This window comes from Zeus faber, assembly GCF_960531495.2.
Source record: "Zeus faber genome assembly, chromosome: 2".
Classification (NCBI taxonomy): Eukaryota; Metazoa; Chordata; class Actinopteri; order Zeiformes; family Zeidae; genus Zeus; species Zeus faber.
The window spans coordinates 21,874,725-21,946,813 of NC_137189.1; the positions used below are offsets into that span (position 1 = coordinate 21,874,725).

The window sequence follows — 72,089 nt, forward strand, 5'->3', positions numbered from 1 at the left end:
AAGCAGCCAAAGCCAGCAGTGAACATAATCTTACACACATTGGACATTCCCGGGCGCTGTTGGCACTGTGCTCCGAGGGGGTTATCTCCCAAATAGGAGCCTTTCTGTGTGGAGTTTGCATGTTCTCCCCGTGCTCACATGGGGTTTCCTCCACCTAACGTCAGTAAGGACCCCCACCAAAAACATGCACACATCATCGTCTGACCCGCGAATGCTGCTCACTGCTCCTGGCTGCCCCCCGGAGGAAGGACAAGCCAGGATGGGTTAAATGCAGAGGCCTCATTTCACCGGCCACCATCCAAAGCGTGTGTGTGCATGTGTTGTAGTGTGGTCTGTTGTGTGATAATTTAAGATTTTTCTTCTTCACACAAACACAGGCGGTCCCATCACACATGCACACACCACCACACCTGCCCCCCAGCACCCTCCTGGTTGCATTCCTCTCCTTTCCTCCCAGACCAGTTGTAGTTCCAGTTCTTCTGGACCTAATTCACTGTTTTTCAATACATGTTGTCATCCAGTGTTCATCTTTTTTTATAAATATTGTTTGTTTCTATGTTTATTTATCTTACCCGTGGTGATTCACCCCCTCTTGGAGTAGTGATCACGTACAGAACATGTACATGGAAAAAACATAAACATAGAAACAAACAACAACATGTACATGGAAAAATATAAACATCAGACGACAACATGTATCGAAAAAACAGAGTTAATTTAGTCCAGCAAAACTGGAACCGCAATTGGGCACGTGGCCTCTTCCTGTCATTGTTATGGCAGTAAATGAGGAAGAAAAGGAGAGGGATGTAACCGGGAGGGTGTTCTTTGTGTATGTGATGTGTGTGCATGTGAAGTGTCCACTGGTGATTGTAAAGGACTTGTCCCAATTGGTTCTGGTGTATAAGGTTGGTATTATGTTGTGGCGCCTTCAAGCAGCGGAAAAGGATCCTGGTGAGGTGACTTAAGATTTTGCTACGTTTAGCTGGTGAGCCCAAACCTCTTGTATTCCAACAAACAAACTTAATGGGTGTCATTGAGGTTAGTTAGGGGGTGATGGATGTGGATTTTTAGTTTTCCCATGCAGCAGCACAGTCCATCCAAGGCAATAGCTATACTACCGTGCCCAAGTTTTCCCATAGATAAGTCTGAGTTTTTGTCCTTAACATTCCTTTTTACTGGCCTCGTATTGCAGGAAGTTTGTAGGGATAAATATCGACACAAACAAATGCCAAATAGACAAAGATAAACAAAGAACAGTGCAGAGTCAGACATACATATAGTGAGAGAGTGGATAGAGGGTGAGAGTGATGAGAGAAGTAGAGGGGGAGGGATTAGGAAGGTGAGATGATGATAGAGTGAGCAATATTTACAATCCTGACATAGATATGGTGTAATTTCTACATCTCAAGTTTCAAGAATCAAGAGGTTTATTTGTCACATATATATACATACGTTCATACATACTGTATATGCTGTGAAATGTCTTTGCAACGCACCCGGAGATTATGCGCAATAGTTTCTTAACGGAACATAGAAGCTAACCTAATTTCTACCTAGCTAACTAACCGGAACTAACTGATTCCTTAAATGTAATGCAGTTAGTAAATAGAATAATATCTTCTTTTTTCTTTCGGCTGCTCCCGTTAGGGGTCGCCACAGCGGATCATCTGCCTCCAATACCTTCGGTTCTGTGCATCTTCCTCCCTTACACCAACCGCCTGCATGTCCTCCCTCACCATATCCATAAACCTTCTCTTTGGCCTTCCTCTTTTCCTCTTGCCTGGCAGCTCCATCCTCAGCATCCTTCTCCCAATGTAGCTCTCATCTCTCCTACACACGTGTCCAAACCATCTCAATATCACCTCTCTCACTTTTCCACCAAACTGTCCAACCTGAGCTGTCCCTCTAATGTACTCATTCTTAATCCTGTCCATCGTTGTCACTCCCAATGAAAATCTCAACATCCTCAACTCTGCCACCTCCAGTTCAGCCACCTGCCTTTTTGCCAGTGCCAGCGCCTCTAAACCGTTCAACATAGCTGGTCTCACTACCGTCCTGTAGACCTTCCCCATCACTCTTGCTGGAACCCTTCTGTCACAGATCACTCCGGACACTCTTCTCCACCCACTCCACCCTGCCTGTACTCTCTTCTTCACCTCTCTCCCGCACTCTCCGCTGCTTTGGATGGTCGACTCCAAGTACTTGAACTCATCCGCCTTCTCCACCTCCACTCCTTGCATTCTCAGCTTTTTCGCCGCCCTCCCTCCCATTCAGGCACATGTATTCTCTCTTACTCCTGCTGACTTTCATTCCTCTTCTCTCCAATGCATGCCTCCACTTTTCCAGGCTCTCCTCAACCTGCTCCCTACTCTCGCCACAGATCACAATGTTATCCGCAAACATCATAGTCCACGTAGACTCCTGCCTGATTTAATCTATCAACCTGTCCATCACCATTGCAAACAAGAAAGGGCTCAGAGCTGATCCTTGATGCAATCCCACCTCCACTTTGAATGCCTTTGTCACGCCTTCTGCACACCTTACTAATGTCTGACTGCCCTCATACATACCCTGTACCACTCTTATGTACTTCTCTGCCACCCCCGACTTCCTCATGCAATACCACACTTCCTCTCTCGGCACCCTATCATATGCTTTCTCTAAATCCACAAAGATGCAGTGCAACTCCCTCTGGCCTCCCCTGTACTTTTCCATCAGCATTCTTAAAGCAAACATTGCATCTGTAGTACTCTTTCCTGGCATGAAACCATACTGCTGCTCGCTGATCCCCACCTCTCCTCTTAACCTAGCCTCCACTACCCTTTCCCATAGCTTCATGTTGTGGCTGATCAACTTTATTCCCCTGTAGTTACTACAGCTCTGTAGGTCTCCCTTATTCTTGAAGATGGGTACCAGTACACTTCTTCTCCACTACTCCGGCATCCTCTCCCTTTCCAGGATGGCGTTAAACAATCTCCTTAGGAATGCCACTGTCATCTCACCTAAACACTTCCATGCTTCCCCAAGTATGTCATCCGGGCCAAGTGCCTTTCCACTCTTCATCTTCTTTAATGCTGTTCTCACCTAATCCTTGCTAATTTGCTGCACTTCTTGATCCACTATCCTCACATCATCCACTCTTCTCTCCCTCTCATTTTCTTCATTCATCAACTCCTCAGAGTACTTCTTCAACCTTCTCAACACACTCTCCTCACTAGTCAGCACATTCCCATCCTTATCCTTCATCACCCTAACCTGCTGTACATCCTTCCCAGCTTGGTCCCTTTGTCTTGCCAATCTGTCCAATCTGTTATGTATATGGGATAGGCTATTTGTATATAGAGATACTGTATGTGCAGTGAAAAATCATGGGGCGGTTATCTCGCATATCAGAATTATCATTATAAGCAGGGTGTGGTGGAGTCTTGGAATAACAGATCGTCTATACAGTATATAGTTTATCAACAACCAGCTATACCCGTTTACCCTTTAGCCGGGTCTCCTTCAGGATGGAGTGCAGCACCTTCCGTCAGTCATTTATCTCCCAGGGGAAATGGTCATTCATACCCAGCGTGGTTCCTTTCAGCTCCCATCCTTTGCTTTTCACCAGCTCCTTGTGCTTGAAGTGTTAAAAATGAGTAATGATGGAGTGGGGACGGTTCCCCACGTGGTGTCCCGGTCGGTGAACCCGGTGAAAGGTGATCTGCTTCACGGTGTCCATGGGGAGTTTCAGGGCGGTGTGGAGGAAGTCTTACCATGTTTTCAGGGGACTCTGTGTTCTCTGGGATCCCTGAAAGATGAGGTCATCTTGCGTATACTTCTGGATTGCATATCCAGGATAGTCTCTTTCATTATTTTATTTTATTTTTTTACAAATTCAGTCCATTTACCATTTACCATACTCTTAAGTTCTCCCTCGCTCACTGTGTGAATTAGAACGACTGAATCAAACAAACTTAATGTCTGAAAATTGAAAGACTTTTTGCTGAGAGACTCGTTAAGAACCGAATTTCAAAAAATAAATGAACTGTTTATAACTACCAGTGTTGGGAGCGTTAATCAAAAAAGGTAATGTATTACACATTACTCGTTACTCTAAAAAAGTAATGCCTTACCTTGATTATAACTCCCTGTAGAAATTAATTCCTTACACTACTCGTTACATTACTTTTGTGTTGTGCATGCATTATGTTCTGACTTTGTGAGTTATCTTATTAAGTTTTATTGTTAAGTATACATTTTAATTGTCGTATGCAAGTGTTATGCATGATTGTTCAGTGTTAAATTGTTACTAATACTTTCTGTTTATGTTGTGTTTTGGGAAATGAAGTACTGAAACTGTGATGGACATTACTGTTTGGTTTAATGACCGCAGCCTTCATTTTCATGCTGAGAAAGTGTTCGTCTCTCAGTTTGTTTAGAAAATGGAGAAATTGTTAAAGTAAACTTTGTCTTACTTCACCCAGCACCACAACACAGAGACAGACAGAGATTCCTTCCTTTTTCAGTTAGATACAGAACTTATATAGGCTAAAGCAAGTTACGACATAATTGTTTGACTGGTAACTTTAATGTGATCACTGAATTTAGCAACAGTAACACGTTATATTACTATCACGTCACACTAGTGTGTAACAGCGCAGTCGTTGAAAAACACATAATGTATATGCTCATATATAATGGGCTAATAATAATGCAAATAAAACATTCTGTTTCACGTAGCCTTTCTTCTTCATTTTGCACCAATTCCCTTTTAGAAGTTGCAGTACATTGTTGAGATCTTGCAAAGCAGCGAGGGAGATCTGCTTGTGGCTTCCAAGGCCCTCATTGGACAACTGGAACCAATGGCAGCAAATTTAATTGAGTCGGAAACCAGAACGTTGTCACATGACCTTCAGATGCTGGGCCAATTACTATCAGGACAAAGGGCTCATATTCAGGTAGGCTGTACACACAAATACAACTTGCTTACATATACTGTAAGCCTGAGCAAAAACAAGCAGAAAAAATAATTCTATTTATGCAGAGTACCCAAAACCACTGAAGTAGATATAAAACAAGTAATTTTTTATAAATGCTTGGTTCATAATGGTTTATTTAATTGTTTGTTGCTATTTTTTTTAGGTTTATTGTGCTTGGCAGTAATTTTATTTTGCCATTTGCCATGTGTTATTTCTATCTATCCATCCACCCCTCTCTCGCTCTCTCTCTCGCTCTCTCTCTCGCTCTCTCTCTCTCTCTCTCTCTCTCTCTCTCTCTCTCTCTCTCTCTCTCTCTCTCTCTTTGGGATAGCTTTACATTAGAAATAGACGTATGCCTGGTGTTTTTTTCTAAAAAAGCACATCATGATTGAAATTTTGCATTTTTTCATTACACTTTTTTGCTATTGAATAAATAATCAACTGTTCCTCTAAATTTGTTGAGTCCCAGACTAGACTTTAATTTTGAAAACATTTTCCTTCAGATTCTGTTTGGCAACTGTCAATGCAATTTCCTATATAGTCGTGATCAGGGCTTGAAAGCTTGGGTTTTACCAGTGTACAGGTAAAGTCACAGGTAAAGTTGTCCCACTGTACACAGGAGCAATTGGAGCGACGCACACAGTTTGGTGCCAGCTTGGAGGCGCTGGAGACGCAGATGCAGAGGGTAGTGGATCAAATGGCGGCGAGGGCAAATAACTTGGGTGATGCAAAGGTCAGGAGTCAGGAATCTCATCAGTTTTACTGTTATTTAAAGAAGCAACCGTAACGTATCACATTTAGATTACATTTTAAGTACAAATTGCGGCTCAGTGAGATCCTTCCAAATAAATCCAACACCACTGTTACTTTGTAGAAGATGTCGTCGGAGCTTAATGATCTCTTCCCGTCACTGGTGGATCTTGGAGAGATGAGCCGTGGTGTGAGCCACAGCAGCCGTAAAGCGGCTAGGTTACAGATGCTTCAAGGCCGGTGGATTGAAGGGTTTACTCACGCATCTGACATTTACAAGTGAGGGGTTAAGTCTTAGTGGAAATGTCAAAATACGATGATTAATAAAGTGATGATGGAAGGGATAATTGGTTTTGTTTCTTTGCTGTTCAACCAGAGAGCTGCAGGCCGAGGTCTGTGCTTCTCAGAGCTTTCAGCAGAAGTGTGCCAGCCTGGCCGCCATCCAGGAGAAAGTTTTGGGAGACTCTGTGGCCAAAGGAGCAGTGAGTTTCTCCGGACTCCGAGAAATGTTGGCCGTCCATCAGGTACAGTGATTTGGCCATTGGCCACTCAGTAATAAGCAACAACCATCACTTCTTTCACTGCCGATACAGAATATATAGTATTTATGTAGCGGCTGATGCAGACAATTGATTCCGTTGCACTCCAGTGGCGCAGTGCCGTCGATTCCCGCCTGGGGCGCTGTTGGCACCGTGCTCCGGGCGGGTTATTTCCCAAATAGGAGCCTTTCGGTGTGGAGTTTGCATGTACTCCCCATGCTCACATGGGGTTTCCGCCACCTAACGTCAGTAAGGACCCCAACCAAAAACATGCACACGTCATCATCTGACCAGCGATGGACACTCGTCACCAGGTCCCCAGGCGCATCAACGAATGCTGTGCATGTGTTGTAGTGTGGTGTGTTGCGTGATAATTAAAGATTCTTCTTCTAACCAAGTTTCAGTTAAAAACATAACATCAAGGTTGTGCTTGATAATTAATTAATTAATATTTTTCCTACAAAAGACCTAACGTTTAATAAAGCTAGATTTAGTGTGTTAAAAGCATTAACTGCCCAATTTTGGGACAGGCTGTGGCTGATGAGGAATTGATGCTAAATTTGTTACATTTTCTGAATTGGCTGGGTGCTTCCTGTATCTTAGCAGATTCGCCATTGTTTTCTATTACTTATCGAGACCCATGATGCCCATAAGGGCATGGAAGCACGTGGCGCCGTCAAGTTGTCTGACAGAATTAGCTCCACGAGTACACCATAAGGTGGTTCACAAACAACTTGCCATTTCCTCACATAAAGTATTTGTTAACATAGTGATTTTTAATCCATGCAGCAGCATGAATGGGTTTTTCATGTTGGTCCCATTCAACTCCATCTTGCAGTTTCTCTTTTGTGCTTCCCCAGGGGCTCCAGACGGAGATCATGACCGGGCACCAACTCCTGCAGGGCCTTCTGTGCGACGCTGTCAAGACCTTGGACAACGCAACGGCGGAGCAAAGGTACATGGACCGCCAAGATAAAAATCATAATCACAACACACTTAAAATATTCAAAAGTATTACACCGCTGTAATCTGAATTCCCTTTTAATTTTTTTCAAATATAACCACAGCTGATTATGGAATCTTTTTACTGTGATCGAATTATGTAATTCTCATTACATGAAATCAGTAACTACCCAAATCTGTTTACTGTAAGTGGCATGAAAGGTACACAATCAACCTGCCTTAAAACAGTTTATTTTCTCTCTCTTTCTCTCTCTCTCTCTCCTTGAAAGACTAGATGTGGAAAGTAACTCTAAAAGTAACACATTAGTACATAGTAGTAGTACATTTTTATGTAAAGCCTAATTTTGGCACTTATACTTTTAGTTGAATTTATTTTTTAAAGGGGACCTATTATGCTCTTTTGCAATAAGTTGATATAGGTCTCTGGAGTCCCCAAAACATCTTTTTTAACTTTTTAACTTCAAACACCCATCAGATTATGCATTTGAGCCATTGTAACATGCCTCTATACCATAGTGTTCCCAAACGTTTCAGTGTGTGTAGCTTTAATTGTAAATTAGCAGCCAAGACCCTAGTTCTGAGCCAATGGGGTTTGAGCACAAGTTCCAGGTTCTGTGAGCCAATGGGGTTCGAGCTTTACTCCGGGCTCAGTTTTATTAACTTGGTAAACTTTCACTGATGTCACCTTATCAGTACACCAATTCTGTTTCTGAACAAATTTGAGGGGAGAAATAAGCAATCCAGTTGGTGAATCTTCACTCATATGAGTTCTACAAGGCCTCATTTAAACGCTTGTTCCGAGTTTCACCCCGGTGTCCGGAGCAGTGCGGAGCTTGGAGCATCGTGGGATATGTCGGGGCTTGGTGATTTTTTTGTTTCAATCAATTACACAAGCGTCATAAAAAAATACGTCTATGGTTTTGTTTGGAGAAACTAAACAGCAAATATGTACTTAAGTTTCCCTTTTCTGCAGTTTTGTCATGGACAGTTGGTATTAATTCCTCTATCAAAAGATTTGTGGTGGTCTGCAGCCAACAACAGAGCACTTCCCGTGCTTAGCTCTTAGTTTCAATGCTAGAGGTTCCAGCCACACTCGAGCCGTGGGGGCGGTTCTAATTAGAATAATGCCCTTGGTGACGTATACGACGTGGACGACGCCCACCCGGTCCATGGGGGACACCACCTGATATTGCTGCATCGAGGCATGTGAGCGGTGAGTCGGTCCCATCTTGGCAGTGCAAGAGTCGCATCGGTGAACGAAAAAGTCCACGTCCTGGCGACATCACGGCCAGTAGAATCGAGACCGGAGTGGACAAGCTGGAGGATGCGGTGCCGTAGCTGGCGAGGAACCAAGAGCTGGAGGGTCTCATGGTGGCCCCTGGGGTCTGCCAGCGTCGATGGAGGAGACCGTTTCAAATGATGAGACAGCAACTCTAAATAAATATGTAGAAATGTTTGTTTTTTTAATATATACAGTGTGTGTGTGTGTGTGTGCGTGTGTGTGTGTGGTTGATGCATACCAAGCTTGGTAATTAAATATTTCCACTAAATACATCATTTGAACGGACCTCTATGGGAAACAATGCTCCAGTTAACACTGCGCTCAGAAAAATAGAGCCAAGGTGTAAAAAAAGGCGAGGGGTTTAGGAGCCTCGCGTCATGCCGCTTTCACGACGCTTTCACGACGCTGACACTTCTGCTTGGTGTGACCTTCCACACTGACATGTCGCTTCTGGTGTGGCCAAGGGGTTACACTACAAGCCATTGCATACAAAAATTTTCTTCGCATTTTGCAGAAATTAACTGGCAATCACTCATCAATACACTTGTAAGAATAGGTAATTTTTGCCAATGACATATTTATTCCATACCCATTATATTCATTATTGCGTTTATTGCACAAGTACAATTCCTCACGGATTACGACCAGGAGGAATTGTACTTGTGCAATAAATGCAATAATGAATATGGTAATTGTATATTCACTCTTTGCCTAAAGCTCGGGCCACATTGCGTGATTTTCGAGGCCCATTTGGCAATGATTTGAGATCGTCATAGTCTGGGGTAGTCGCGCTATAGAATAATAGCTGTCATCGATGCGTGTGTGAGTGAAAGACTCAAATTTGTCTCCATATGATCCCAGCTCACGATTCAATCAAACATTTGGATTGAGGGTGTAGTCTTTCCAAAATCTTTGGAAAGTTTGGAAAGAGGCACAAGGCACAAGCCTCAAATTACATTTCAACAGCCAATGAGATTGTGCACCTCACAATGGCGAAGCCAAAGAAAACGGCAAGTGAAGCGACTTGTGGAATTGTGGCAGACTCATGAGTGTCTTATAAGTGTATAATGTCAGTGCTGCACAAACAACCACAGTCGTGAGCTGTATGGCATCCATAATTGTTTTGGTGTCAAAATATTGCGAAAAGGATTACATTCTGTGCTGTCATGTGTGTGCGCAGAAGAGACAGAAAATCTGCAAATTTCAGTTTCTAAATATGCACAGCTCACTCTTTTTATTGTCATTCACATTTGAAAAAAAAATCACATTATTTGGACGATGCCATTGGTATAATTACGTACCGATATATTACTGAGACAAATTATATGTTTTCATACATCTTTCCTGTCAATTACCGAGAACCTACTTTGTCTGCTTCTCAAGAGTTTGCATGTAAACAAAACGGTTGTCAACATATTACAACTCTACATTACAACCAATTTAACCTGAGTTCAAAATTAAACCGCCCTGTCCACCCTTCCTGCACAGGGCCGAAATCATTGCAAACGTGGCTGGCGTGAAAGAGGGCTGGAGGAACTGCGTGGCTTTAGCCGGGAAGCGCGGGGCTCTGGTGAGGGAGCAGCTGGTGCGATGGAGGGTCTACAGCCAGGGGTCCAAGTCGCTGCGGAACTTCCTGAGGGACATCGAGCCGCTGCTCCCTGTCATCGGGCCAAGTGTGCGGACGCTGGAGCAGCTACGATGCTCCGTGGATGATTACAAGGTGAGCATGCCTGCTATTTCTTTGTTTCTGTATCAATATGTTTGGCTTTTTATGAGCAGAAGTTGACAGTGGCTGGAATCTTGCACTGGCAATCTGTGCCAGTAATTGTTTTTTCAGTTTTATTTCAACATCAAATGATTTTTTTCCTTATGTATGGGTTAACTGAGAACTTTACAAGTCTACACTTATGGATTCTACTAGCACACAGTCAGAGGCTTTATCAACTGGCCCATGGAGGGTTGGCCACTGGGCCAGAGCTTAATGTGGAACCCTGTGTAAGGAAAATGCCTTTTCAGAGAGATGAGAAAGAATCTTTTCTGACTTGGAGCCCAAATTGGCCTTTTTTATATTAAAAAAAAGTGGAGTGGAAAGGAATATAAAGGAAAGCAGAAAGGAGTATGAAGCAGCTACACTCCATTCATTATGATCCACACAAAGATAAATGACCCTTTTTCACCCTCTGTGTCTTACTCACAAGTGGCCAGAGGGAAATGAGCTCCGAGAGATGAAGCTTGGACTTATATAACTTTGGATGATGATGTCACAAAGCGGCCCGCTCCTGAAACTAATGAAATTTACGAGTTTTTCCACAAATTTCTGCTCCATATGTAGATCGATATAAATCAAACTCGAACAACAAGACATCTGAAACATCCCGACCTCAACCGTATCTGTGTGGTCTGCCAGTTTGAGATATTTTAAGCTAAAAATCGCAGAGAATAAAAAAAAAAAAGCAGAACAATAACAATAGGGATCCAGCCCAAATATGCCCATATGGCCAGAAAATAGAAAGTTGAATTCTTACATAAGGTGTCATTTATTTTCTCATACATCGATTAATATGTCAATGTATTCTTTACATATTGTCTTGCTCCTCTCCTCCTTTTCCCAGCAAATAGAGGAAGCCCTGTGTGTGCACCTTGCGACGTACAAGCGGACGCTGGAGGCCGCCGAGTTCCTGTGCGCGTTGCCCACGGAGGCTCTCCAAGGCGGCCAACTGCGCACAGATCTGGAGGATCTGCAGGAGGCCTGGGATCGTGTCGCCATGCAGCTGGGTGGAGATCGAGCCCACATCAATATCGTCCTCCAGGTAATGGCCCTTTAAGGCTGGAGAGTTCCAAAACTGTCCAGAGCAACCTTCACTTGATTTCAATTTGTTTTGCTGAAAATAACAGGGTAGAAAAATAATTGCTTGCAATGCTTGAAATTATGCTTTTGGCCAATTCAATGAAAAAAAAAAATAATAATAAATACTAGCTACCTTGGCGTCGATATGTTAGAAGTCTTCTGTGTGTGTACTTTTCATACAAGTGAATTCACTTTATTGACGATGTGGGAGTTTCTTCCCACCGGGGTTTAGGGAGGGAGGCGGAGTCTTTCTGGCCGTGGTTCGCCGACCTGGCGAGAGTTTTATTGTCCATTGGCAAAATGTGGAACGCAGGCCACAATCATTTATTTTGTATAAATATCTCTGAGGAGTCTTATATTAATGGAGGTTAATAGTCATGCTCTCGGGCACAGGAGGAATGGCGTTCCTCTGCTTGCTGCTCACAAGCCTCTGCGCCGATCTCCTCTGTAAGACAAGACAACATTTTTGTCTTGTCTTACAGAGGAGATCGGCTGTTAAGAAAACTCCCAGCCTTGAGTCAGTCATCGGCCGGTGCTTGACCACGGCCCTTTGTCCACCACAGACGACTAGTGATCCAACAATCCAACACTTTCGAGTTAAGTTTTATCGTAATTTTGGTTTAAAAAATGTCCGTGGATATTCAAGTAAAACATTTTTTTTTTAATATATATTTTTTAATATTTTTTCACCCATATTCCAAACCTACGCGCGCACACACACAAACACACACACACACACACACACACACACACACACACACACACACACACACACATACACACAAGAGGGGGATCAAACAGCCGCACTAATCTAGCCGTGATCTACATCCAAGGGGCCATGCGGTCGCCAACGGTGGGCAAACCGTCCATCTGTTTCCACTGCATTCCATTCGGACACTGTGTGTGTGGTGCAATTGGACTGACACGCACAAAATAAGTGTCCCATTCAAAGCGGGTGTAATAATTCAGGATTGTAATCATTTTTTAATGGGTCTTGTCTTATTGGTTCAGGTTGGTTGATTGCTGTCTGAGTCAATAATAGGCTGTAATAGGGTGTAAAGGGGCTTTATTTCCTGCACATTCCAGGCTAATCTTCCTTCTACTTTAGCAACGGCCTCATAGGCTGCGTGAGTCGGCAAGAAATGTGTGGCTAATTGTTTATACATTTATGTAAACTGAGCAGTCTGACAGCGATTATTGGCCAGCACAACAAATACCGTTTGTACAGTATAACCCAGAAGCCTGCTATACTTGTAACCTGCGTTAATGACATCATCAAAATGTACGGGCCCCCCATGCAGGGGGTCAGGGCCCAGTTGTGTTAACACATTCTGGGTCATGCGTGTGTGTCTGTGTGTGAAAGCAGCGGGTTGTTTTATGGCTTGTCTAAACGGTAGCCATCGAACTATCTATCTAATCTTACTATAGAGAACTATATATATAGTCTGTCTGTATGTCCTTCGATTATCTGGACAACTGTTCATTTGTTCTACTTCACACCTGGCAGGTGTATTGCTGGGGACCCAAGGACGTGCAGTGTCGAATTTGGTACACGTGTGATATTAATAAGCTTTGAAAAAAAGCTCTGGGCAGCAGAGGGGCGAGGCTTCAGGGCTCCCGCTCAGCTCTGTGCAGCAGCAGGGCTGGGGCTTCAGGGCTCTGCGACCCTACGAGTCACTTACGTCCGCAGTGCAGCACCTATATGTAGTCATGTAGTCAGTTTTTCCAAAAACATGAGTCGCCATGACTTGGGCGAGTTTTTTTCCAAGGCTTTGGAACGGATCAAGAAACAAAAATGAAAACCAGAAACCATCGCTATTTCACGAGGAACAAAAACGAAACAAAACGTTAAAGTTTTTAATGTTCTGGAACCGCGGCAATACCGGAGGCCAAGCAATCGGCCCGTTCCAAACAGGCATGTTTAGAACGGGCACTGGGCACTAGTCCGGGGGAAATGGGCAAATCCCTCAAATAAGTTGAAACAACAATCAAGGGCGGGTTCTTCTCACCAAAACGGGGAGAATTCCGCCCTGATAAAGGGGGACAAAATTGTTATTTCTGAGTTCACAAGTAGGTGAATTTCACTATTGTTGCCGTGGTTTTGAGTCTCACCAATAACACAATCCGATGCACTGAGCTGATGTGTGTAAAAATAATAAAATGTCAAAATAAAATAAAAAAGACTTTTGAAGCATTTTGAAGACATTGCTGACACTGCTGTTTTGAGATACTTTTTTGCCAAGCATTCAACATCTTGTGTGAATGTTTGTGTGGAAATATTTTTCAATTAAGAAAATTCCTTTCCACTGTCTGTTAGGACTGGACACAGTGTCAGCAACGTCTAGCCAGCAGCGCACGCAAGATGGAAGAGCTCAGCGACTTGGAGCGGCTTCTGACGAACAGCGTGGAGGATTCACAAGAGGAAGAGAGGCTGATCGGGGTGAAGTGTGGCCTGACAGTATATTAACAACCCCCTGGGGCCAACCCCCTGGATTTTCAGGTTGAAAAGATGAATGTGGACGCCCATTTAAAAATCCCCAATGTCCCATTCAACAAGTCTCATTTCATGATTAACATATATATATATATATAATGAGCAGCCACCGGGTCATTATCGCAAAATAACCCCCTTCAGAGTCATACAAGACTCATCGCCCTGTCAGGGTTATTTTGACCGTCCGGCTGCACATTCAGTACATAGTTTAGGTGTGTGAGTAGGATACCATGGACTTTTGTTAAAAACCCCTGCTCCTTGTCAAATCTTTCTATATTTTTAGTTTGTCATGCTTCTCACCATCTCGCCTAAGATAAGGAGAAAATTCTATTGAAATGACAAAGTATGTCCAAGCCAATGAATTTTGAAAGTTACTGGCCCGTGGAACTAGTGGAAAATGATATTACATTATAAGCAAAGTCAACAAACAATAAATAAACAACAGAATAAATTCCTCTTGCATGACACATATGTAAATAAGTATAACAAGAAGCGATTCAGGGGTCAGTGATTATCAACTGAGGCTGTTTTGTTGAAGTTGTTGGTGCACGGCCAGCAAACTGTGAACTGGCAACCCTGACGACGCTGACAACTGGCAACGCTGATAATCAAAACAAGTTTCCCCAAACAATGGTGTGTCCCTTTACGATGGAAAATGTTCCAGTTAATTTTTTTCAATTGAGCACGACAGCCAGCGAGAGGCCAAACTTCCCCCTGTCCCTCACCCCTTCCAACCCCCCTCTCCCCTGCTATCACCCCCTACCACCACCACAATAGAGTTGCTCTATTAAAATGTAACCCCCCCACCCCCCCCACCCGCTTTCACCCGCTCCCACTCAATACCCCGACCCCCCACCCCCTTTTAACCTCCTACCCACCCCCTCTCTAATTCAACTGGTCAGCCAGGGAAGGGGATAGAGAGAGAGAGAGGCAGAGAGAGGGGGTATGCAGGTCCAGTGCAGACTGACCGGTGCACGTCTGTGTGTGCCTACTTGTGTGTGGGTGCGTGTGTGTTAATGTGTAAATCAACATGCAGGAGAACGAGGCGTCACTGGAGAGCTTGGCTGGAGGCTTGATGGAGTTGGACGGCGCCAAAGCGGACCTGTCGTGGTACGTGGCAGCCGGCGACACCGCCCTGCTGGAGCGGCAGCTGGAGCTGCTTCACTGCCAGTGGGAAGAACTCTGTGAGAAGGTAGGGAACTTGCCGGAAAGACAGCAGCGAGAGAGAGAGAGAGAGAGAGAGAGAGAGAGAAAGAGAGAGCGTGAACTTGCGCTCCACATGCGTTAGTTTGTGCAACACAAATGAATCTTGACCTTTAAGTTGATTGCAAAATGTTTAATAATGCTCCAAGTTGATGTCACTTGTTTCATTGTTATTTGAAGTAGCACTTCTAACATCTATTTTTTTTTTGTTAAGTTTTGGCAATAAATATTTTACCCTTGTCACAGTCAACGCTTTTGAAATTGGAGCTCAGAAGATCAAATACAGCGAGAGAGAGAGAGAGAGAGAGTAGTGAGGAATGATTTGAGATGGTATCAGCAATGAAAGAGTGCTACCAGCGGTTTCTTAGCATAAAGGCTGCTGCTCCGCTGGGGTCAGGCACACACACACACACACACACACACACACACACACACACACACACACACACACACACACACACACACACACACACACACACACACACACACACACACACACACACACACACACACACACACACACACACACACACACAACACACACACACACACACACACACTCTCTGTGAAAAGAGTGGGGCAGCATGGTCTAAAACATGGAGGGAAAGTGGAAATGTGATCTGTCTTCTCTTGTGGTCTCAGGACAATAAAATAAATGTATTTGCTTACCTGACTTTTTCAGTGCCAAGCCAAGGACCTTCAATTATATTTATAATGTTAGTGTAAGGTTTGGTTACCCACCTATCTCAATATCGATCAGCAGTTGTTTTCAAAGTTTTCAAACGGGGGTTGGTTTGTGCACCACTGCACCGCTGTTGAAAGCAGGTTTGCGAAGCGGAGGCTTAAGTTCCACTCGGTGCCTTGGGTGTATTAATTGTCATTCGGACGACAAACACCCACTTGCTCATCGGGAAAGCCAACAACAGTTATGATGCGGCCGCGATGGCGGTCGTTTGTCCACAACTGGAGTTATTGCGAGGTCCCTCCGTGATTTTCATCTCCGCTTAATTGGAGCCTGGGTTCCAGCAAGCGGACCCACCTGCCGCCCCTTGTAGACTTGGGCCCCAACATGCCTGCTCTTGGCATTTAGAGTTAGACTAGAGTTAAAGACTTCCTGTGTAGCCAACGTACAAGGATTTAAAAGAGAAGTTTTAATGGTGCTGCGATCAAAAGGCATGGATGGAGATGTGACTTCATTTACATTTTTTGAACTGCAGCACCTTCATGACATGACCAGCCACAACAACACACCCCCCCCCCCCCCCCCCCACACACACACACACACACCACCTCTCCGTCAACAGGTTGCAAGTCGGGGCGGCAGCCACCGGAATGGGTCCGACGAACAGATGGCCTGGTTTGGGGCTGGGCTAAAGGGATTCAGGGGACAGCCTCTATTGTTGTAACAGGGGGAGAGCACCAGTCCTCCCAGTGTGCCTGTAGCTCACAATGGAACCCAAATACACCCCCCCCCCCCCCAAGAACCCAACCAAAATGTCTGCCAGCGTTACATTTAAACACACCCCGGGGCTCATGAAACACAAATAAATGCCACAGAGTGATAAAATATGGCTACCCCAAAATAAGCCTTAGGGTCTCGCTAATCTCTCTGACCTCAAAAGAGTTGACAGTGCCCCCCCCCCCCCGACTGTGTGACATAGTGTATATTGGGGGCATTAAGCTGTCATTAGGAAAATAGACCCTGTTAATTTCATTGAAATAGCCCCAGCTCTCTTGCGTTATCACTCACTTTAGTTGATTATACAAAACCTTTAAAGAGCTTAACACGAAACCTGCTTCTGCTGTGTGAGGGGAAAAATTCATGTTTTTGTTTTTTTTATGCACAGCAGACATCTTTTACAGGAAGTCCTTGTATTTTCTCAAAGATCCGTGTATATATAAATATATTCCGTTTCTTCACAAAGAATTTCCTAGATCACAGCATATCACAAATCAGAGTCAAAACCGACAAAAAATGCCTATGAATTGCATTAAACTCTGCCTGGATCGATATTCGCTCAACATCTCAGCACTTGGCCACTGCTCATGTTTTAGTCAACAATTCCACAACGGCACCGCTGTTGAGCACATTTTCTTACCACCCTTTTTACACCCCAAGGTGTCCTCACGCAGGCAGGAGATTGCAGACCGCCTCAATGCCTGGACCATATTCAATGACAAGAACAGGGAGCTGTGTGACTGGCTGGCTCAGATGGAGAGCAAGGTGTGCCAAAGAGGGGACCTGAGCATCGAGGAGATGGTGGAGAAACTGAAAAAGGTAAGAGCAGCAAATGGACAGATATATATTAAAGCCTATAACAGTGTAACAGATCATGTCTACCTATTGCAGAAGCGCTATCTATTGACCTGAAATGAATTTACCTCAACCCAACTGATGGAAATGCCATTTGATTTGTTGCGTCATTTCTTACATTGCCTCAAAATGGCCGTGAAATTTGAATAGAAACTTCTTGTGGAATGATTTCATAAAATACTTCCGCTTAAACGATGAGGTTATTATGTAATAAATGTGGCAGCTCTATGTATGCAAGAATGGTTCATCTGGAATAGTCCTGCCCCCACCTTAGTGGGTACACAACGTCCCCTCTCTGTTGACAGTGAGGCCCTTGTGTCGTCCTATCTGTTCTTCAACCGTGAGCATTCAGCGCACTGGCTAATAATTGGTTTCGGGCATCGCACCGTCATTGTTTCAGGCTGCAAGATGAGATGAGCAAATTGGAGGCGGCCAACAATGGCCGGCATTATTTCGAGAGCTATTTCACCCAGAAAATGGGTTGCCGCCAACTGCTTAGAGAAAGACTAGCACCGAATATGAGCAGATTACCTGCGAGATGAGAAAATTGGAGACGTAGAGCAAATTGAACGATAGGGACTTGATGGAATGGTTCACTGTTTCACGTTGAAATGAAATCATAATAAAATAATCAAACCAGCCTAATATTCTCATATTAATTATCAACATCTCAAAAAGAGAGACCGCTGATGAAGGGAGCACGCTCACAAAGATCCGAGAGATTTCCTCATGATCGCCTGAAGATATTGAATAATTGTTTTGCACTCGAAAATTTGAGCTCAAGTCCTTTGCATATACTAGGCATTGCTGCATTCACTAGAGTCCAGTTTTCCGAGGGTATTTATACTTTCATCCAAGTATTTCTTCCACCGTCTCCGCAGGACTGCATGGAGGAGATCAACTTGTTCAGCGAGAACAAGAGCCACCTGAAGCAGTTGGGCGAGCAGTTGCTTCTGGCCAGCAACCAGGCCAAGAAGAGCCAGCTCCACGGCACACTGGAGGAGGTCAGCCAGCGCTGGCAGAGCCTCTTCCACCACATCGAGGCCAGGTGGGCGACTGAAACACATGGTTGGACTTATGTCAAATTAGGCATTTGGAAATATGGAGGGGACTCCACATATATTTGTCAATAAATTATGCATAGCTTGCAGAGTTGACGATGCCACATGCTTCCACACCCTTGATGGGATGTCTATTTTAGCCGCCAGTCTCTCCTGCCTTACCTCCTTTGCTGCCTGCTTCCTTGCTGCGTTGCTGCGCTCCCTCCCCTGCATTCACCTGTTGGTCTCTGCTCTTCTATCCGGTGGTGGGATGAAGCTCATCACTCCTATATTGCTAGCTCGCTCAGCATGCCAATGTTTTCTGTACACCTCACCAGGAGTGATGAGCAGTAGAGCCCGGAGCACTAAACTCAAGCGATGCCTAATAGAGATCATTTTAAAGAGTTGTTTGTAAGAAAGGCCAATATACAGTTTTTTTTCTTCAACAATATATATATATATAAATAGATATATTCAGTATATAGTTTATTCAATATATCAGTATTGATAGCGGTGTCACAATCACGCCATTTTAGCTTTAGCTTACGATTAACATTAACATACAAATTATTGCGATTAATGATTTAATTGTATTTTTTCTTTATTTTGCACTGCTTTCAAAGTATCAACCTGGGTAATAATACACACGCACCATATGAGGAAGAGCCATAAATTGACATTTAACATTGGAACATATATTTTAGGTCTCCTACCATCACCTTTCCCCTGACATTTGGATAAAAACATAACAATGGATTCTAACGATTTTGCAAAATGATCACGGTGATCTCAAATAATTGTCATCAGGCGACTATTTAATAATTATGATAGCTCTAATAACTTACATATTTTTTATATTGGTCGATATTCAGCAATATATTACAAATATAAACTATTAGAACATATGGGTTAGGGTTAGGGGTTAGTTAACATGTACTTATATCAGTGTTCTTTGTGAATTTTCTGAACATAATCAGCAATGTGTGTGCATGTGTATATATACTTGGTGGTGTGTGTTTGTGTGTGCACCGGTTTGTAGCGTGTATCTGTCATGTTTTCCACCATTTAAAATGGCCTGCCACATAAGTACAACAGCATTCTTCATGGGGCATTAACACTTACTGAATAGCATCAAGAGGGCCTATGCTGTATTTCCTTGAGGCCACTGTAATTTTAAAAAGTAGCATCAGTGCTGTTCTCCATCGACCTGCTGTTGGTGAGCCGTGCCCTGCAGCTGTCATGGATACACGGCTTCTCTCATACTAAACATACAGACTATAGGTTGAGACACAGCGATGATACACGGTAACTACCCCAACCCTAACCCTCAAGACAGATGGGCCCCTCCCCAGTCTCCATCCCGAGTCCCCACATAGGCTTTGCGAATGTCTTCGAATTGTACCATATGTCCTTGTCCCCCTCCCACTTACCCCACTGTCAGAGTGGGCCTCCCCAGTTAGGAGTTGTGTGGGGTGGGAGTGTTTGCAGGACAGGAGGTGGGGGTCTGTCAGCGTGCATTAAATGTGATGAGGGCGGATGGGTTTTTTGTGCGTCTGTACACTGTACAGTGCTGTACTGTACTGTCCAGCTGTAACCAGCATAGTGGTTTTCTTTATTTGTAATAAGTAAATCACATCACTTCCTGTGCAGTAGTACTTGAAAATCATTGGTTTAATCAAACCAAATTTTAATCAAAGGTCCTCATTTGCCTGTTATGTGAGACACAGCACCAACATTTGTTTAAGAATGGTCGGTCCAGACCAGACTGGTGTCCTTTGGTGGTCCTGTGGCGTCCTTAAACAGAGAGTCATCTACAATGTACAGTCAAAAATATTTAATGTTGTCCCAAAGGAAACTATCACAGTAAAAACAATGTTGTCAAAATATGAGTGTTTCTCATAATGTGAACACAAAGTGCGTGGGGATCGGCCAGTTTGGCCGACGCCAGAGTCCAATTGCAGCGCCGCACCGCGGCTTCCATTCTTAAGCGTTGCAGATTTTCCCATTAAAATCAGATATAGTGCTCTGTCTCCTCTGTAATAACACTGTCGCTGTGGCAGCCCAAGAGTTGGCAAACACTCTGACACACTTCCACCTACATTAGATCCGGAGAGGCTGGAAGTGCTACCGTGGAAACACACCGTATCCAAGCGACCCCCCTTCCCCCGCCCCACCCTCCTCCACCTGCCACTTTGTTAAACATCCTCACACCCTCACCATATATCTTCCCTTAACCCCTTTGTCATGGCCCCCCGCAGGGCTTTGTTCCGGCTGAATGAGAGGGAGAGATGGGGGAGGGGGGGGTATAGAATGGACTGGCACAGTGGCAAGGAGATTTTGTTTGGTCTTCTTTCGTTTTCTTTTGTTTTTGTTTTGCTTGTTGGATCTTGGTTGTGTAGCCACACGTGCCGCAACTCCCACCCTCCCTCGACCCAACCACATTGCCTAAAAGCACTTCTCTCATTCAAATGCATCAACTATCCGTTTGCCGTTTACACATTTTTTTCTACAATTTAGCGGAGAAGAAACCTTGTTGGAAGCCACTTAGTACAGTACATTCTGACTCAGTACATTCAGTACGTCTGACTCTGAATTTATGTTCAATTTTGTATTATATGTATTTTTTATAAGTAGCAGAAGAACTAACAGTGTCTATTGCCATTGACATTTGAAATACTAAACATAAATTGCAGTGCGGTAATATTTATTTCCTGCCAATGTACTATCCAGTTCTCTGATTCAGAACGAAGTGTCGATAGTGCTGATAAAAGCAAATCGAAGTTCAGAATTAACAACAGTAGTTGTTAAGTAGTCATCACTTGACAGGAAATCTCCAAAGTTTAATTTGGAGATTTCTCCCTTTCAATTTGGCCGTGTCGGGAGCTCAAATGGACTAATTGACTCCATCTTTCAAACGGGGCACACTTCAGACTTTTTAGCTCAAAAGAGGCGCCTGCAAACCCCTTCATCGGCCCTAAAGCACTACTATGATGACGTGTGTCTGGGGGGGGCTGTCGGGCGTGAGGATGGGGGCTGCTTTGTCCAGTCCTAGTTGCCACAGTAACTTTTGAAGCTGTTGTGTAGGAGACCTGGGACTGTTGATGGATAGTGAATAGTTTGGGCCTCTAGAACTTGCAGGGGAAGAGGATACTTCAGTCTGGGTTTTGTGTGACAGTATTTTTAGATCTCTTGTAATACTTTTTAAGGAGTGCTTCAGCGGGGGTTTTTCTCATCTCCTTTCAGCTTAGACCGTTTATCCAGTTATATAACCACGAAGAGAGTTTTTTTCCTTAAAGGAGAATCCGTATTAATGACTGGATAATATAAAGAGTCCTTTATAAGAGTTATTTTTAATTGAATTTCAATTCATGTTAGAGGGGTTTAATTCAATTTTGGTTCTGGCTGTTCTGGCATTAGTATATTACTCCAGCATAATTTTATTCTGTGACTGTATTCCACCACACAATTGCATGCTTGGAGCTGCTTTCACAAAAAACAAGTAGGTGGTGAAGTAGCAATCCTGTTATTTGCCAATCAGGTTCGCTTTACTTAAATGCGCATCACTAAGTGAAGTTCCATTCTTGGCTCATCTTCTGGATTGTATAAATCCACTGAGCCGAAAGCTACGAAAGGCACATGAAGCACACGTTTGAGCAAAGATTAAATGTCTATTTGCTTGTAGGGTGAAAAAATTGACGGAGACCCTATCGACAGTGCAGCAGCTGGACAAGAACATGAGCAACCTGCAGACATGGTTGTCCCGCGTGGAGGCCGAGCTCTACCGGCCGATCACCTACAGCGTCTGCCATCACCAGGAGATCCAGAGGAGGCTCGCCGAGCAGCAGGTATGGCTGAAGATACTCCCGCAAACCCTCCAGACACCCAAACCCCTCAGATCCCCCAAAACCTTCCCGACTCCAAAACCTCCAAGACGTCCAAATCCTCCAGAACCCCCAAAACCCTCAGATACCCCAAACCCTCCAGTCACCCCAAACCCTCCATATCCCCCAAACCTTCCAGACACCCAAATCCTCCAGTCACCCCAAACCCTCCCGATCCCCAAACCTTCCAGACACCCAAAACCTCCAGAACCCCCAAACCCCTCGGATTCCCTAAACTACTCAGATTCCCCAAACCACTCAGATTCCCCAAACCCTCCAGATACCCCAAACCCTCCAGACACCCCAAACCCTCCAGATCCCCCAAACCTTCCAGTGACCCCAAACCCTCCAGATCCCCCTAACCCTCCAGTCACCCCAAACTCTCCAGATCCCCCAAACTTTCCAGTTGCCCCAAACCCCCAAACCTCTCAGATCCCCCAAACCCTCCAGAATCCCTAAACGCTCCACCACCACCCTCCCACCCGCAAATCCTGCAGACCCCCAACCCTTCTACTCCCCCCTAAACCCTCCACATTACTCTTTTTCTTACATTTTTTATATACTTTATTTTCTTCTGAGTTTCTCTTTTATTTCTTTCTCCCTTTCCTTCCAGGCTTTCTTTCTTTGTCTTTCTTTTGTTCTTTTAAATTGTCTTTCTTTTTTTAGTCATTCTTTCTTTCTCCTTTTCTTTCCCTGACTTATTTTCTGCCTATATTTCTTTTTTCTAGCTTTCTTTCTTTCTTTCTTTCTTTCTTTCTTTCTTTCTCTTCATTCTTTTTTTTCTGTGTTTATTTGTGAGATTTTTTCCTTTCTTGCTTCTTATTCTTTCATCTTTCCTTTTTCGTGTACTCTTTCTTTTTCCCTTTATTTCCCTGAATTATTATTTCTACATTTGTTTTTTCTTACTTTCTCACCTTTCTTCTTTATTTTGTCATTCTTTTCCTCTCTCTTTCTTCCCTGTCTTTCTGCCTCGTTTGTGCATTTGCTGTATCTCTCGCTCTGTTGTCTCTCTCTTTCTGTCAGTCTGTCTCTCCCCTGTCCCTCCCTCCTTTCTCCATTCAGATTAATAATTCACATCAGCCCTTTGTTATATCTGGTGAGTTGTAGACTGGCTGTGCCATCACCCTCCAAACCCCCCTCCCTCTATATCCATACAGTCATTTCCATCCACCTGTCTGCTCCCCCGCCACTTTCCTCTCCTCCCATGCCTGTCCATTCACGCCTGCCCACCTGTCCGCCCCTCCCCCTTCCCCAGGAGCTGCAGCGGGACATCGAGCAGCACACGGACGGCGTGGCTTCGGTGCTCAGCTTGTGCGACGTGCTTCTCCAGGACGAGGATGCCGGCCCTGGCTCTGGCTGCGGCGCAGCGGCCGAGGGAGACTCCCTGCAGGAGACCAGCCGCAGCCTGGACCAGCGCTGGAGAACCATCTGCTCCTTGGCTCTGGACAGGAGACTCAGGTGGGAGTGGAAAACCCACTAGATCATAGACATGCACACGCACAGCTAAGTTAAGTTTCATTGTAAACTAATTAGGACTGTAGAAGATTCCTTCCGTATTTATTTGGAATTAATGTTCAAAAACAATGACATATTGAACTATTTTTTTATAGTTTGTTTGGGTACTTGCTGGAACTTTCTACTGACAGATAGTTTCTGTTTATGCGTTGACATTGATACCGGGCAAAAAGAAAGGGATGGTCATCTGATATTTTGCCCATTACAGGACAAAAATCTTGATCTTTAGCCACACAAAACATGCCAGTTAGGAAAGAAAAGGGACTTGGTTTTTTAGCAACCTTTTTTGACACCTTGATCCTGTTACGAGGCCCTAAAGGGACAACAAAAGTTAAATATCCGGATACTAAAAAGTGTCCAGAAAAAGGAGGGGTGTATTTCAAATTTTGAATTGTTATCAATATGTGATGTCACGCAAGCGTTTGTCTTTTTTTCCTACGATTTCTTCAGCAATAATTATAGAATTCTCAAAAATCCTGTCAGCTTCAGCTACACAAGCACTTTAATATGGCCTTCTCTTCATCGACACTCTTGAAGACAAAATCCAAACAGATGATTTCTCTTTTGACTGTCGATGCAACACGTATAACCCAAATTAGGGTTAGGGCTAGACAAGCTTTGTTGTTCGAGATGGCACAACTCAGCTTGACTTCAAAATAATGTTGTGACTCCACCCTCCATTGTGGTTTGGACATATTCAGCACTTAATGGTCGGTTCGGTGTCAAAGCAGATACAAAGCAGCAGGGAAGGATACTTATTTCTTGCGGCGTTTGCTGTGAAAACCTTTTATTTGTTTTTTCTAGATCTTGACCCCCGTTGTGTGACTCCTTATAGAATCGAAGAGACTTGGAGGCTGTGGTGTAAATTCCTTGACGACTACTCGCGCTTCGAGGACTGGCTCAAGATGGCGGAGCAGACGGCGGCCAACCCCAACACAGCAGACGTTTTATACACTGTTGCTAAGGAGGAGCTCAAGAAATACGAGGTCGGTCAAGGGGATTAGCGGGGGAAACCATAAGATTTTCATCCATCTTCAGCGCTTGGTGTATTTGCTTTGAAAACACTCACTCCATGGCGTGTTGCTTCAGGACAACACATTCAACTGTTTCATTTATCTCAGCAAAACAGATATGAATTTGTTTCAACCACAAAGAACACACTTTGAAACAGGTATTGCTAATTAGTGATGCAAGACTCACAAACGATTTGTTTGGGAGTAAGGAGTTGGAAGTCAGAGGCACTTCATGTGGCTGGTTTGCGCTTTGCATTCCACCAAAATAAATAATCTTGACAGAATTTAATGATTCTTTTGACAATTCCATTTACAACTCAGAGCCAATGACTCTTCTGACTCGTTAGACCAACAGAATCAAACAAATAAATAGCCGGAAAATGTAACAAATCTATTCACTGAGTCACACTTAAAGAGCTGAATGGCCAAAAAGAACCAAACTTTGAACTGCCTCTAATGTATTAAGCCATTATTCACCATTGTCAACCCCCCCCCCCACACACACACACACACACCCACACACTCCTCAGAGTTTTCAGAGGCAGGTTCACGAGCGCCTGACGCAACTTGAACTGGTCAACAACCAGTACCGCCGTCTGGCCCGTGAGAACCGCACCGACCGGGCCAGCCAGCTCAAGGCCATGGTCCACCAGGGCAACCTCCGCTGGGACAGCCTCCATCGCAGGGTGGTGGCCATCCTCCGTAGGCTCAAGGTACTAAAAGAAGATCAGCCTTAAAGAGGAAGAATATTATATATTACTTAAAAATAGCTGTTTTTTTTAATAGCTTGCACAACACACAATTCAATGCTTGATTTCAACTGCATGCTTTCACCAATCAACCAAATTTTGGGCAGCCAAGTCTTCTACTCAACTCAGCGGGGTCTACTCCCCTTTCCACCCATCACATCTTTGTGCTTCCCCCCACACACTCTTCTCATACACACGCCCTCTTTGTCTCAGCATTTCACAGGGCAGAGGGAGGACTTTGAGGGCACCAGGGAGAGCATGCTGGTGTGGCTGACGGAGCTGGACCTGCAGCTCACCAACGTGGAGCACTTCTCTGAGAGCGACGTCCACCACAAGATACAGCAGCTCAAAGTGAGGGCGCACACAGACACACATGCATACAGGCACACACACAAGATTTGCTGTAGTCAAACAGCAATATCAGCAACCAAGCAGACGATGAGGAGAGAATATTAACTTTTTGACCACTAGAGGGAGCACTAGTCTATCAAAAACGATTCCAAACTTCAACCTTCTCTGTCTTGTAGGAGCCAGACCCTGGCCCATTCTTGTTTTAGCCTCTTTTTGATTAATCTCTCTGAGGTTCTGTTTTACGAAACAGTGCCTTGATCCTGTTGTCTTCCAACAAATACTTACTACAGGAAATAGTCAATGCGCAGAGGGACAGACCAGGCTTTGTCATCAAAGAGAAAAGAGGATGAACAAACTGTCAAGAGTTTTACTAGTCACTCATTGTAGGCCGCCAAAAATCCTGCTGTGATACTAGTTTGATGGAAAGACCAAGGGGCGGCAAACCTTTTCCTTTTTTTGTAGATCCAAAGCTGAGACTTAATGGTGGGCTGTGGGTTCACAAAAACGTTAAACAAGATACAAAATGGTACAAGGATCCAAAGATCTATTCTTCTCCTATGTTTTTATGAATAATCAGACAAGAATCATTGTGCCTTATTACAGCATTATGATAATGTTCTTTTGCTCCAACAGGCCCAATTGTAAGGTTCTAGCGGACCCATTTGGGCAGAAAGATACCTGATGAGTTTGGTGCGGTTTTTTTTTTACCCTTTATCCATCCAGCTGCATTTTTTTTGTCGCAGGGCTTTCAGAAAGAGATCACCCTGAACACGGAGCGCATCGATGGGCTGATTGTCTTCGGAGAGGGCCTAATCCAGAAGAGCTCCCCGCTGGACGCTGCCATCATAGAAGAGGAGTTGGAGGAGCTCCATGCCTACTGCCAGGAGGTCTTCGGCCGCCTGGTCCGCTTCCACCAGCGGCTCAGCCAGCCCCCGGTTAGTGGGCGTGTACACACACACACACACACACACACACACACACACACACACACACACACACACACACACACACACACACACACACACACACACACACACACACACACACAAAGAATCAGCAGGGATCTTCTGATTTGACACAATTCAAAATAACTCACATTTCCTTACTTTAAATCTATAATCCTTGCAATTATTCAGATTCTCCATGTATTCTGTATTAAGATATTTTCATAAAAATAGATTTGATTGGATTAAATTACGTAGATTAGATTAGATTCAATTCAACTAATTGTCATTGCTCAGAGTACAAGTACTGAGGCAACAAAATGCATTTCTCTGCATTTTAATATCCTCGTAACTGACGTATCTAGGAGCAGTGGGCTGCCATATAGCGGCAACTCCAATATGCATTATTGACCGAACTGTATCGTTGGAACAGAGTGTTGGAACGTTCTGTGGCATTCAATGCCAAAGTGTCATACCCAAGTCGTTATCTCTTCAGCGTCAGTGAATCAATGATAGAACTAAAAGTTAGTACTGTTCAGAGTCTATGTGACCGGTGATCTTTTTGTTAAAAGGACATTTTTAGAGTTAGAAACAGCTGACGTAACGACTTTTCTCTCAGGCGGCGGAAGAAGAGCCGGCACTCTTCGGTGACAGCTCCTCTCTGGTGGAGAGCCTTGAGCTGGTTGGCCGGCCGTGGCTGGGCCGGGGAAGCCTCCCCGCCACGCCCACCCACCTACTGCTGGCCTCCCCACTGGAGCGCTCGGGCCGGGAGACCCCGCTGAGCGTGGACTCCCTGCCACTCGAGTGGGACCACACGGGTGACGTGGGAGGATCTTCGTCTCCCGAAGAGGAGGAGGAGGAGAAGGAGGAGGAAGTGGATGGGGAGGGGACCTACTTCAGCATGCTCTCAGGTAGCTCGGATGAAAGGATTTCAATCGCTAAGCTCCCGCAGAAACCAGCATTTGAGTTTCCCACATTATGATCCACAAATGGCAAACCAATACATTAAACTTTGTCTGAAAAGTACCTAAACATCACACTCACGTGTGTGACTGTGACTTTAATTCAGTTGTGTGCACGCATAGGGAGCCATGAATGTGTCCATACGCATTTGAAAATAGACAACAGACTTCTGCACTTTGCAGTTGCCATTGCTTAGGAGCTGCTCTTCAGGTGGGCACTAGGTTCAGATAAGTGAGGTTCAATTAAACAGGGTTCCACCGTAATTCATTTGATACCATATATGAGAAACTTGACAAAGAAGATCTGTCCACAGCAAAATCCACACAATGTAAGTCTTTAAACACAACACACATATACAGAGCTATTGTACCTTGTTCCTCCCAGGGGTGGAGACATCTCCGAGCCAGGAGGAGTTTCTAGAAGCACCTGAGGATCAGGCCGTAGAGGCCTGCTCAGTGGGTAGGAACAGCATCTTGCTTTTCTGCATATAATGTATTTCATTCTCCTGCTACACCACCGCTGCATGGCTGCGGGGTGTTCCAGAGGAATGGTTTGGAAAATCCCAACAGGACTTTTCAACCCTATTTTTATTCCTGCCTTTTGTTTTTGCAATTTTGATGTTCACATTGAGTTTGCATGCCTCACAAGTTTATTCGTGGGTGCAGAACATTGCTCCTGTCCCGTATGGAAGCACATATGTAGCTGTATTCAAATGATTCCAAAGTCATTCTCTCACCACAGGAACAAAATTCACTTCTCAATTTGGTAATACATTTGAATATAGTTGCACACTGGATATTGAGTGTGAAATGCACTTAAGGTCTCAGGCCAGATCTGCACTTTTTAATGGGTTTAATTTGGAAAATATATAATATAATAATATAATAATTATATCAAATCAATAATTTTGTAATCAATATAATCAATAATCAATAATTAAATCAAATACATTTAAAAAAGATAAGATAAAAGAATACATTTGTGATTTATGAGCAAAATATACAATTTTACAAATTAATTAAGTGCAGGAGAAGTCAATATATGAATATTTTTAAAAAGTAGAAATAAAAAATATATACATATTACATTTTTTTAATTAAAAAACAATAATAATTTAAAAAAAAATCCTAAATGTTTTGGTAAGGCTAACATGCATTTCACAGCATCACACAAATCATCTCTTTTTCTCTGGTTTGGGTGATTTGTGCTCGTTTCAGGCTGGATTTCAACCAGCGGGTGGAGATGAAATGTGTACTTTCGGCATGAAAGAAGCACGTTTTTCTCGAAGCGGTTATTTCCTCCTGATTTCAACCAGATGCCATGTCCGATTCAGCTCCCAGCAGGTCGGCAGCCATGCCCGGCTCTCCGGGGTGCGGGCTGTCCAAAGGAGTGCCGCTCCAGCTGGATCTAGAGGGCCATGCCGAGCACCCACCTGTCCACAGCAGCACCCCACAAAAGCAGGGTTACGTAAGTCAAACGTCCATCGGGGACGGTAGATGAAGTGCAACGGTAGAGAGGAGTGATTCTACTGCGCAGTTGTGTCTGAAGCCGGCACTCGCGAAGTGTTTTTGTTTATTTGTTTCATTTCCAGCTGCGTGTGACGTCAGAGCACAGCGGCAGCATCGAGAACATTACCAGGGGCTCGCTGATCCTGGATGAGGATGATGAGGCTCTCCAGGGCGTAACCACCACCGCAGACAACCTGTCAGGTAGACCACTGGTTTTTGAAAGGTCCATGTTAACGTCACATTGAAATTTAGTGAAAAACATTTTCCACGCACTGCAGTTGATCTTGTTTAAATTAGATAATAAATATTATTATTATTATTAAATAATGATAAATAAGAGACTTGAAAGTGACTCCATTGACTATTTTGCTTTGACTGTTTACACTGTGTGTAATGAGGAACGGGTGAGCGCAGCACAAAGTTGCACCACAAGGTAAACGTTGCGTAAATATTGCCATGGTGATTTGGAGATTGCTAACCTTGCTCTGAAACAAGGACTATGTTTGCCATTTGGAAAATATATTTAGAAATGGCCAGTTGTTTCCTGGGACATACTGAACTTCCCCACGGGGATTAATAGTGTTGTCTTATCTTAACAGCACCAATCCTTCTGCTTTTGGTCAAGTGCAAGTGCTAAGTGACTTCAGTGAAATTAATGCAATAAATAAACTTTTAAATTCACCCTAGTTTTTCATCTAACTGGCCTCATGAAGGGAAACAGTGCTGTTAAGATGGTTCATGTCCACAACATGGTTTGTTTTGTCTCACTAGAATATTGGTCGACTGACAAGCAATTTAAGGTTGTTCCTATAAAGCAGTGTGTTTGTGTACACACATATGCTTAGTGGTGATTGAACATTGGGTGCCGCTGCGGGCTGAGCCTCGCCAGGAGGCCCCCCGGGATCTGACCTCTGACCTGAGCGACATCACTTCCTGGCTCGGACGGGTGATCCCTGAGCTGGAGCTGCTCCGACACGCCGACCCCGCGGGAGCTGTGGAGGACATAGAGTCCGGTGCCAAACAGCTCAAGGTGACGGGTTGTCTGCAGCCTCTTAAATAAGGTCCTACAGTGTATTGAAATTTATGAAAAAAGTCGTGAATTTGATTGTTATGGATATTAAAAAGGGACTTTGAGGAGAATTCTACAGTACGAATAGAAACCGGAATTTGGCCGACTTTCTGTGCACTGCAATGGACATCAGATGGATCTATAATTGTAATATTGACGCTCTTATAGGAGACACAGGAGGAGTTGGCTCACTACAAGCCCCTCGTGCTCTTGGTCAACCTTCGGGCCCGGGAGAGCCGAGGGGACCCAGAGCTGGAGGGAAGCCTGGGAAACATGAACCGAAGCTGGAGACGAGCGTGCGCCGCTCTCCAGGAGAGGGAGGGTGGCCTCAGGAAGATGCTGATGCACTGCCAGGTGAGGTTCCAAATCCCCACAGATCTTGAAAGGAAGCAGTGGTTTCCTCTTTTTTGTTTCTCCTATATTCATCTGGTTTTCTTGTTGGATCATCATCAAAACCCTCAAAAAAAATCCATTTCAATGGTTAGTAACAAACCACTGAATAAATAATTGGAATTTAGACTCGTATTGACCCGTTGACTAGGATAACAATAACCTTTGATCCCCTTCTTCCCCCTTTCTTCAGGAATTCCACAAAAGGCTCCAGTCCTTACTACTGTGGCTGGACCACGCAGAGAGTAGACGCTGTGCGGTGGACGTCGGCCAACAACCTCACACTCCCGTTCCCACCCACCACACACTCGCTGTGAGCTAATAGTCCTGCTCTATGTGCACTAAATGTGAAAATCGGTCAATAAACAACCTCACAGAAATACCGAGGATATAAAAATAGTTGTTTGACTGTGCGAGCATGGTGTGTCATAAAAGAAAGGATTTTGTATTATTTGTTTCAGCTAGAATGTTCTAATATTTCAGCCTGTTAATAGTCTGCTGGGTAATGACTAGAACTGCACTTAGTGGTGTAACAACAAAAAGACACAAATAAAAGTCTCGACCCTCATCGTTACCTTTCTAACCAGCTTGTCAGTGGTGCCTATAAAATCTGTCTTCTATAAAATCTACCGTTACCGGCAACGTGATCGTCTCCGCTCTGTGTGATCTCCAGTGTCTTCGTGCGGAGCTGCAGAGCAGGCAGGCCCACTTGGATTCCCTGCGGGCCCTGTGGGGCCAGCTGCAGCCCGAGGAAGGGACAGAGGAGGGCGCCGAGGTCCGCGAGAAGCTCCATGTGACGGGTACCAAACTGAATTTGCTCCTGAGGCAGGTGGACCGAGACCTCGGGGGCCTGCGGCTACGACCGGTAACGTCGGACCATCCTACCTTGACACACTTTGATCAAAAGCCAATGCATTTCTAAAAGATGGCAGTTCGTAGGCGCTGATGAGGCTTGTCTGTGGGTTGTGGCTTGTGTGTCACAGGACTGTGAATTTACTTCAATTGAAGTAGAAGACCTGGATCCCTTGGTAGAGTGCCCCTGGCAGGGGAAACATTCAAAGAAGGCCTCCACCACAACAAGGTTTGTAATTTTATGCACTCCAACTTGGACTGAGCTTATTTTGATATCATTGTTTATCGTTTTTCAGTGGTACCTAATGAAATAGTCATTGTGAGTTCTAAATAGATGGTTAAAGGATAGGTTCGCCATTCATCAACCCAGGCATTATAAAATCGTAGGTACCCATCATCTATAACTGCACATAGTTCAACCCCGCCACCCCCCCGTCAACAGGTTTGCCCACAACGGCAAAATGCCTAGAGCTGGAGGTGGGGGTCCGTGTGCCTTTTCATTTTTTTTGAGCACCTGCCCCTCAAAGTCTCTGCACGGGCCTGGTTTGATGTCATACTTTACATCAGCATACGTCACATTTGGCTGCATGCTTTATAAATCACTTTATCCACCCACCTCTCTCTTTTGGGTACTCATCCAGGGAGACTGAGGCGTGGGACCTGCCGCCTCCTCCCTCCTTCCTCCGTCGGGTGCTCTGCGCCGCCCTCCCCCTCCAGCTGCTCCTGCTCCTCCTGCTGGCGCTCGTCTGCTTGGTGCCTTTCCTGGAGAGCGGCCCCAGCTGTGCCCTGTCCAACAACTTTGCCCGCTCCTTTTACCCCATGTTACGCTACACCAACGGGCCCCCGCCCACGTGACACCAGGAGACCAGTGAGGGGTGGGGCGGTCAGTAATATTCGACTTTTTATTGAAGCAGCAATTACAAATTGTCAAATGCCATTCCTTTGTTGAGAGAGGGTCCTTAATTTGGTTTGAAATTGTCTGGTCAACATAAATTGGTCTAAACTGGCTAGACCTAATGGCTGGGCCCTAGAAATCACTCCCTCCAGGAATGTCATTTTAACCGCAGTCCCTGCAAAGTGCATCAATGTTTGTCTTGAAAAAAAGACAGTTTTCCGCTTGCCAAAAAAAAAGCATCTTTCCCAGATTTTTTTTTCCTGTATTCCAAGATTGACTTTTAGATCAGCCTGTATTTATTTCATGATAGAAGTTTTTTCCCCGTGTACTGTGTCGTGGTTCATTCTGGTAGATATGGGGTGCATCCGTGTTTCTCTATGGCATAGTAGAAATGTGCCAAGGCAGTGCCATACTGGTACACAGCCACGCCCACTGGTACACAGCCACGCCACGTGGTCGAGGAGATAAAAGGTATAGTGGAAAAGCTTACCCGCCCATTCATGAAAGTGCAGTTCTTCGCTTTGTTGTGAATTTTACACCACAACACATCGAACTCCTCGATCAACTTCTCCTCAGTTGAATTACTCAAATTGTTCTCCAGCGCAAAAATGTTGTTGTGATGTTCAATGACATCAACATGTTTATGCCCCAATATAATTTTGGCAGCGCTTCTGGAGCTAAACCCGAGCTCGAGCAGACATTAGATATTTTCACTGCACCATGGAAAATAAGATTTTAGGCTGTAGAAAGTGTGTATATAATGTAATTATATAATGTATATATATATATGAAATCAATGTATTTATGCTCTGAATGCTTTGGCAATAAACACTGTTTGTCTGAACTTATTTGCTTTTCACTTGTAATTTTATTTTTGAACACATGCTAGAACATATAGAACATATTCAAGATAGATCCTTCTCGGCAGGTAGACGCTTCTCGATTGGCAGATACTTCTAGATAGTTCCTTTTAGGTAGGTATAACCTTCTAGATTGTTACGTCTAGTTAGATAGAACATTCTAGATAGTTACTCCCAGATAGGTAGAATCTTATTGATAGTTACATCGAGATAGGTAGAAGCTTCTCGGTGGGTAGTTATAGGTAGGCAGAACCTTATAGATAGTTACTTCTAGATAGGTAGAACATTCCCGATAGGTAGTTATAGGAAGACAGAGCCTTCTAGATTGGTACCTCTAGGTAGGTGAAACCTTCTAAATAGTTGATTCTAGCTGGGTAGAACCTTCTAGATAGTTACTTCTAGATAGGTATAACCTTCAAGATAGGAAGGTAGAAGGTGGGTAGCACCTTCTAGATAGGTAGCGCCTTCTAGACTGGTACCTCTAGGTAGGTGAAACCTTCTAAATAGTTGATTCTAGCTACGTAGAACCTTCTAGAAAGTTACTTCTAGATAGGTATAACCTTTGGAATAGGAAGGTAGAAGGTGGGTAGCACCTTTTAGGTAAGTAGAACATTCTAGATAGGTAGTTATAGGTAGAACCTTCTAGATAGTTGCTTCTAGATAGGTAGAACCTTCTAGATAGTTACTTTTAGATAGGTAGAACCTTCACAATAGAAGGGTAGAGGGTGGCCAGCACCTTCTTGATAGGTAGAACATTCTAGACAGGTAGTCATCGGTAGAACCTTCTAGATAGTTACTTTTAGATAGGTAGAACTTTCTAGATAGAAGGGTAGAAGGTGGCTAGCACCTTCTAGATAGGTAGAACATTCTAGATAGGTAGTCATCGGTAGAACCTTCTAGATAGTTACTTCAATATAGGTAGAACCTTCTCGATAGGGAGGCAGAAGGTGGGTAATTATAAGGTAGAACCTTTTACATAGCTACTTCTAGGTAGGTAGATCCTTCTAGATAGTTAATTCTGGATAGATAGATAGGTAGTTATAGGGAGGTAGAACCTTCTAGACAGGTAGTTATAGGTAGGTAGAACCGTCTAGACAGGTAGTTATAGGTAGGTAGAACCGTCTAGATAGGTTGAACCTTCTAGATAGTTACTTCTAAATAGGTTGAACCTTCTAGATAGGTAGAACTTTTGAGATAGGAAGGTAGAAGCTGGGTGGCACCTTCTAGATAGGTAGTTATAGGTAGAACCTTCTAAATAGTTACTTCTAGATAGGTAGAAGCTTCTAAATTGGTTGTCAAAGGTAGGTGGAACCTTCTAGAATGTTACTTCTAGATAGGTAGTACCATCTAGGTAGTTACTTCTAGATAGGTAGAATCTTCTAGATAGTTACTTATAAATAGATAGAACCTTCTAGATAGGTAATTATAGGTACTGTAAGTAGAACTTCGTAAATAGTTACTTCTAGATAGTCAGAATCTTCGAGATAGGTAGGTAGAAGGGGGTAGCACCTTCTAGATTGGTAGTTATATCAAGGAAGAACCCTCTATATAGGTAGTGATTGGTAGGTATAACATTAAAGACAGGCAGAACCTTCTAGATTGGTACCTCTAAGTAGGTAAAAACTTGTAGATAGTTACTTCTAGAAAGGCGGAACCTTCTCGATAGTTATTTCTAGATAGGAGGAACCTTTTAGATAGCTACTTCTAGGTAGGTAGAACATTCTAGATAGTTATTTCTTGGTAGGTAGAGCCTTCTAGATGGCTACTTCTGGGTAGGTAGAACCTTCTAGGGTGGTACCTCTAGGTAGGGTAAAAACTTCTAGATAGTTACTTCTAGAAAGGCGGAACCTTCTCGATAGTTATTTCTATAGGTAGAACATTTTAGATAGTTACTTCTAGGTAGGTAGAACCTTCTAGATGGTTACTTCAAGGTAGGTAAAACCTTCTAGACAGGTTAATATAGGTAGGTACTGTAGAACCTTCTAGATGGTTACTTTTAGATAGGTAGAACCTTCTAGATAGGGAGTTATATATAAGTAGAACCTTATAGATTGTTACCTCTAGACAGGTAGAACCTTCAAGATAGTATCTTCTAGATACGTCAAACCTTCTGGATAGTTACTTTTAGATAGGTTGAACCCTCTAGATAATAACTTCTAGATAGGTAGAACATTCTAGAGTTATTTCTTGGTAGGTAGAGCCTTCTAGATGGTTACTTCTAGGTAGGTTGAACCTTCTAGGGTGGTACCTCTAGGCAGGTAGAACATTCTAGATAGTTACTTATAAATAGATAGAACCTTCTAGATAGGTTATTATAGGTAAGTAGAACTTTCTAGATAGTTTCTTCTAGATAGTCAGAATCTTCGAGATAGGTAGGTAGAAGGAGGTAGCACCTTCTAGATTGGTAGTTATATCAAGGAAGAACCCTCTATATAGGTAGTTATTGGTGGGTAGAACATTAAAGAAAGGCAGAACCTTCTAGATTGGTACCTCTATGTAGGTAAAAACTTGTAGATGGTTACTTCTAGAAGGGCGGAACCTTCTCGATAATTATTTCTAGATAGGAAGAACTTTTTTGATAGTTACTTCTAGGTAGGTAGAACCTTCTAGATGGTTACTTCTAGGTAGGTCGAACCTTCTAGACAGGTTTTGATATCTAAGTAGAACCTTATAGATTGTTACCTTTAGACAGGTAGAACCTTCAAGATTGTAACTTCTAGATGGGTCAAACCTTCAGGATAGTTACTTTTAGATAGGTTGAACCCTCTAGATAGTAACTTCTAGATAGGTAGAACATTCTAGATAGTTACTTCTAGATAGGTAGAACATTCTAGATGGTTACTTCTAGGTTGGTAGAACCTTCTTGACAGGTAATTATAGGTACGTAGAACCTTCTAGGTGGTTACTTCTAGATAGGTAGAACCTTTGAGATAGGTACTTCTAGATAGGTCTTTCTATGTATGTAGGACATTCTTGATAAGTGAAACTGTCCAGATATTTACTTCTAGACCAGAGGACCTTCTAGATAACTAATTCTAGATAGGTAGAGCCTTCTAAATAGGTAGTTATAGGTAGGTGGAACCTTCTAGATAGTTATTTCTAGGTAGGTATAATCTTCTAGATAGTTACTTATAGGTAGGTAAAACCCTTGAGATACTTACTTCTAGATAGGTAGAACATTCTAGCTGGTTACTTCTAGGTTGGTAGAACCTTCTAGACAGGTAGCTATAGGTAGGTAGAAGCTTCTAGGTGGTTACCTCTAGATAGCTAGAACCTTCTAGATAGGTATTTGTAGTTAGGTCTTTCTATGTAGGTAGGACATTCTCGATAGGTAGAACTCTCCAGACATTTACTTCTAGACAGGGAGAACCTCCTCGATAACTAATTCTAGATAGGGAGAACCTTCTAGATGGGTAGTTATAGGTAGGTGGAACCTTCTAGATAGTTCTTTCTAGGTAGGTAGAATCTTCGAGATAGTTACTTCTAGATAGGTAGAACCTTTTAGATAGGTAGTTATAGGTAGGTAGAATCTTCTAGATTGTTACTTCTAGATTGATAGAACCTTCTTTATAGGTAGTTGTAGGTATGTAGGCCAGACCAATTTCTTATTAAAAAGAAAAATAAATTAAGTTTTGGGGCTAAATCACATCTGTTACCTCAGCGCCTGATATTCTAATGCTTTTCAGAACACAGATGGAACACTGAGGTTGTCTGGTGATTTAACACACACGGCTTCTAATGCTGGTTGTCCTGGAGACGAAGCACCCACACATTCTGACCACATGCATCTTGGGCGCCTCATTAAACAGTCTGTAGCCAAAAACCGCGATGATTACATTGGAATTCATTAGCCAAAATTGCAATAATGAAGGAGATATGGCTGAACTTGACAACATGCCATGAACTTGACCAGCATATATATTTTTTATATTAAAGGATAAGTTCACCATTTTATTCATGTGAGTTTCACATTTTCAAAAAGGTGATTTAAATGTTTTTTATTGAAGCTTGAACCTATGCCCAACTAACAAGGCCTTCGTCTAGAACAACAGCAAACCTATCCATTTAATTTTGGAAGCTAATAATTATAATTTCACCTGCGAAAAATGACACTTAAAACAGTGTAAACAGGACAGTACACTCACACAGTGCTTGTTTATACGTTCTAGATGTTTTTAATGTTGAAAGGTGCAGGGTCCACTTGAGAGTAAATGTAGCAGTGCAAATTCACGATTGTCAAAGCTGCAGAAAAAAAATAGCGCACATAGGGAGCTAGCCAATAAGTACTTGGAACCAAAAATAGCTTTTCTCAGCCCCATAAGAGACAAGTAAAGAGAGAGGAACATCATCTTGCGACATAGTGGTTTCACAGAAATAAAAACAAGTCTTCCACGATAAAGTTCGGATTGGACAGACATGGCCCATCCTTGATGACATTTCCAGCATTTAATGTCCCTTGTTACAACATCTCGAGAGCATTTATTTTTATTATTATTATTATTTTTTTTATTATTATTATTTCCTGACAACCACTTGCTCCAACGCTTTTTAACAATCTTTTCGAAGCGTAAAAATCTGTGTTTTAACGGCGGTACAAATGGGTCTGGCGAGCAGCGAATGCATTAAAAAAAAGAATTGTCAACACATGGTTTACAGTGGCGGCCATGAAGGCATCGAAAATGACGAGAAGAACATCTCGATGCCTTAAGGGACTTAGAAAAAATATATATACTGTATACAGTATATCCCTTTTATAGGTTTGCTTTGAGTTTAATAGACTGTTTCAAATGTTAAAAGTACAGTTCAAATGGCAGGTAAAATCTATTATGAGGGCAATTCTCCTGAGTCTATTGAAGATACCGAAATACATTCCTTACAACTCATACTGTCTTATCCACTAACAAAAACCTTATCGCCCTTCTGCCTTTTCCTGAATAATTGCTAGTGTGAGCAGTTTGGCAATCATAAAAGCATTGAGGGGATTTTATATGATACAAGATGCCTTGTGAGTTCAAACAACTACTGTTGACGCTTTAACATCGCATCAGTGTGATCTCAGGCAAGTCAAGATTTCAACACGGGAGATTTCCAAACTAAATTTGCAGACAAATTCTTCATTGCAAACAACCAGGGCCCGTATTTATCAAGCATCTTACCTTAACCTAGGAAACTGCTGGTGTCTTCATAGGGATTTAAGTCAGTTTTACACTGAATCCGAAAACGCGTCCGACGGATCCTGCCCCCTGTGGCCGTCAGATGACCTGTGTCAAGGTTTCGCATCGAGCCACAATTTTCGAGCGCACACACAGAAATTTGGCACCGCAGCACGTCACAGCTTATCGTGTGTGGAGTCCAACTCTCAATAGGAATCAACTGACTCAAATTTGTTGTCGTTTGTCGGATTCAGTGTAAAGCCGGCTTCAGGAGATAAGGAGAGCTGCCCTATCCTGTTAGGAGTTCCCAGCAGATGCCGTCCAGCTGATGTGCTGGGAATGATTGACAGTTATCAACTAATTGAATAATATCGATAGAGCTGCAGCCGTTTTTTGTATGGGAAACAATTGACTCCAACAAAACCCTGTGTCCTTTCTACAAAGACCAAAGATCATGTAACTTTATCTCTTTCGGCAACAGGAAAACTTTGCAACAGTGATGATTTCACCACACACCACACCACAGCCGACAATTTGTGCAATCATTGATCAAACTTTGATGCATTGATTTCGCTATTTCATTCACACTCAACTATAGTAATGCAAAAAATTAAATGTATTTATGCAAATCACTGGTTTCCCTAGAGTTGTAGGTGTCATAACTGTCACGTATATTCAGATCATTGCTCCATGAGAGACAAGTGTGCAAAGGGTCATAGCTACCTTTTATGTCCTGAGTTTTTCTACTTCTAGTCAAACCTTCTTTGAGTGATTTTCAGACGTTTGATCTTGAGAGAACTCAGCATTTTCACGAGACTCAAACCGAGGGAAGCACTGATGCCTTTTTTAATTTATCGAAACACAGTAGGAGTACCAGGTTCTAACTCTTAGGTACTTGCTGATGCATATAATTAATGTATCCACTTGAACTGAAGGAAACTACATCCTGGTACGTTAGAATTGGGTTTAGGCATCAGAGCATGTTTTTATTAGTGCGAGTCCATCACCACTAGTCTGGGAACCAGACGAATCTGCGAGCTCATGTTTCATTTGCTCTGCAGAGTATGTCTGGCCACCCTCCCATTCAGAGTTTTACCCGACCTGGCCATGGTCGGACCAATCACAGCTGTTTATCTAATATGGGGCAGGTTTGATATGACGACGATGCAGAGGAGAGCCGTTGACGCACCTTACCAAGATGGCTGCTGCTGATGTGGAAGGGTCTGTTGAATCTACTATCATGAGAGTATTAAACAAACGGGATGGTATATTTTCAAAATAAGAAGAACAAACAACTGCACTTAAAGCTTTTGTTGATAAGAGAGATGTGTTTGCCGTACTTCCGACAGGATTTGGTAAAAGCTTAATTTACCAACTGGCTCGTCGCTCAGTGCTATGTCACATGTTTCGCTGCTCTTATTGGTTGTAGGTCTGTCCAATTGTGTCTAGAGACATTTTGGTCGGCGCCCGTTGGTAACGCCCAATGAAAATCTAAAATGAACTGAATGAGGGGTTCCAGACTAATGCACATTTGCAAATTGGTCTGGTGATGTCAGGCTACATGATCAAAGTATCAAACCTGATATCGGCATCGGTATCAGTGGTGCTGAGAACTAGTTTTGGCACAGGGTGCCTCACAGTTGCAGGGCAGCAAAACGCTACAATGGTAGGGTTGCATTGCTCTTATCAGAATGGTTTTTTTTTACTTATATAAAGGCAAATAAATGATGTTTTTACAAAAACAAAAGAGAATTTAACTTTGTTAAATAGTCTCTTTGTTCGCTGGCTCTACTGGGGCTGGTGCTCTCCGCCAGAGTCCCGGGCGTCACCGGACTCTCTGCCGGCATCATCGGGCAGCAGAGAGGGTCCCCCCTCGGCCCCGGGCAGGCGGCTGTGCTTTATGTGGGCGTCCAACATCTGCAGCAGCAGCTCGTACAAAGGCACTATGTTCTTCATCTTCATGCAGTGCAGGTGAACCATGCCCTTGTTGCTGCACGGAAGAGAAAGAGACATGAGTACCTCCAGTGTGAAATATTTTGCACCAAATTCAATTCATTTCAATGCTGTAAATTGCCACAAAGTTTCACATGGATTTCGAACCTAGTGACCTCAAACACACAAAACCATGGCATCAACCAATAGCAAAGCACCTTATTCCACGCCAAACTACCAAGGGGCGATCCGCTCGAGACAAACAGAGCATCCTATTCTGTGGTACAAAATATAGCAATTTATTTTAAATAAAAACTATTTCAGGCTAGGCACAAGCATGCACATGAGCCTGGGTATATCTAAAAAAGGTTTGCGCCGATGATGATCGCCTACTTGCCCGGTGTTAGCCGGGCGGTCTCACAGCGGCAGAGGTCCTACCCACCTGACGTGGCGGATATGGGACAGCAGCATGAGCAGGTGGGCCAGCCGCGTGTACTGCAGCCTGGAGGTGAGGCCACTTTTGCCGATGGCCGACACCAGGGCGTCCGTCACGCCGTCCAGCAGGTGCAGCAGCTTGGAGCGACCCTGCAGTTCGCCCCCATCCTCTGCAGAGCTTAGGCACATGTCTGCGACACACAGACACACACACACACACACACACACATACTATTTAACCCAAACAAGATGCATGCATACACACTCCAGAGACATGCACAGAGACATGCAGATACATACAATACATTTACACACGAACACCTACGTTATAGATGGACACTTCTTTCAATTATTTAAAAAATGTTGTCTTAGTAATGAAGAACATCTCAGGTACAGTTAAGTAACTGAGCATTACATGGATTTTCACCCATTATGTTATGGTATGCTGTGTAATACAGCTAAGGGAGTATCTGCACCAGCATTTCTAGGATAGGTTGGCTCTCGGCGAATAAAATGTAATGGCTATGACTGAAATAGAAAAAAGTGAACAGCCAGCACATTTATTAGACGTAACGTACCAATAAAATGCACAGTGTATGAAGATCCTTCTTTTTCTTGGGGCTGCTCCCGTAAGGGGTCGCCACAGCAGATCATCTGCCTCCAATACCTTCTGTTCTGCGCATCTTCCTCCCTTACACCAACCGCCTGCATGTCCTCCCTCACCACATCCATAAACCTTCTCTTTAGCAAAATTAACTAAAATAATAAACAAGTGTCCAATGCTTGAAAATAATTATTAATATAAAATTCAAGGTTGGGCTAGAATCGGGACAAAGGGTCATACCAGCAGTATGAATCTCATTTGTAGTTTGATATGTTTTGACGTTACATGATTAGTGTGGAGAATCAATTTGGGGGTGTTATGTGTTGGTACGTGTTGCTAGGGGAATGTTTTTGGAGGGGGGTCCGGCACGAGAGGAGGTAGGAAGAATTATTACGGGGGATCTTTTGTTCCAGTGGAGTGTTGTGGGGGGACTGATTGGGGGGTTTTAAGAGAGACCAAGCATCCCCCTTCTTCTGGAAAACATGCACAACGGCGGACGGACGGACAGACTAGGAAGCTAAAGCTAAAGCTAAAGCGGGACAATCTTCGGGAAATTTATTCACCGGAGTTTTCACAGTTTTAAGGTTTAAGACTTTTGGATATACTTTGTCTTTGTTTTCTCTCCTGTTTTTCAATATGTTTCCAACTTGATTATAAAATGTTGATAGTGAGAGGGTTTTTTTTTTGACAGTATATACAAAGAAAGATGGATAAAATGGATAAATAAAGACAACCAAAGTGATATTCCACTATCACTTTGGTTGACTTTCTTTATCCATTGTATTCTTCTTTTTGGTGTATAGTCTTCTGCTTCACCGCCACCAACTGGACTGGGGTGGAGAAGTTTGTTGTTTTTCGTTTTTCATGTCAGAAGACTAATTTGGATAATATTTGCAGGGTAAATGAAAGCAGATCTGGTAAATTAGTTGTAAGTTTGAGTGTGCTGTGTATCTTTGACTTGTACGGAATGTTTGGCGAGCGGTTACCCATGGTTGCACGCTGCCATGCTGGAAGATCTCAAAAAGTTGACAGTTGGTATTAATGTACCATCAATATGGTAAAAACATTACATAGAATGATCTCACTTAGATTATTTATACCTAAGAAGTGAGCTATTTAGACTAGGTCCCCAAAATTAATGTAAGTGAATGAGAAACCTGACACCTGGGAGGAATGTTGGTCTTGACAGCGGACAAGAGGAACAGCAGTGGTCGCTAGCTTACTTGTAGGTACAATTAGATGGAGGTAAGTGAGGTGATAAGTTCTACTAGAACGGAACATCCATAGGGATACATAAAGTGAGCACTCCCTGTCTACTAGGGATGTGCACGATTTGTTGACTAGTCCATTCAACATTGCTACCCTCGCTAGTCGGCACCAGAAATCCTAGTCGGGGAAACGTATTATTATTATTTTGTTAATGTACACATTTTAATAAGATATTGACATAATTTTCACTGAAAAAATATCGTCCAAAGTGTTGGAACTGCTATCTATCTACCTATCTGCATTACTGCCACTTAGTGGAAAGAGTGATTGGGATCTCCAACCTATTAACAGAATAAATCAGTATTCTAGGTGGCAGTATAAACATGGCGAATGGATGAGGACAGTCAATCGCCCCTACACATGTTGTAGAAGAAGATTATTTGCCACACATGGCATTGGGACATGGACAATGGAATTTTTCAGAAGTGATCACTCTTTGTATCTCTGTGGGAATAACCCTTTAACTTAATGGCAAAGATGCCAGCTAGTGTGGATATTCCCAAACCAAACACATCATAGATCTATATGGAGAAGACTGCTTAATTAGATCATTCTCTTTTTAACAAACATCAAGAAATTGAATTATTAATTAAATCAATTAAATTTTTAAATGAAAAATTGACGGATCATAAAGCCTGTTGATCCCTTTCTAGATACTGGATCACACGCACATGGGAAGTGGAATTACACATGTGGCAAGTTGGTAGCGATCTTGCTGCCTAGAAACATAAGGTGAATAGTCACTTACAATACGTTTCATATGCAAAAAAAAAAATTTGATAGCACTGAGCGACAGGGTTGCATTATCACCCAGTCATGGCTGAACATACGTTCAACAGGTGCACTTGATGCAGGGACTGCCATAACTCTGACCGCCACCTTGATTATAGAGGGAGAGTGTGCCTGTCGATGACACAAAACTAAAGGCAGCTCTGTCCTTCAAATATCCAAGTAGTGGTTCAGCTCAATTTGGGGACTGGAACTTGAATCTCTCCTCAGCCCAGACTGACTCTCTGGCTCAGCCATTGTCATTTGGTCCTGCTCATCGGTGGTTGGGGTGGTCTTCCTCTTTGAGAATCAAGTCTGATAAACACAAGCAAAAACAGTAGTCACAAAATGCACTCAGATGTTGAATACTGTATTCCAACAGTCATAACACATAACTGGGTTATAATAAGCAAGCATGTCATGACAATCTATATCAACATACTGAAAATGTATCTTAAAGCCTATTTCTTCTATGGTCTGACATTAAATTGGATTACTACTAAAAAAATGACATACTTTTTACCATCACAGGCACAGCCTCCTTGACATTTTCGGTGACCAAAACATCATGGGACAACCACATGGTCCTGGAAAAGCTGTAGCGAACGCTTTTTTCATGTTTGCGGCGTTGTCACAGATAATGTGGCCAACTTTTTTCTTGATCTGGTATTCTCCGCATATTTGCAGAAAAACTCATCACAAATTCCTTCCCCTGCATGGGAACATTTGAAGCAGTTGCATGCAAGCAAATGTTCAATGTTGCATGTTCAATGTTGATCCAGTGTGCTGTGACTCATCCTGTGGTCTGATCATATGTCTACAGAAACATTATCTGCCATTACTAGTTCATTTTTAAGCTTCATTTGCCTATCTGCCACCAGACTGTCAAGCATTTAAGTAATTGTTCTTTGACCCACTGGAGAGTACTTGTGGTCCACGTTCAATGATGGACAATTGCAATTTATAATGAGGTCTGACAGTATTGAGTTTGTAATGGCCTTCTGCTGGGGGTGGTTGCAGTTGTACAGCTGTATAGAGTCGATGAATTGGGAGATTGGAGGCTGGTTAAGATCAAAAGTCACTTTGGTGCGGATGTACTCTTCATATCTGTAGACAGTAAACCGAAGAAAGAGAGAGAAAAAAGATTCAGGTTCATTATGATAAACATTGCATAGTTAATTATTACAGTAGTAATCTAGTTTAGAATCATGAATACAATAATCACATTAATTTTAACCCTGGAACTGCAGATAGCAAAGCTAGGACTCAAAATCAGGAAGTCTGTTCAAAATATTGACAGCATCAACCTCCAGAAGCGCAGGTAAGAAAATAATATATGGAATATGCTATTTCACACACTGAAGTTCAATTTCTGTGATTGGCTGTTATAAAATAAGGACATTTTCATACCTGAAAATAAAATGTGTTCACATGCAATGTCAGATGGCAGCATGGAATACAAATGCTCACAGTTTGTCACAAAGTTCGCCTGTGATATTTTTGTTAAATGGTTCTTTTTTCATATGTAAACAAATTGTGTCACATGAAATGTCGGATGGGAATTGTGTAAGCTGATTGGCAATGGCATGTGTATTTTGGACAAGGGATTGTTATTTTCTGTCGTAACAGAATTGTCATAAGACAAGTAGGTAATATTTCACAGCAAACTAAAGCTAGAATCATTAGGAGGATGGATCACAGGCCAACATTGTCACGGAGGTTGGGGTGGGACAACCGGGACACTAGTACTAACCAAGGAAACTATAAACTAAGGAAGGGTCATTACGTCATCATACCAACTTTCTAATGTTCTGCTTGGTGTCTGTTCTATTGAAGCCTATGGGAGATGCATGGAGAAGCACACTAAAACCCAACATATTTGATAAAGAAAAGCCCCTACCAAATTAAAGAACACACCCCCGAGAATACTGACTGTTTTTTCCAAATGTCCGCATTCCTTCATTTGATGTTGGTCTCCAAATAGTCTCCAAAGATGATTATAGGCATACTTTACAGGACTCATGGCCAGTCAAATTAAAACACTCAACATGGCAAATGTAAAAAAAATTGAGGTGTTGGTTGGTGAGGTTGAGGTTAAGGATGAATAAATATTGTTAACAACTCTGTATTCTTCATTACTTCTCTCTTCCTTTTATATAAATCCGGCGGCTGCTTTACAATGACTGACAGGGCATAACAATAGCTAATATTAATGGGAATATCACGTATTCAAATAAAACATTTACAAACCTACTAACCTCATTGTGCATTGGTAGGGTACAAACTAACCCTTAGCTATAAAACAACAAAGGCATACATTTCATGGCTATCAGAAACTTTTAGAAAACATTTTAACAACAAACTTGATCATCAGAAAATAATGCATTGTATTTATGATTGCAAATTCTGATGTAATAAAATAAAAACCTGGGCTGTTATCCCATTTGTCTGGTGCCCTGCTGTGGTACATCTACCTAGCACCTGGTCACCATATCAAAAACGATATGTTACATAACGCTAGCTAACTGGCTCAGTGTTCATTTAGTTAGTGTATTATCACAGTTTAGCTAACTTACTAAAGTTAGTCTGTTACTAACCTCAATCACATATGCATAAGAAGTTCCTGTCCGTTATAAATCTGGCATAACATTAATGTAACTTGCATCCAAATAAATGATTGAATTAACATAAGAATCAAATGAAGTACCTTGAAACACATGAAACATTAGCTAAATAACAACACGCCAAAATACCGGTGCCTCCATCACCCAAAAGAACCTGTGAAACTGAGAGGTGAGATGAATGAGTGGTCAGCCCATTCACCACTATGTTAACTGCGCAGAGAGCTTTCAAGTGTGGCACCAATGTGCATTCATGTGCTACACAGTGACATAATGACCCTTCCTTAATTTCCTTTCCTTGCTACTAACGGGGGAGCCATTTGGGATCGTTTCGAATTCGACAGTGACCATGATGCATCGCGGTACAAGCATACGCTAGGTCTCGAGTGGATAGGTTTTGTGCACGGCTGTAACAACACTGGCCGCAATGTTATTGTAACAGAGCAGGCACACAATTCAATTAATGATGTATTAAAGAGGCACTTAAAACAGCAGGAAAAGGGGAACAATGACATGTCATGAGAAGACCAATGTTACACCTGTAACCGTTTAGACACGAGCATGCAGCTGTATTAGCTAGTAACGTGCCCGCAGAGTTTAGCTGGTTATATGGCGCCGAATCAGTCCCCATTGTCTTTTACATTAACAACACGTCTTCTCAATAAAATGCATAATCGATTCGAAGCCAAGTCTAACGTAGCATAAACGTAACGTTGGCTCTCTAGCTAATGTTTGGCTAGCCAATAACTTACCTATAAAGACACATTCACGTACCTTTCCTTGTGAGTTTTGAAGTGACGGATGAAGTTGGATGTGGTCTTGTGTGACTGATTTTTGAGCAGCGCACCTTGCATACCGCGGTCCTCTTATACCGTCATCGATAATCATAATCCTTGAATCCTAATGTCATTCTTTTTGGACTAGCCCCCTACACAGTACAGTCGGAGCCACTTGAAGGATACAGAATTTAAACAGTACATTTTTAACCAATATTTTAAAATCTAAAATGGAAAGAAGTAGTGTAGTATAAGTAATATAAAAGTATTTACCTAAAATAAAGACAAAACAAAATGCAGACAATAATGACAGTGAGTCAATTTGATAGTGGACATCTTAAATAGCTGTGGGCCCAGCAATGCAGTGTCATACTGAATGGAAAGATAGACACAGTGTTGTAAGACAAACACTGCAGTGTACTACCAAGAGGTAAGACAAAACAGGTATGCAATAATTGGTAAATTAAAGTGACTAGATTTAAAGTTGTAATAGCCTCTTTTTAAAGTGGCCAAGTGTGTGGATTCTCACACTCAATCAGGAGATCTTAGATCTGCCCACAAATGGCACAACTATTTTAGTCGTTATCTCAGTTTTTCTAGCTCATAAAAATACCATTTGTGTGTGTTGTTTTGAAGTGCATCTATTATCTTTCTCTTTATTCTGCAGAATAAATATCTTTAATACTCTCAGTTTTGGTCCTGATAGCGAAGCAGTTTACCTCACCGACCACACAGTGAGAATTCTCCAACACAGGTCTTTATGTTCTTACATTTTATTATTTCTCTTCTTACAAATGCCACTCAGAGCCTGGACGTGTCTTTTAGAGTTAGGGGTGTGGCTAAGCCCTTCGCTTGCCCGCCGGCTGCACCGCAGCGCGGAGCCAGAGGGAGCGAGCGGACAGGGAGAGGTAGAACAGGTGGAGAACATTCATTCTCCAGACGAGAGAAGGTAGGACAGGTTGAAAATGACCACATGATTTAATAACATTGGGTTAAGAGGAATTGTGTCCGGGAACTGGGGCTCTGCCCCCTCACAGTCAGCGGAGGGAAGAGTCTGTGAGGCGGGGAGACGGGGAGCGAAGCGCTGGTCTAAAAACCAAACCTGTTGCCTAGTCTTGCGTGATATTGAACACCTCTTGCAGGAACATTACGTAATGTATCCGTAACAGTCATCTATGTGGGAACAGACTCCATACGGAAGTTCTCTGTAAAGGAGGCCAATGTGGGAATGACTACCTACTGCCTTTGCCGGATATTTTTTATCCAGCAGTGTTACGGATTCCATGTGGGAGAGGGACTTAAGTCTCAAGTCATTTTTTCTTGGGCAAGTCAAGTGAAGTCAAGTCACAGGTTATGTCAAGTCAATAGAGTCCTTAGTTAGGGCCAGTCAAGTCCCAAGTCAAGTCACTTTTTTTCCAAGATACTGAAATCTTACCTGCAGTATCTGGTCTTTATAAAGAGAAAAGACAAGGTATTAGTAGCCGTCTCATAATGATATTATTGGCCAATGGGGTGGGTGGTTGGTTGGTTGGTTGGTTGGTTGGTTGGTTGGTTGGTTGGTTTGAGAAAGTGGTTTTGGTGGTGGTGTTCTAATCGGTTCATCGTGAATCTGTTACTGACTGGTGAAAGGTAGTAGGAGAGATGCGATGAGAAAATGGAGACACTTAATTTCCAGGATCTAGTCTTTCTTCAGCGGATTACACACGCACAAGTAACTGAGTGCATGTCACTAGTTACAACCCATCCTTGAATACGATACAGTCTTAGTTTAGTCTTCCCTGTGTGGAAATTTGATTGAAAAGTAATAGACACTAGAGCAATCAATGAAACGACATTGGGCACAGTGAGACATTTTGCACATCCCCTGGACCAACACTCATTATCTAGCAGTATTAAGACACTTAATAGACATGAAAACTATGCTGGGGGAACCCGGAATCTCTTTCCAGGGAGGCAGGAGCTGGAAATCCTTTGAGTGAATCACATAAACACACACTATTTTGTCTCTGTCCATAAACCGACTGCAGGAATGGTTGGGATTCAGCTGCCATCTTTTCCATTGCAGCCCACGCCAGGCGAGCAATGTGGGAGTTCGGTTTGAAAGAACCATGGGATGAATTTCACATGAACTACTGCTCTAACTGCATAAACCTCCCCTTGGTGTAAGAGAAGTACACCAGAGGCTGGACGCGTGTTGGTGTGGCCACAAGCCATCAATACCGAGGGGACGGCCATGAATCAATTACATGCTGTGTGAACGGCTTGGAGGTCAAACACCGTCTAGCGAGGTAAATCGACATACATTCCCACCCCCTATGTGGGTTTCTTGCAAAGTCCATTGTCCAACATCCAGTGTGTACGAAAAGCTCTACTCTTCCCTATTCTTAGCCATACAGACGAGAGTTAAAGTCACAGACATTGGTATAATCAAATGTTCAGATGAGTTTGGACAATGTTTCAAGTGACAACTTTATGTTTAAAGAGTAAACAAAGTGGGATATCCATGCGTTCCAGTATAACTCAATCACTTTGATTGATTAAGGAACAGTTGTGCCATTCAGTCATGTTTGTACATGACAACAGAACATTTCGCTCTTGACCGTTGACGACCGCCATTTCGCAGTTTCTACTGGGCTCAGATAAATGATATAATTTCACCTGATATAATCACCATGATTAATCTTCCTCATCGCGCAGCCCCTGCCCGCTGATTTATGCACCTCTCCTTTTTAATTACATAGAAAACAGACATCAATTTGGGATGGCTAATGCACGGCAGAGCACACGGGTGACCCATAAACAGGTACAGCCTGTAACTCGGCGCATTCAACGTGAACTGCAGCTACAACAGGGGGGTGGTGACTCAAACGTTACATGGTGTTCCCATTAGGAGCCTCGCTGGTGAGTTATGTAGCCTCGTTGCCCTTGCCAATCCTCCCTCAACTTTCGAAGAGATAGTATTACACACTGGAGCAGCCATCAAACCCTCTGCAGTGGTTGTAGTGCACACACACACACACACACACACACACACACACACACACACACACACACACACACACACACAACAAAAGAACAAAGGTGAGGCAGCACCCATGCTTACAAACACACACACACACATACACACACACACACATATACAGTACAGACAGACATGCACGCACGCCCAGATATTATCATAAAACAAATTAACTCAAGGACATTGACATGCATGCACGCACCTAGTTGCACCCACGCAGTAACGCCCTAATAAAAAATAACTACCCACACACACACTAACACACACACACACACACATACTATACACACACACACACACACACTTACTGGAGTTGAGGAGGATCATGGCCTTGAGGCAGACAAACTCCTCCCTCTGCAGCTTCAGCTCTCTGACCCTGGAGGTAGCCGCTACCAGCATATCGAAAATTTCCACAAAGCCCTGGACACAGCTGCCCTCTTCTCTACCAGAGACAAGAGCGCACGCAAGAGACACAAACACAAGACAAAAGGTACAAACACAGACAAAGGGGGACAAAATTCAGAGTTTGAGAGAGTTTGAGAGCGTTTGAGAGAGTTTGAGAGAGTTTGAGAGAGTTTGAGAGAGTTTGAGAAACGGCGACCCATTCCTTCCTGAGTTGGGTTTTTAATGTTGTCGGCCGTGACCCCCACGAGGAGGCAGAATTGGAATTGGAATATGGAACAGTAGCAGACTGCTCCCTCATTGGTCTGTTTGGAGTGATGGCTCATTTTATTTGAAAGCATATTAAGCAATCCACAGGAACAGTTTCAGGTCGGAGTTTTGAAATATGTCAGCCGGACGGCACACTGCTGAGAGTAGGTTCTGGGATCCAAATTCGATACTTCCATGGTACAGTCTGAATTGCATTGATGCTATAGAGTATCCCAAAATCAAAATATTTTATCTCTTAGGCATCAGTGAGCCAATAATAAATGCTGAAGTATTTCCAGTATTTACAATATAAAAAATACATTGGCACAGAAAAAACTATCTTTCAGGACTGGTATCTGGTATCACAGTCAAAATATTGGTACTCATAGTATTCCACTTACTGCAAACCAATGTTGCTTCTGTGTAGTACTCAAAGCTGAACGCTGAATTTAAACTTTAAACATAAAACTTAAACAAAGGCATCATTTTAATCACCTTTTTGGCAATTCAAATAATGGTTGCGCGAAGGCTCGCCCTGGTACCTGCTCAGGCTGAGGTCCGGGGAGAAGATGAGCTTCCCCGGGTGGTCTAAGGATCTCCACATCAGCCCGATCATCAGCACCTCCATCCAAGAGCGCTCCAGCAGATGCACCTGGTATTCCAGGCTGAGCTCTGTGAAGCCTGCGAGACGGCGAGAGGTTAGCATCCATCAGTCTATCCATCGATGTCACTTTGTTCAAAGGGTGCCACTTTGTCTGAAGGATGCCGCTTCATGAGCTACTTGACCGGTCTTCCATTAGTTTCACTCTGAAATAAAGGAAGACATGAGCTTGCTTGATGTAACAGAAGTCAGGCTTGGTTACATCTTGGCGGTGACTTTCCTTGGGCGCGGTTGAGCAGTCGGAAGCAGTCGCCGTGCTTAATGGACGGAGACGCTCTCTCGCCACATGGTTCTTGGCGGCTCTCGGTCCCGGCCCAATTTATGACAGTGGCTCGATATTTATACCTGGCCGCAGACAATTACCCTGTGTCTGGCCAGTCGTTATGGGAATCAGTTCGCTGCGCACTAATACAACTGGACAAATGGGTTTTATTTTTTTTATAGAAGCATGGTGTAGAGCAGGGGTGCCCACACTTTTTCGGCTTGCAAGCTACTTTTAAAATGACCAGGTCAAAATGATCTACCTGAATTAAAAAATGCTAAATATATTTATTTATACACCGCATTCCAAATTATTATGCAAATTATATTTTTCTCAGATTTTCCTAAATAGTCAATGCAAATGACAGTCAGCATAATTTCCAAGTCATCAACCAGTTTTACAACATTTTATAGGTTGTAAAGAACTGAAAATGGTCATTTGTTGAATTTGCAGCATTAGGTCATATTTACTGAAATCAAAAGCTATTTCAATCAAAAACATCTTATCAGGCCAAGTTACATGTTAACATAGGAGCCTTCTTTGATATCACCTTCACAATTCTTGCATCCATTGAACTTGTGAGTTTTTGGAGAGTTTCTGCTTGAATGTCTTTGCAGGATGTCAGAAAAGCCTCCCAGAGCTGCTGTTTTGATGCCAACTGCCTCCCACCCTCATAGATCTTTTGCTTGAGGATGCTCCAAAGGTTCTCAATAGGGTTGAGGTCAGGGGAGGATGGGGGCCACATCATGAGTTTCTCTCCTTTTATGCCCATAGCAGCCAATGACACAGAGGTATTCTCTGCTGCATGAGATGGTGCATTGTCATGCATGAAGATGATTATGCTACGGAAGGCACGGTTCTTCTTTTTGTACCATGGAAACAAGTGTTCAGTCAGAAACTCTATATAATTTGTGGAGGTCATTTTCACAACTTCAGGGACCCTAAAGGGGCCTACCAGCTCTCTCCCCATGATTCCGGCCCAAAATAGACTCTGCCACCTCCTTGCTGACGTCGCAGTCTTGTTGGGACATGGTGGCCATCCACCAACCATCCACTACTCCATCCATCTGCACCATCCAGGGCTGCACGGCACTCATCAGTAAACAAGACTATTTGAAAATTAGTCTTCATGTATTTCTGCTTGTGAGCATTGGTTAGGGGTGGCCCAATAGTAGGTTTATGCACAACTGCAAGCCTCTGGAGGATCCTACACCTTGAGGTTCGCGGGACTCCAGAGGCACCAGTAGCTTCAAATACCTGTTTGTTGCTTTGTAATGGCATTTTAGCAGCTGCTCTCTTAATCCGATGAATTTGTCTGGCAGAAACCTTCCTTATTATACTTTTATCTGCACAAACCCGTCTGTGCTCTGAATCAGTCACAAATCTCTTCACAGTACGATGATCACGCTTAAGTTTTTGTGAAATATCTAATGTTTTCATACCTTGTCCAACGCATTGCACTATTTGACTCTTTTTGGCAGCAGAGATCCTTTTTCTTTCCCATATTGCTTGAAACCTGTGGCCTGCTTAATAATGTGGAACGTCCTTCTTAAGTCGTTTTCCTTTAATTGGGCTCACCTGGCAAACTAATTATCACAGGTGTCTGAGATTGATTTCAGTGATCCAAAGAGCCCTGAGACACAAAACCATCCATGAGTTTAATCGAAAAACAAAATATTTAATGTTTATGACACTTAAATCCAATTCGCATAATAATTTGGAACTCAATGTATATACTGTATACTGAGTATACTTTATATACAGAATATATGTTGGCATACCTTGCATCACTGCATGAACCGTTACGGCACAATACAATTAAATACATTTATGGTCACTACATTAGTCTGATAACTTGCACTGAATGGAGTCGGCCAGGGTTGCACAGTCCGGACAGTAGCAACAATTTTCAATCTGCTCTGTGTAGCGCGCACTGTCAAGTTGCGCACACACAAATTTTTTTCTAAATGGCACTACCTTTGCAATCTACCGGTCGATCACGATCGACGTATTGGGCACCCCTGGTGTACAGAGTAGAGCCATTAACATCTGTTTCAATGCACCCGTTAGTACCATTTCATTATTAATTACAAAATGTTGTACTGCGTTGACCATTAACTGGCACAAGAATGCGATTTACCTCCGACTCATAATTAATTATACAAAAGTAAGATGAGTTTCCATTCAATAGACAATTTTCAGCTTCAAATGGGTTGTGGTGTCGCTCACCTGACCCCAACGAGAGCACATTCCGATCAAACACTACTCTGACTGCCTGGTTAAACCTTCCGGAAGGAAATTACCCCAAATTAAAGTTGTGCTACAGTACAAGGAGAAACTCCTGCAACTGAGTCAACCTTTACAGAGCGCTGAGATCAGGAAAATGATCTAACAAGCTACAGTATGTCTTTGATGAACCATGCAGCACATTAAAGGCTATCATTTTCTACTATGTAATGATTCTCTATGGACCTCCTGCTACTGTCACTGCAACACATCTCTGACAAATAACTGATTTTAGGACCAAAAGATAAGTTAAGCTCTTGTTAAAATGGAACTCAGCAAAAACAGAGGTATAATGATCCAAGCTGGCAAACCCACTCACCATGAAATATAAGCATTTTTTCACACGCGCTCTGCCGCTTTGCGGTCTTTTGACCCCAATTCTAATGAGTGAGTAGAAATCCTTACCACCATTAACTCCCACATACTCTTCTTTTTTTTTTGCCGGCACTCAGTCCAGTTTTTTAAAGCCGTCTTCCGTCTGGCTTTTTGTAATTTCTGTCATTTCGTTTTGTAAACGAGTGATGTGAATCCTTTATTTTTCTAATATTACCAATATTTCACAAAGTAATCTATTCGAATCTCAAAGTCGGCTGGTTTGATAGCGTCATGCACACACACCTGGAATCTTCTTAGCCCAGCTGACCATGTGGACCAGCTCCTTGTCGGCCAGGTTGGTGAGGGACATCATCACGTTGGCTTCAGTCAGCGGCCTCTTCATGTCGCCCATGAGGTAGATGTCTGGTGGCTCCGCCTCCATTATTCGCTTGATCAGCTGCTCCGGTGTGAGCGCGGCGGGGTAGAGCTCAGTAAGAGGGCCCCCCTCTGCCCCGCCGCTTAATGGCTCCCTCTTTGGTCCACCGGCCGCGCCTTGCAAGGACGGACGTGTCCCCCGTCGCGCCTGGGGGCCCCGTAAATTGCTCCGCTCTCTGCGCATACCTGACCCAAGAAAGAGAGGCAAGAAAGGAAGATGCACTTTAACAAAATAACTCTTTATTACACTCACTCATTTAAAATATGTCAGAGGAAATGAGGGAGCCCGGTCTCAGGATTCAGCGTGATAGTGAGTAGTTTGGTCAGCTGGACATTTGCCATTTTTTTCTTATTTTCATTTTTCGCTTCCCGTATGTAGTTTCCAACTCTCAGTCGGTTGTTGTAGTTTGTCGGATTCAGTGAAAAGGCAGCTTTACTGTATGTTTGGCGGCACCAAACATTTTACCTTTTTTTTTAATAAACGTCCTTTTATTGTGGCTGACATTCAAACTCAGCTTTCTTTTTATATTTTATCTCAATATTTTATGGGTTACACTGCTGACATTGAACAGCATCATATCATAAATTCTGGTGATGCAGATATTGCTTTTGGCAAAGTGAGAATGAGGTTAAAGCTCTCAGACAGAGCCTAATTTCTAAGCTTGAGTTTAAATTTGACAGAGGTGTACACTTCATTGGTATTGTCATACATCAACTACTGCGTGGACAATGTCACTGTTAGCAAAAGGATCTGAGTGTACCCAAATGAGAAACCATGGATGAACAGCAAAGTCAAATGGCTGTACAGGGCAAGAGACACAGCTTTTAAATCAGGAGACAGCTCGGCCTACAGAGCAAACATTTAGTCATTTAGCAGAAGCTTTTATCCAAAGCGACTTACAATTATTCAAACACTGATGGACGCAGCCATCAGGAGTTAAGTGTCTTGAACCAGTGACCTTTAGATTACTAGACGACCAGCTCTACCTCCAGAGCTACCACCCCCCAAACCTTATGAGAGTTATCAGGTCTGCAAAACACAACTACAAACTATGGATGGATGAGGACTTCAACAGCAACTCCAGCCCACAGAGGATGTGGCAAGGCAGCCAGTTCATTATGGATTACCAAAGGAAAAATAACACACAGCATGCACCTTCCAACAACACTGCCAACCGAGTGGAGGAACTTAACAACTTATTTTCTCTGCATATATTGCTTATATTTTATACTTTATCGTTTCGATTCCTCACCTTTTATTGCTGGTATTTTTAATCGGTTATCTCATTTGTGTCTTGTTCGTTCTTTGTAAATATGTGTGACTTTAATACAAAGCACCATTTGAGGTTGATGCAATTGCAATTTCGTTGTGCTGGCACAATAACAATAAAGTTCTTGAATTGAATTGAATTGATGGAACTGATTGATTATAATGGAACTGTAAGATACAAACCGGACTTGGTCATGCCAACTTCGTAGCACTTGCGAAGGCGGCAGGCCTGGCAGCTCTTGCGGCGGTTCTTGTCAATAGTGCACTGGTTGGTTGCTGGGCAGATGTAGTCATTGTGCCCTGAGGAAAGGGAAAGAAACGGACGTGAGGGACACAAGGTTTCACAAGATTTAATTGAGAGAAAAACACAGGGATTGTGCCTGGGCATACATTACTTGCATATTTTTCTGGTTCATATTGTTGACAGTGATTTCATGAGGCTCAATACAAGCAAACCCCTTTCCCTTTGCAGGAAAAATGTAAGTCATGCCTGATTTTCATCCTATACCCATACATCTTTGAGGATTATTCTCCTTTCTCCTTTGTCAGACAAAGTGCCCAGCATAACAGCCGAGTGTTAAAAAACAATAAAGAGTGGGATGTTTATTGTTTCCTAAAGACAACATGAAGTCTTAAAGACAGGTTTATTTGAGGGTGTAGTTGCCATGATTAACATTTCTCTTGATTACGTTTAAACATGGCGAGCGTGTTTCTCCCTTCCTCCAACTGTGTGGTGGTTGTACTTGCCCCAACTTCAGCACATTGGACTCTGCCTACTGCCCAAATTTAGTAAATAATCAGACAAGTTGGCTCGAGCGTGAACCCAAACTTAAGTCTTTAAATCGTCTCTTCACGAACCGATGGGTGACGCCACAGACGCTATGTCCATTTTTTTCTGCCGTCTATGTTGCAGATCATGCCCCTGTCTCTGTCAACGTACAAGCACAATTTGATGCTTCCTGCATTCAACTACACATCTCACCTTGAATGCTTCTCTTAAAGAAGGCCTTGCAACCTTCACAAGACCAAACACCGTAGTGGTAGCCTGAGGCGTAGTCGTGGCAAACAGCACAGAAGTGCAGGTCTGCCTTCCCTCCCGATGACACCACACTCTCATCGCTGTCCTGGGACCTCTTCCTGAGGGCTTTACTATAAAAAAAGAAAAAGCTCTGACTATTTCTCTCCACAACAGGGAAAAAAACATGGGTATGAAGAAGATTGAATATGAAAGTTTATGTTGAGAAGAAGAGATCAGCGAATTGAGGTTCGAGGCTCGGACTTCTACATCAGAAAATAACATATGTAGATCTCAGCAAAGTGAGTGATGACTTTACAGGGAAACCACAGCATGTATAAAGTGTCCAGGGGAGATCCCCTTATTTGAGTACTTTGGTTCGTAAAAGGACATGATGGCTTAGGTAATTCTCCAGAAAACTGTGAAGACAGGGGCTTGTCTCCACAAGAACTGTATAGACCACCGTTTCCGTTATCTGATAATTGCCTGTTTTTGACAGGGAAAATTTGTTTAAGTCGGACATATTTAAATTTCTCCGGTCATGATGTGAAAATAATTCCCTCTCAGCATATTTTTTTCGTTGCAATAAAATAGACTCGATCATTTCGATAAAAGCGTTCCGCAGATCTGCTCATTTCCGCACTCGGCAAGTTGCAACAGAAAGCCAATCAGTTTGGATGATCTAAAGCTGACAGTTCACCTCTGAACAATCACGTTTGACGATATAGAAATGAGCCCCGCCCCCTCCCTCGTGGACAGGTGCGCTTGTAAACACGGAGCAGGCTGAGACAGAGGCGCAGCGTCTAGAACTCTGAGGAGAAGCAGAAAGATGATGTGTCGTTGGGACACATACATCCATAGTTGAAGTTCCGACCCAAAGCAAAGGGTAAATATTCATTGTGTAAAATATGTCGGTGGGACGTCTTGACGCAGACGAACAAAACCACAAACTTTATTATTTATTTATGTACTTTCGTTATTTCTGTTTTTGCCATATTTACTTTTTTTGTTTTGATCAAAATGTTATTTTAGTGAAATATTAATTGAAGCGGCTGCACTTGTTACTTATTGTTCACAAACGGAAATTATTTGATTTGAAGTGGTAATATTTGTGATATGTATTTATTTATTTTTAAAAGAGCGTTAACTGACAGGACTTATTTTATTTAGAATTAAATAAAAAATATTATACATCTACATGGCTTTATAATGTAATTCTCTACGTAGACTGTTTATCTATTGTTTTTAAGCTCAATAAACACAGATAATATTTGACATGAATCTCTCACATTTGTCCGGGAAATTGCTATCTCCCAGGACACATTGACCGGCACCAAATTTTATTGTAACGGAAACTCTGGTATAGACCAATCCATTTCTCAACTCTACAGCTAAATGTTTCCAAAGAATGCATAAATGTAAGAAAAAATAATAAATCCTACCTATTGTCTGCGAGGACACTTTCATGCGGTGAAAGCTCTGTCCAAGAGCCGTGAATCGGCTGGCCGTGCTGGCAGGACAGCGGGCGGTGAAGGGGTATCTGTGGCCCAACATGGCCGTGATTGGTCCAGAACAATGAGGGGCTCAGAGACTGACGGGAGCGATCTTGCAAGCCGGGATGGGCATAGCTGAAGAGGGTCGGACCGTAGAGCGGTATCATGCTGAAGTCAAGGTCATTGTAAGGCGACGGAATGCAGACGGGCTGACTGGATTCTAAGGACAGACCCGGAGAGGAGGCGCTGAGCAGTGGGGACAGCACACGTCTGCCCAAGCGGCTGGAATCCACTTCCTGGAGCTGGAGGAGAGGCTGCTCCCTCTCTGGAGAGGAAGCCATAGCAACTGCTTGATAGGTCTTGATAGAAATAAAACTACAACATGCTCTGAAGACTTTGGCAAAATGGTAGAATGTTAAGCTTGATAATGTGTTATGTTAATGCTACTTGTTATAATACGGATTAAGGCAACGTCATAGTTTGCAACTAATAGGTTGAACTCGTTGACTCACGCCATACTACTCGAAAATGACCAGTTCTGTGTTATTCACTTGCGCACATTGTAAATTTGTTCCCCACTTTGTAAGGCTACGCTAGAGGCTTGCAGACACAGGCCTTTGTCTCAAGTTACATGAAGATGATGATGGACATTATCGGTGCTGGTCAGTTTTGTGTGAAAAGGGTCCAGCTACCGAGGATCAGAGAGTAACTCTCCAGATGTTCAGCGCTCAGTTTCAGTCCATCCATTGGTGCCAGAAGGTGCCAGTAAGAGAAGGTAAGAGGCATCCACCTGGAGCAGACAGAGAAAGGCATTAAACATTTTTGCTTCTTTACACCATCACCAGAGAGCATTTGGGGTGACTTGCAGTGGTTTTAGCTGTCCCCTGTGTGTAAATACAGCATCACTAATTGCATCTACTATTAAGGCAGACAAAAGGTGACAATATCTACACAAAACTGAGACCTTATCAGTCTGTCAGAATGTCAGTCAGTACTAAGGAGCCATAAGTACTAGCATTTATTTGATTGATTTATTTTCATTTAACCTTTATTTTCCAGGTTAGTTCCATAACACATTACACTACAGTACAAAACAACATTAACACCTTGAAACTGGTGAAAATATTAGATCGAAAAAGTGGAAACCTCAGAGGCAAAACAATTACAGCAACAACTCTTGCTTCATTACCCATCGGTTTTTTTTATCATAGCTTTGAACATTATTCAGAGACAAACTGGTTTTAGGGTGTCTTGCAGCCTGTTCCAAGCTGAAGGGCCAGAGAACTGATCAGCCATCGTGCCCAAATCAGTTTGTACTGTGGGGACTTCCATCAAAATGATGCGGAGTGCGTTCTGTCAGACAACTCTGTCGGCCTATTTAAGCAGCAAATCCCTCAAGCTCTACATGCTCTGCCGCCTGCTTGCCTGCTGCGCTGCGCTCTATGCAAAAATAAATACAGATCAAGGCCAAGATTCCAAAATTGAAGATCCAAGATTCAAGAGGTTATTTGTCACATATTATTTGACCGTTGATGGAAATAGGTATCATGGGACTGGACCTAGTATGGCCTTATAAATAAAACTGTAAACATTCTTTAGTCTCCCTAATGCTAAAGAGTTCCAACCCACTATTGAGTTCAATGTGAATGTAAATCCATGCATAGATTTGATAGAGAGAGAGAGAGAGAGAGAGAGACGCAGGGTAACCTGGGGACATGCCAGTCTACTTTTACAACACCAATATACCATATGTGATGATACAGCAACTCTGGCGGAGTAGTTAATCATTCTCTGACGGCTTGTCTAACTTCAGTCACACTTGTCACACGTTGTCTGTTGTGAGGTATTGTCACTCATCCAAAGAGCTGGTTTCGACAAACAGCTGGGTGAAATTCAATTTGGCAGATGAAAACAGCCTCACAGCTGACCGATATTGGTTGGAGTAAAAGAAACATGACAGATATTTCTCAACATCTTAAAAGAAACACGCCATCAGATTTGTTCTCGACCAAGAAGTTGGTAGTACTAACATATGTGCAGTCTTGTTATTCCTTGTTATGATCATAATCGTTTGCTTCTCTGTATTTATAAAGAAAATGGAAGATTGTCCCCATTGCATGATGCTAGTAGAATATGATCTCCCTTCCATGCCTCAGGTTCCACTTTTTTTGATGGTTTTAATGGTCTACCAATCTTCTGAACATAGTTTTCCATTTAATGTATTTAGAATTCTCTGAATGTTAATATTCATATCCTCTCCGAAAAATCCTTTTGCACTATTGAAATAATAAGTTCCTATGCCTAATATGTATCAAAATATATGTATGTTAATTAAAATTCCATGTTGAAGTACCTAAATGAGGTTCATTACAAGGTGTCAATGTCCAGTGTTTCCAAGCAAATGTTAACTGGAGCCCAGCGGATGGACCGCACGAAAACACCCGAGACCACTGCTCTCCGCCCAGATCACCTTCTCGCACAGTGCGTTGCAGCTTTACTGCATTGAAACACCAGAGACAGTCAAACAACCTGAGCGAGCAAGATGGGACCAAAGAAGGCTCTTCTAAACACGGAAGAGAAAGTCGAGGGCATACTGCGAAGAGATCGCTTAACTTTACGTCCGGAGGGATTTCAGGTATCTCCAAACAATACGGGACTTGATGGGAGGGAACAAAAGGTCGAAAAGGAGAAAAGGATCGCCCTGTTGCGAGTGCTGAGCGCCAGAACAGTACTCTTGCATGAATGACATAATAATCAGCGGTCTGGATACCAAGCCCCGGTCGTATGCGAGGGCTACAGCGCCGGCAGAGGGAGAGCCCTTCGAGAAACAGGTCATCACCTTCTAACTAAAGCGAGAAACCGGCCATAATAATTTGCTCTGTAAGCAGGAAACAAAAACAAGCGCTGCTCAATCAGGGCAAAAAAACTGAAAGGAACTAACGTGAAAGTCAATGAGCACCTGAGAAAAATGCTGACATTGCCAGACAAACACGCTTTCTGAGACAACAAAATGTAGTGTTGCTCAAGGAGATTGCTGAACTGGACTCGTATCAGAGTTGACAACTCCTGGGAGACCAGCAGCCAAGGTAATAAAAACTGTCTCTTGAACTTGAACTCAGGTCAGCTGGCAAAGGGCACAGAACGTAACTGACACTAAATACCATACAACCATGACAAGTTTTGACGGATTTGTTTTGACAGCAACCAGCAGCACGGATGTGTATGTGAGTTGAATGGATGCGAGTTGACTTAAATGAATAGGAAGAACAAAAAAGGGAGGGGGGCGTTGCTCTGTACCTGGATAAAAGCTTCCATTAAAAGGTAGTAGAAGGTATGACAACAGCTATTGATGATGTGCTGGAATGTATTACTATAGAAATCGGTATGGAAAAAAAAGATAAATGTAAATGGAAGCTCTGTATCTAGAGCACCTGGATCTAACGTTGACATTTTTAAGCATAGTATCGAAGGAATAATGTAATGTTCATTTGTGGCTGTGGTGGATGGGATGGATTGAGCCCAGTCAGAAGAGGGTTGGTCTGGCAATTTCAATATACAGTCGACCTATTACTACTAGTTAAATCCATATAAGCACGACATGACTGAAAAGTTTTTATCGATGCAATGTACTATATAGTTAAAGTTTATATCCCGTGATTACTAGACCCACAAGAATAACATATCACACCATGCCACTCAAATAGATAATATATTCACAATTTTATGTAGGAAAATACAATGAGCGGGCTATCAATAAGTGACATCAGTGACCATTTACTAGTTTTTGTAGTCTATGAAAGTCATTACAAGGACAAGGATGGCAATAACTTAAAATACACACATTAATGCATTGAAGTCAATTACTAACACAAAAGTGGAAAATAATATATGAAGAAGAAGATATCGACAGAGCATATGTAACGTTTAAAAAAAATATTTAAAGTTCAAGTTCAAGTTCAAGAGATTATTTGTCACATACGTACACATACGGTCATACATATATGCAGTGAAATGTCATGACACCCGGTGATTACGCACAATAAGCTCTATAAGCTCGAAAAATACGAAAAATACTCAAATGTGCGTAATCGACACGCGAAATCATTGTATGACAAAAACTGTCCAATAAAACAACACAGCAGAAAACAAGAAGATACGGATAGTCCGTGGACAAAGGCACAAAAAGGGACTTCAAAATGCCTGCAAAAAGATTAAAATAAGAAATATGAAAACAAGTTAACTGATATTATGAGGATATGTAAGAAGGAATACTATAATACAATATTAACAAAAAACAGCATTAAAGGCATATGAATCAGAATCAGAATAAGAAATACTTTAATAATCCCAGGGGGAAATTACTTAAAGGATTGTGGAGTGTGTTATTATAAGAATAGAGAATTATAAGAAATTGATACAGAAACCCTCAGTAGTTTATTGATAACGATATGGCCAAAAATAATATTAATTATGTGGTTAATGATTTTAATATTTTTTTTCTAATTGTTCTAATCAATGACCCAGTAACAACAGAAGGGGGGGCTGTTGATGATTATGGGGATTGAAATCCAAGTTCAATTTCCCTGAGAGCAGCAGAAAAGGAAGAAAAGGAAATTGTCGATATTGTGAGTAAGTGTAGTAATAAATCGTATATTGACTGGAATGAAATTGAGATGACAAAAAAGTCAAGAATGTCATTGATGGGTATTGCAAAACCACTCACTCATATTTGTAACTTGTCCTTCCAATCTGGTAAATTTCCAGCAAAATGAAATTTGAAAAGGGTATACCATTATATAAAGCTGGGGATAGATAAAGTGGTGACTTTACAAATTGCAGTCCTGTTTCTTTACTTTCCCAATTCTCGAAGATATTGGGAAAAACTCCTTATTGAAAGGTTTGACAATTTCAATGAGAAGCACAATTTGCTGACCGACAGTCAGCATGGATTTAGAATAAACAGTTCAACAGATTTGGCGATCATTAAATTAATAGAATACATTCCTAATTGTATAGAGAAAAAAGTACGCAGTTTATATACATAAAAAAAGCTTTTGATACCATTGATCACAATATATTACTAGATAAACTGGAAAGGGATGGTATCAGAGGGATTGTGCTGAATTGGTTGAGAAGCTATTTAACAAACAGGAAACAATTTGTAAAGATAGGTGAGCCAAAATCAACGTGCTTGGATATTACATGTGGAGTCCCTCAGGGATCAGTATTAGGCCAGAAATTGTTCATTTTGTACATAAATGATACACGCAGAGTATCAAAAATACTGAAATTTGTTTCATTTGGGGACGGCACTAATATTTTTTGTTCTGCATCTACAGCAGCTTTTGGAGGTAATTACAACGTAAATGAGTAAATTAAAACAGTCGCTCAACATAAAGAAACTATCATTAATTTGGAACAAAACAAAAACTATGCTTTTTGGAAATTGTAAAAAAACATACAAGGATTCAAGATTCAAGATTCAAGAGGTTTATTCGTCACATACATATACATACTTTCTTACATATATGCAGTGAAATGTTAATGCAACGCACCTGGTGATTACACACAATATGTCCTAGACTGAACGTAATATGTCCTGGACTGAACAATGGTTCAGATGATAGGCAATGGTAACGTAGACAATATATTAAATTATGTATTTGAATATAAATTTGTGGGTGTGATATTTGGCCACAAAATCTGCTGGAAACTACATTTAGGATATGTGCCAGCAAAGCTGGCAAGGAGCGTTGCCGTTCTAGGAAAAATAATGTACATTCGGGAACATGAAGCATTGTATTGTACACTTGTATTAACATATGTGAATTACTGTGTGGAGCTGTGAGGTAACATGTACAAAAGCACATTACACTCATTCTGCCTTCTACAAAAAAGAGCCATAAGGATGCTTGAAGAATGTTGTGAACACGCTTACACTCTGTTTTTAAAGTCACGTGCTTTGAAGTTCATGGATCTTGTAGGATACAAGACTGTGCAAATAATGTATAAAACAGGAAATCATTACATACAAAAAATGTTCTTAGAGAGAGAGATGGGTTATAATTTAAGAGAGAAGTTTAATTTAAAAAAAATAGGGATAGTATAGGGATGGGTTGGTAGGATGAACATTGAGGTATTTGTTTAAGTTATATTTGATTGACACTGGGTGGATATTTGGGTTGCACATAATAGCATTGGGGTAGCTGTTTGTGAGTTGTAAAATACACAACTCAAATAATTAGCTAAATATTTATCATATATTATATGATAAATATTTTGTTAATTGTTTGAGTTGACCATATAAGTGTATACCTCTTCCTACTCCTTTTTGGACATGTCATTTTTTTGGTTTATTTATGTTTTATGATGATTTCTTTATTGACAGTTTGCGGAACAAGTTTATTGTTTATTTTATTTGTTATTCTTTTTTGTTTTTGTTTAATTTTTTTACTTATTTTTTACATGTTCTAAATAAATAAACAATAAATCAATCAAAAAAAAGTTGTTGTTTTTTTAGGTAATATGTTACCATCACGTCCATGAAAAAGTTATGGAATTGTAGTGCCCCAGTGCGTTCACAGCCAGCTGATACAAGCAATGTTATTCATCAGCGAGTTTGGAGAAGGATGAGTACTTTTTGTCTCCTTTGAAGCCATGACCTTGTCTGGAAAGCTACCTCCTGTCTGGTCACCCTCCCACCACCCAGCAGCAGCTGGTCCAGGGTGAGCAAATACCTCCTCCCTAAAAACTATACCCCATCATCCTGCCATGGATGGCATACTGATAAAATGGCTGCATCTCGTACATTCGGGGTTTATCCACATTGACATCTGACTGCCATGCTGTGGAAGTTGGTGGATTGTATTTTTACATGAATTACAAGCTTTGGTTGTAAAGGGAGAGAAACGTGGTTGTTTCTGCTTTACTCAAAGGAGCACAGTGTACCATTTTGACATGCAACTTTTGTAAACAACCTTAAAATGATTAATGGGTCAATCTACCCTCATGCAAGCGCATGGGACTGACCCCTATCATTATGAATTTGAATAATATTGTTTCGTTTTATCAGTTATCATTTAACCCCCGCATATAGAACGCTTAGTTTCGCATTTGAAATAAATTGATACATTTTGAATCTTGAGGTCAAAATGCTCCTTTAAAGTGACCACTAAATCAAAATAATAGTGTCAGTATCAAGTATCGTCGCATTCTGTGGCACTGAATACTAAAATATACCTCCTTGCTTTTATTAAACCCTTTCTGGCATTAATAAAGTCTTATCTTATCTTATAATCAGTGAACCAAAACCAATAATAAAGTTTGTAAAGTGAGAGTGTTATGATGATAACCCAGTCCTACTGGCAAGTCAGAACATTCCACTCACACTTTATTCCTTGTTCAACTTCTTCATACCAATTAAAACCCATCCTTCCAAATCCTACATGCATGGAAAATTAGGCCAAATCTGAAGGATGCGTGTGTGTGTGTGTGTGTGTGTGTGTGTGTGTGTGTGTGTGTGTGTGTGTGTGTGTGTGTGTGTGTGTGTGTGTGTGTGTGTGTGTGTGTGTGTGTGTGTGTGTGTGGATGGGGACATACTCGGCCAAAAGCCAAAGGTTTGTGCCTTTTTTAAACAAAAGACCAAGGCCGCAGCGTTTTTCCCATCAAGTCTCGTCGACTCCCTAATTTTGAAGCGGAAAAGGGAGAAGGTGAAACCGACTCTATTAGGGCTCAGCGAAAAAGGAAGCTCTCCATCAGGTTATATGCTGGAGTGTGTGTGTGGGGGGTGGGGTGTGTGTGTGTGTGTGTGTGTGTGTGTGTGTGTGTGTGTGTGTGTGTGTGTGTGTGTGTGTGTGTGTGTGTGTGTGTGTGTGTGTGTGTGTGTGTGTGTGTTTGTGTGTGTGTGTGTGTGTGTGTGTGTGCACGTGTGCGTGCGTGTGTATTCTTGAAGACACTATGCCATGCTCAGATCATAAGAACATTCCTCAAATTCCCCCCAATATGTTCCGAAAGTGTCCTAAATGATGTGGGAACAGGGATACATCTTGCATATACATTTTACATACATTATTGGTGGTTTCGTAGACGGGGTTCAATCTAAATCAGGACTAAAATGATCCTACTTAAATGAATCCCGAATTTAAAAATGCCTTTCTGAGACGTTGCTTAAATTTGGATTATTTAGTTCAAGACTATGAAGTCCTAGACTACGGTACTTAAGGACTAGTCAGCTCCTTCTGTCTGGTCTTAGCGCTGGTCTTAGTCCAGATCAACCTGGTTAAACCATGAGTGAAAAAGGCTATTTCAAGTTAGTCCTTAATAATAATCCATAATAAGTGTGATTTAGTCTAAGATTAGGCCTAATCTGTGTCAGCAAAACCGCCCCATTAAATCTGTATAAACTGGTACGCAATGCATAAATGTATAGATATAAACATACAACTCTGTTTCCCTCCCACAGAGTTGCTGCCACTGCTGTGAACAGAAAGGGGTCACAGTGTCTAGTACTGCAAATCATTAACTACAAGATTACAGACATTTACAAATGAAGGTATAGTTTAAAACAAAATCTAAGTAAAAATAAGACTTAAGTAGATATTACTTGCAAGCGATAATGTCATAGGCCTGCACAGTTTGGTTATTTTTAACCAAACATAAGTGGACTAATTGTGAAATAAATGGGTAATAACAGTGTAATAAATCTGTAATAATAGTGTAATAAATGTGTAATAATAGTGTAATAAATGTGTCTGCCAGTTTGCTTATTTTTTAACTAAACTAAAAAAAAATACATTTGTAATAAATATATTTCCCATATAATCAGCTGTATGATAAGGCGAGGAACACTTTACAAATTTTAAATGAAACGTGGAATACACTGGAAAACGCAAAACCGTCATTACCTTGTCTGTGTTTTTTCACCAAGCAGCAGATAAGACCTGCTCGCCCCTTTTTGAAGTGCACATTATTGCCCATGTTGGAACCCAAAACGGATTAAATCTGCGAAATCCGCATTTCTGCTTTATTACAATACATATCCGTTGTTCTTGTTTTTATGGTGTTATTATTTTATGTTATATAATAAACAAACAAACAAACAAACAAACAAACAAACAAATAAATAAATGAATAAATAAATAACTTCATAAATAAATAAATAAATATGCAAGGCAAAGGTCACAACCATCCCACAAATAGCTGCCGGTCATCTTATAATAGGCTGTGCGTGTCTGCAGCGTCCAGACAAAATGATTTCAAACCGACAACTCACCCACAAGTTATTTCAAACATGCACAGGAATAATATATGCATGTGCGTAAAATTAAATATATATATATATATATATTTATATATGATTAATTAAACATGACGCGCCTGATGCGGACAGTCCTGCATTGACGCGTCTTTTTCTCCTCGGCGATGAGGGGGCGGAGAAGCTTTGCGGTGATCGATTACCGATAGATCAATGGCAGCGATCCTCTGCGATCCGGTCTCCTTCGCCTTAGAATACAATGCACGACAACAACACCAGGTGTGCCTGTCGTTATTGTCTTCACTGTGGGGACTTCCTCTTACCTTAAACGGACGATTGGCGGCGAATAAAGTTGACTGTCGGTTCGGGCTGACAAGACACCGTGGCGCCGGACTGAAGCACCGGGTCGCTTGTACTTCGTTGCTCGTTGCGGATATCCTGCGAAGTGGACAAGTTTCAGAGGGGGGTCCACAGCTTTTGCTTTTTTTTTTTTTTTCCTACAGCCCTCAAAAAAAAAACAACAACCCCCAAAAAAAAAAAACCCACAGAAAACTTAATTCGGGGGGACGTGCGGCTGCGTGCGGGGAAGCGACGTCAGAGACTCGGAGTGCGAAACCGCACCCGCCCGGTGATGTCTGAACTGCCCTCGGCTTGTCCGCCGCTGCTGGGCGGTTTGCGCGTTCCGTGCGGTTCGAGTCGGAGTCTCCCGAATGAGTCGAGCGCCTTCGAAGCGTCAGCCCGAGCCGACGCGTTGGCACAAATGACACAGGAAGCAGGGTTTAAAATATCTACTCATAGGGTCAGGGGCCGGCGACCTTTATGTGGTGGAAAAAGCTTGTCTTTGTTGTATTTGGATTTTTTTTTTTTTTTGCCTATTTATATACAGTATATATTTATACACCTCTGCTACACGCCTGGAACACGCCCCACTCCCCATAACATGGGAGTACCAGAATATTTGGGAATAATTGAAGGATAAAGGCTCTCTACTCTCCTTTTCAGTTTGTAGTGACCTAGAAACTTTTAAATAATGCATTTTTGCAGTTTCATTTGGCATTCACATTTTTATGACTGAGGGATGTAATGACAATGATGCTAATGAAATAATATTATATCTTTTGTTTTTCATATTATTTTTTTACATCGGGGGGGGGGGGGGGGGGGGGGGGGGGGGTTGAAGAGCCAACATGTGGCCCTTGGGTCAGGGTGGTCGTCCCTGGTAGAGGGAATGTGGAGTTTGAAGTGCTATGGGTTGCTATGGTCTCCGGTCACCATTTTTGGAGGATCACTTCCATTTAATCGCATAGAGAAATGACTAAAATACACAAAAGGTACAAAAATTGAGAAATGAAGGGCGAAAAAGAACGGTCAAGGTTTCACACAAGATGGTTGCAAGGTGGCAGTTTATTCTCTTCAAATTTGTAACTCAAGGTTAAATTGCAGCATACATTATATATATATATATATATATATATATATATATATATATATATATATATATATATATATATATATATGTGTACAGTATAGATTAATTATTTATATATATATATATATATATATATATATTATTTTTTTTTTTTTTTTTTCTCACAACGCCAATGCAATATTTCGCTGACTGTATATTTACTCTACAACCTCAGTGTTCCCAATGGAAATATTCAAGATTGATGTTCAGAAGGATTGCTACAGATGGGAATCATCAATAATTCCTTCATTTTTGCCCGACCACTACACGCATTCGGGCCAGGTAAGTTTGCAGACTTTCACACTGCCTGAGTGCAGCATTTTTGTGTGTTTTATTTGTATATTTTTTTATACAAAGCTGTTAAATTATCTCAATTCATACTTGTCTCTCCTTTTAAAAGAAAAGAGTGATACTGCGTGTTCTCAACGCGTTTCCTTTAATGTGTGAAAAAAGACATTGCTGATTATTAGGGGTCCTTTTTGACATTTCAGAGATATAATTTATACAATCTTCCTGAATTGTAGTTTGTTGTAAAAATAACCATAAGCAATTACACAGTGAAGGAACATGGATTTATTGTGTCTATGTTATGAAATAATGAAAGTTTTTGGGTTCCAGATGCTTACTGTAAAAGAAGCCCACATTCCAAGGCAGCAAAGAAACGATGGGCAGAACATGCTTCTTTAAAGGTCAGCCAGTCTCCTCTTGAAAAAAAAATCTAAAATACTTTCCGAAACCTCGGAGCAAAACTCTGAAAACTCTGGGAAAAAAAACTAAAACAAGGACTGCATGAAATCTGAAATAATGACTGAAAAAACACCTTAAAAAAGAAATGGCAACAACATCTCTGACAACATTCAATGCAGACGAAGTTCCTTGAAATATACCTGTTGATTCTCCACACATCTCGGTGTTAAGAGGCTCATCTCATCAGGGTGATGCACGATTTGGAGACTCCAGGAACAAGCAGTGTGCAGCCGTCAGTTTGACAGTTGTACTTAAGAGCAAGACCCAAAATGTTTTGACATGGACAGCAAGTTACCGAGGTGATTTTTTGATAACAGGAACTAGCCTTTATCTGGACATGAAAACATCTGATAGAATAAAAGACAATGTGTATTTCTTCCTGCAGCGACTGTATATTTATTATTATCATTATCATTATTATTATTATTATTATTATTATTATTATTATTATTATTATTATTATTCAAAGCCCTATCAAAAACACAGCCATGAAGAATTACAGCATCATTTTGTAAGCAATATGCAAAAGCAAAGTAATAAACAAACAAATCCGTCATTGTCAGTTTGGCTCTGCAAAGCCCAGTTTGGTATTGGTGGAGTGGAAGAACTTCACAGCTGCACACTGGTTAGAGTCCAAAGACGTGGCTCCCCCAGCTTCATGCGCTCTCGCTTTCGCACGAGCCCAGGGAGCAGGGCTCTGAGCGGGGCTCTCCCTGGGCGCACAAGGAGCCGGAACAGTGTCCCACCGAACAGTCTTTTTCTCATGTTCTATTTATTTTCTTGTATTATATTATTAAGTTCTACTTATCTACTACAAAACAGCCCTTTATTGGTTTTCTGACTTTGGATTCGTATATGTATGTACTGGATTAGTTGTATATGACAGTCGAGAGAGGCTGCACCTCTCCCGCGATTGGGCGTGGTTTCAGCATCTTCAGCCGATACGCCCCCAGCATCTCAGAGCAGAGGTAACTGCCTTTTTTTTTCACGATTTTGAAAGCTAATTGCTTAAATAATTGCCGATTTTTTTTAATCATTCAAATTTACGGATGGGTGGTTAATAACACCCTTTTCTGTGCTGTGACAAACTCAGAACACATATTTATTGTTGCTTTACAGGGACTTTAAGCATAATAGACAGCGTGGTTGAGAATTACATAGCACATTACAGGCTGTCCTAAAAGGTCCTCCTGAAAGGTCAAATTTAATTGTTTTTTCTGCACATTGTCATGTTCATTTGTTTTTGCTAAACTGTAGCCCAAATCACATGATTGCTTTTTTTTTTTGACCCATGTGAGTTTAAACCCGCTCTTCAGTGGTGGATGACATCAGGAAAAATTTATAAAATACGCAACCCTAGCCCTTCATTGTACAATTAAGAGAGACGAAGCTGGAACACTTCCTTCAGATTGCGTTCTCCTTTCTGCAGCTGCTCGGCAGGAGTCTGTTGGACGGTATGCACGCTCCCAAAGAGAGAGAACATCTTTTCCTTATTCCAATTCTCCCCCGTATATCACGAAGAAAAAAGGGCCCCTTGGCCCTCGGTTGAATTCATCCACCCACAAAGATAATCATGTAGAATTGCGTACGGTGCCTTCATTCCTACCCAGCTTAAAAGCCAATCTGGCTGTAATGACTCGCTGCCGGGTAATGACTTCCTCATTTGGAGGGACAACCTGTGTGAGGGGACGGATGCCAAACAGGTACATACCGTGCAATTTTACCACAAGATTACCGTTAAGTAACTGGATGTATGTAACTGGCTGCTACCCACCTTCGCACAGTCATTCTGAATCTGTGCAAGCACCTTGCATGGCACTTACTAATTGGTTGACAATGAATCATGAATCAATATGTGTTGCATTCAATATTTCTTTGGAAGAAAAACGGAATTGAGAATTTTAATGATAGTAAATTGCCACCTGCCACCTTTAAATTTAGAAATCCCTCAGATATCTATGTGAAGATGTACATACACATTACAGTGTTTCAAAATACTTCAAACGGTAGGGGTGGGGTTCGGATTAGACTAAACCCTAAGCCTACTTTAACCCAAGGCTAAGGCTTGGAGTTAGAGTAGAGTTAATGAGAAAGGTTGAAAAAATGAATGCCCAGTCGTAAATCCTTAAGGTCGTTGGTGACCGGTTTGGGAGCTTACCTGACATGTGACACCAACCCAGTCCGACCAGTGACACGATTGAAGACACTGGCCCTCTTTAAGGACACAAATCCCAGCATTACTGTGACTGACTGAACAGCTTGGAAAAAATAG

General features: G+C 42.2%; 2 protein-coding genes across 2 annotated transcripts; one reads left to right on the top strand and one right to left on the bottom strand.

The window, feature by feature from the left end:
* The first annotated feature begins 11,179 nt into the window (after positions 1-11,179).
* On the top strand, positions 11,180-33,372 carry LOC307248152 (nesprin-2-like). The gene is made up of 21 exons (XM_080024417.1): positions 11,180-11,305; positions 13,661-13,783; positions 14,874-15,029; positions 17,160-17,318; positions 18,236-18,402; positions 22,077-22,239; positions 23,531-23,733; positions 24,626-24,776; positions 25,334-25,516; positions 25,766-25,903; positions 26,647-26,850; positions 27,482-27,758; positions 28,195-28,269; positions 29,144-29,277; positions 29,402-29,519; positions 30,164-30,348; positions 30,556-30,741; positions 30,971-31,090; positions 31,451-31,642; positions 31,761-31,858; positions 32,271-33,372. The coding sequence occupies exons 1-21, from the start codon at positions 11,261-11,263 to the stop codon at positions 32,482-32,484; spliced, it is 3,291 nt and encodes a 1,096-aa protein (XP_079880543.1). The 5' UTR covers positions 11,180-11,260; the 3' UTR covers positions 32,485-33,372.
* A 6,953-nt stretch (positions 33,373-40,325) lies between these two features.
* On the bottom strand, positions 40,326-58,690 carry esr2a (estrogen receptor 2a; the record flags this gene model as incomplete). The annotated part of the gene is made up of 8 exons (XM_080023603.1): positions 40,326-40,527; positions 40,912-41,095; positions 50,270-50,403; positions 51,155-51,293; positions 54,440-54,757; positions 56,025-56,141; positions 56,824-56,990; positions 58,299-58,690. The coding sequence occupies 8 exons, from the start codon at positions 58,688-58,690 to the stop codon at positions 40,326-40,328; spliced, it is 1,653 nt and encodes a 550-aa protein (XP_079879729.1).
* Positions 58,691-72,089: the final 13,399 nt, after the last annotated feature.

Coding starts and splice junctions, on each gene's coding strand:
- LOC307248152 (XM_080024417.1), top strand. CDS start 11,261: ATGCAGCTGGGTGGAGATCGAGCCCACATCAATATCGTCCTCCAG. Junction 13,784..14,873: donor AGGAAGAGAGGCTGATCGGG/GTGAAGTGTGGC, acceptor ATCAACATGCAG/GAGAACGAGGCGTCACTGGA. Junction 30,742..30,970: donor AGATGCTGATGCACTGCCAG/GTGAGGTTCCAA, acceptor CCCTTTCTTCAG/GAATTCCACAAAAGGCTCCA.